We start from the raw sequence: 72089 nt of genomic DNA, 5'->3' as shown, positions 1-72089 counted from the left end.
AAGTGCAGGGGGAACTCAGCGGGTCAGGCAGCAACTCTAGAGAACACGGGGGGCGATATTTTGGGTTGGGACATTTCTTTAGACTGAAGTGTAGATTCCTAGACTGGTGACTTCCCAACAAGACAGCAGAAAAGATGTGAATATTCTGTACTTAGACCTCCAAAAGACATTTAACATCTAAAGTCTTACACTTTGCACCCAATGGTAAAATCTTTGGTGCAGGCCTAACAATGCGGATGACTGTAGAACAGTGAAATGGCTAACAAAAGCTTTAGGAATTGGACTCTTGTGCTTTTTCTCCTTCATTTTTTCCCTGGACATCTGTACAACATGCTATTTTAATTTCATACCATCATCTGCAATTGATCGTCTTACTGTTGACTACCAGTCTGAAATAATGTTCCTGCACTTAGCTTCTGCATTGCATTCATTTATTTTCAATACTTCAATTAAATCAACTATTAAATGTTATCTTTGAACACTGGGATTAGTAGGGCATAACATGAGGGATCACACCTTACATTTTCATCAAAATAAAGCCACAGGATCTGATTTGTCCCACTCAAAGGGAAATTAACATTTCTTCATAAATTAACTCTACTCAACGTTTGGAAACTTAATGGAACATCACCCACACCAAATTTGCCTCCAGTAATTCATATCACCTAATAACTGTTACTTTGCAAATGCTCAGCAGTGATCTGTAAGATGTTACTGACAACAATTCCTGTAAGAACTGAGAGGAAGGGTATTCCACTCAACACCTGCAAGACCAAGGGCCTCTACAGTTGCCTTTATTGCATAGCACTGTCCTTCCACAGTAAAAGTTCATAGACCCTGGATCGCGGCCATGTTGTTTGCACATGCTTCCTATCTTAAACCATGTGATTTTAGAAGACTGAGTAAATAATCCCGAGCTGCCTGAATTTATCTAGTGCGCTGATTTTAAGAGAGAAATCAAGGATCTAACTGCTGCAAACAATCATTAACCTGATGAGGGCAACATCAGAAACCAAACATTCTCTGATCTGCCACGAATTTACCACTTCACTGAGCTGCTTGAGTTATTGCACTGCAGTCAGATTGCTGAGATATTGATGATACATTTAACAGACAATTCACAGTGAGCAAATAGAACAATGTACAAAGAAGGTGGAAACAGGATTCGAGCTGAGAAATATAGAGATATTCACCTCTGTGCAGGACAAATAATCAATGTTAGAATATAGGTGTGTGTGTGTGTGTGTGTGTGTGTGTGTGTGTGTGTGTGTGTGTGTGTGTGTGTGTGTGTGTGTGTGTGTGTGTGTGTGTGTGTGTGTGTGTGTGTGTGTGTGTGTGTGTGTGTGTATACATATATTTATATAAGAGGATTGGGGATTCACACAATAGAATTATATTCATACAATAGAATTTACTATTTTAAGGAGTGTCAGTAAATACACTGTGAAAGGCGACTGTGAAAGGCGACTCATTCTGTGGTAATGCAAAACGTGTGGCCACTTTCTGCTTGGACATGGTCAGTCCATCAATTTGTCAACTAACTTATGGACAGAAACTTCTTGACTCAGAAGAATGATTTCCCTGGAAATTGAGAAACCCAAAATAATACTTCCGTAAGAGGCCATCTGGAAATGTTTTGCAAAAACTAAAATCTTGACAACTTTGAAATGTTGCTTGTCACAGGCAAAAAATGTCCATGGCAATTTTTGTCAAGCTACAATGAGGTGATTTTGGTATATGTGGAGAAAATGGTCTTTGTGAGCCTCTTTTTAAGGTGCCAGTAAATGAGCCTTTTCGAGTTCCAAAGTGATGTCCATGATACCAACACTGTGTGCACTTAAGAGTGCCAACAGCCAATAAAGTCCAAGTGCAGGATGTGTTGATAAATACAAATAAGGCAAAAAAAAGCTCAAAGGTGGCCATGTCCACCTATTTTAAGCATTTTACACAAAGAGCCTTGATGCCAGAGATACTGCCTGACCGCATGAGATACTCCAGCATCTTCTGTTTTACTCAAGATTCAAGCATCTGCAGTGTCTTGTGTCTCCAGTCTTCCTGAAACCTATGATAAACAATGCTCTGGCTCTGGAATAAGTTAGTCACATGACATAAGGAGCTGTAGCTGGTTTACAAAAGAAGATATATAGTGCTTGCGTAACTCAGCGGATCAGGTGGCATCTCTGGAGAACATAGAGAGGTGATGTTTTGGGCCCTGACCCATCTTCAGACTGATTGTAGTGGGGGAGGGAGTAGAAAGCTGGAAGAGCCAAAACGTTGCCTAGTCTCATGACACGTGCCTAACAACATAACAGTTTTAATGTTACAAATATTGTATGCATTGATCGCGACAGCAAGGAGCCCCACAACCAACACTTTAAAGGGAACAATAATTAGATGAGATGATGCTTTATTTCTTCAGGCTGTTGCTGCATTACCATGCGTTTTGCACTCTTTTGAGCTGGTCGAAGTAGCAGAAGTCATTGCTTTCTTGAGTGCAACATGTCTGAGAAAACAAACAAACAGAGCAGGGGACACTAAGGCGAGGAGAAAGAGAAGGTGGTGGAGAAAGAAGAGAGAGATGATGAGGGAAGAGGAATAGATGAAGGTGTAGACAGAGGAGGAGTGGAAGGGAGAAGTAAATGATGGAGCAGTAGAATGAAATAGTGGGAGGGGGAAGGGAAAGAGGAAGAGGAAGTGCGGAAGGCTAGCACGAGAGGAGGGATTGAAGGAGGGCTCTCAACAAGAGGTTTTAACTTCCCAAGGTGATGAGGGAGCAAACTTCCTTCCTGGACATCAGCAACAGACCAAGTGTTTCCACGGCAATGCCTTCCTCAAAACCTGGTGCAACCTGATTTACATTTTAGAAGGCATTGCTTTTGGAGTCCAATATGACTGAGAAAATGAACAAAGAGCAGGAGACACCACAGAGAGAAGAAAGAGTAGGATGAGAAGGAGGAGATGATGGGGAAAGAAGAGTGAGGTGAGGCTACAACGTTAGACACAGCCAGCGGCTGAGACTTTGACCAGGCCAATGGATATGGAGATGATTCCCATCCATTGTTGCATATGGTAGATCACTAACACTTTTACACAAAACTAGCCTCAATTTTCTCTTTCTTACCAGAGAGCAACATGAATAAAATGCTTGCAGTCTTATGACGTCTGCTGACTTCGCTATCAGTGTTGTTGGTGGCACAAATTGAGTTGTTTAGCTCTTGTCAACTCTGCCATATACTGGAACTGAAAGGGATTCTGTTCTCTGAGTGTGTGTCTGATGTGTGATCACAGGCAAGACAACATGTAGACCAACACCTGATAATTTGCCAGTTGTAATCCCTTAATTCTACTGAGGCGCACAGTGGCAGATGGTCTTAAGCCAATACAACAAGGCTGGCAACTGTGTGCCATGATTCTCATGAGCTACATGAATGGAATGAAAGCCGTGCGATCACACGAGGCATTTCAGGGTCAACTGTTGGCCTTTTGGAACAATGTTTTTATCTCACTCACTGCCCTGAAGCAGTTCTGAAGCACTCAACAGAATGAGTGTCAATTCCTGCTGGTGTGCTATTTGTTTGATTTAGTTTAGTTTAGTTTAGAGATACAAGCCTTCCGGCATACCAAATCCGCGATGACCAATAATTACCCTTACATTACTATCCTAGACACAAGGGACAATATACAGAAGCCAGTTAACCTACTTATCCACGTCTTTTGGAATGTGGGAGGAAACCGGAGCGCCCAGTGAAAACCCACGTGGGCACAGGGAGGACATAGAAACATAGAAAATAGGTGCAGGAGTAGGCCATTCGGCCTTTCGAGCCTGCACCGCCATTCAATATGATCATGGCTGATCATCCAACTCAGTATCCTGCCTTCTCTCCATACCCCCTGATACCTTTAGCCACAAGGGCCACATCTAACCCCCTCTTAAATATAGCCAATGAACTGGCCTCAACTACCTCCTGTGGCAGAGAATTCCAGAGATTCACCACTCTCTGTGTGAAAAAAAAAATTCTCATCTCGGTCCTAAAGAATTTCCCCCTTATCCTTAAGCTGTGACCCCTTGTCCTGGACTTCCCCAACATTGGGAACAATCTTCCCGCATCTAGCCTGTCCAACCCCTTAAGAATTTTTAAGTTTCTTTTTTTATTTTATTTTAATATATTTTTTTATTAAAGGTAATCAATTACAATGCTTCAAACAACTTTATATCAAATTAATTCAATTTGCATTAAGTAAAACACTAGTAATACTTATCTACTGTTTTTTTAGAAATAATGATAGAGAAAGAATAGAGAAAGAATAAATCATTAAGAGAGTGATTAAATAATAATTTGATTATATATAAGAAAGAAAAGAGAAACGAAAAAAAAAAAAAAAAAAAAAAAAAAAACATTTTTAGTAACCACAATATGTATTATTAATAACACTACTACAAGTGATAGTATCAATAAAGACATATATGTAATTCCAATATAAAAATGAATTATTCTCACCAAATCCCGCAGGGTGCACGTCGAGCTGTGTTGCCAAGAACAGCTATTTTTAAGTTTCTATAAGGTCCCCCCTCAATCTTCTAAATTCTAGCGAATACAAGCCAAGTCTATCCAGTCTTTCTTCATATGAAAGTCCTGACATCCCAGGAATCAGTCTGGTGAACCTTCTCTGTACTCCCTCTATGGCAAGAAGGACGTACCAACTCCATACAGTCAGCACCCCTAGTCAGAATAAAACCCATGACTCTTGTGCTGTAAGGCAGCAAATATACCACACGCCTACCATGACACCCTTTGCTGCAGGTCTTCACCAAAGAAAAACTGGAAGGAGAGGAGGAGCCAATTATGAATTCAGTGTTAATCCCGTGCATTTTAGGACGGTGGTGATGAGCTGTCACCTTGAACTGCTGCGATCCTTCTAGTGAAGTTGAATGAACTGTGGTACAAACTTATGACTTGCGGGGAAGTCATAGGATACAGATGATGGCGCCTGCTACCATAAACATTTTGCTAATAAAGGCCACGAATTTGGAAAAGTGCTGCCAGAATAGTTTGGGTGAATAACCGCAGTGCATCTTGTAGATTGTACACACAACAGCCACTGTGTGCTGGATAGTAAGGGATGAATGCTGAGGAAAAGCACTATTTTTGTGACAGTATTCAGCGGTACGGCAGACCAGCATCTTTACTAAGTTAAAAATTACATTATCAATTTTTTACTATTACAAAAATATTACTAAAAAAATTAAATGTGTTAATTAAATTTGGCGGTCAGGCCCTAAAACATCTTAAGGTGCCATAGACACCAACAGCAAGAAATGTTTTGCGACTAGCATCTTTATGCCTGCAAACAAAAGTACTGCGAAGAATGATGGAGGTGATACAAAGCAAGTGAACTGCTTTGTCCTGGATGGTTTCAGGCATCATGAATGTTGTTCAAAGTATGATTTATGCCATAGATTGCAGTTGTGAATCCTTTCTCAAAGTCTTGACTGAGGAAAAAATTGTTTCCCTTGAGCACAATGGGTGCAATTTACTCTTTTCTGGGAGGCTGTATTCGAGTTTCCACTCAACCTTGCATGCATGTCACTCAAAGCTAAATCCTCCGTGGACATGTGCAATCAGGCAACATGTTAAAAACATTTTTTTTAAACAAACAAGTTAATCATTATGACAATCCACTAACTTTGAATAGCTTTGTTTTTTAAATTACTGAAAATGACTGTGTGGAACAATTCACTCGTCACGTCTGTGTCTTTAGTTTTCTGTATTTATTTTAATTACATTTAATTACAAGCTTCTAAAATGTACACGGTATGTCTTCCAGGCAAAATATCCAGCATAAATCTTGGAGCTTCCTCGACATTCCACAAAAGGGTACAACTAGTGGAAACTCACAAATGCAATAAATTCATTCTGGGGGTAGTATAGGTCTTGCAGGAGACTAGGGTCCAACAATCAGTGCAAAGGAGTTATATTGAATGCATTTTGTCCTTCAAACTCCATAATGTTACACATCATTCAGACTAATTTCAGGCCAGTTGCAGTGGCTCAACAGTAGAGTTGCTGCCTTACAGCACCAGAAACCTAGGTCCGATACTGACTACGGGGGCTCTCTGTACGGAGTTTGTATGTTCTCCCTGTGAACGTGTGTATTTTCTCCGGGTACTCCAGTTTCCTCCCACACTCAAAAGATGTTCAGGTTTGTTAGTTAATTGGGTTCGGTAAAAAATTCTAAATTGTCCCTAGTGTGTAGGATAGTGCTAGTGTACGGGGTGATTGTTGGTCAGCATGGATTTGGGGACCAAAGGGCTTGTTTCTGCGCTGTATCTCTAAAGTGTATAGTCTAAAGCAGCACCCAGGAAAATCTTGATTCTCTTCTACAAATTAGCCAAGCATGAAAGGCTAACATCAGCAGTTCAAAACCAGCAACGAATGGGATCATGCTCTCTTGTGCCCGTTAGTGCCAGCGAGAATCCCCCATCTTTCACCCCCTCACAGGTCTGTTTATCTCTCATTTCTGTGCCCGATAATTGGAACTCAAAAGTGAGATATGAGCTAGAGGTCAGAAACCAGCACATGTCACCTCCACCTCTGAGTCCAGTGGCACAGCACAGATGTGCCAAGCTGAGGCTGAATCCACTAACTGGCTAATCAGAGTTACGGCAGGGATTGCTGGTATTAGGAAATGTGGATCCTAAATTAAGCCCTTTTTTTCTTAATTTGTTTTTTTCATTTTATTTCATCTTAACGTTTTAATTAATTTCTAGGACGTTAATTGTAATTACGTTTATTATTTAGATTTTCCTCGATTCGCAAATGCGTAAAAAAATGTTCTTTAGGCTACATCATCTTTCCTTTGTTCATTGATATTGTATACATTCTCTGAAAGATTTCACAGACTACCAAAATGCTCAACTGTGGACTCACGTAACATTCTTCTTTCATTCTTAAAGCCCTGTCCCACTGTACGAGTTCATTCAAGAGCTCTCCCGAGTTTAAAAACAAAATCAAACTCGTGGAAGCATGTAGAATGTGCATAGCGGGTACGTCGGAGCTCGGGGATGTCTCTTAGCGGCTCGTAACGTAACGGCAAGTACTCGTGAAATGCGGTAAGCTCGGAAAGACTCGTGAAGATTTTTCAACATGTTGAAAAATGTCCACGAGAGCCCCGAGTACCGACGAGCGGCCATTACTGTAAATCTCCGAGTTCGAATCAGGGCAAACTCGGGAGAACTCTTGAATGAACTCGTACAATGGGACAGGGCTTTTAAACATGTTAAAGGAAAATATGGGGGGAAAAAGAAAACTAGTTACTTATCGGGGCTTGTTACCTGATACAATCAAAAATACATAAAAACATAGAAACATAGAAAATAGGTGCAGGAGTAGGCCATTCGGCTCTTCGAGCCTGCACCGCCATTCAATATGATCATGGCTGATCATCCAACTCAGTATCCCATCCCTGCATTCTCTCCATACCCCCTGATCCCTTTAGCCACAAGGGCCACATCTAACTCCCTCTTAAATATAGCCAATGAACTGGCCTCAACTACCTTCTGTGGCAGAGAATTCCACAGATTCACCACTCTCTGTGTAAAAAAGTGATTTTCTCATCTCGGTCCTAAAAGACTTCCCTCTTATCCTTACCTTAAACTGTGACCCCTAGTTCTGGACTTCCCCAACATCGGGAATAATCTTCCTGCATCTAGCCTGTCCAACCCTTTAAGAATTTTGTAAGTTTCTATAAGATCCCCCCTCAATCTTCTGAATTCCAGCGTGTACAAGCCGAGTCTATCCAGTCTTTCTTCATATGAAAGTCCTGCCTTCCCAGGAATCAGTCTGGTGAACCTTCTCTGTACCCCCTCTATGGCTAGAATGTATTTCCTCAGATTAGGAGACCAAAACTGTACACAATACTCCAGGTGTGGACTCACCAAGACCCTGTACAACTGCAGTAGAACCTCCCTGCTCTTATACTCAAATCCTTTTGCTATGAATGCTAACATACCATTTGCTTTCTTCACTGCCTGCTGCACCTGCATTCCTACTTTCAATGACTGGTGTACCATGACAACCAGGTCTCGTTGCATCTCCCCCTTTCCTAATCGGTCACCATTCAGATAATAATCAACTTTCCTGTTTTTGTCACCAAAGTGGATAACCTCACATTTATCCACATTATACTGCATCTGCCATGCATTTGCCCACTCACCCAACCTATCCAAGTCACCTTGCAGCCTCCTAGCATCCTCCTCACAGCTAACACTGCCCCCCAGCTTCGTGTCATCCGCAAACTTGGAGATGTTGCATTCAATTCCCTCATCCAGATCATTAATATATATTGTAAATAGCTGGGGTCCCAGCACTGAACCTTGCGGTACCCCACTAGTCACTGCCTGCCATTTTGAAAAGGACCCGTTTACTCCTACTCTTTGCTTCCTGTCTGCCAGCCAGTTCTCTATCCACATCAATACTGAACCCCCAATACCATGTGCTTTAAGTTTGTATACTAATCTCTTATGTGGGACCTTGTCGAAAGCCTTCTAAAAGTCCAGATATAACACATCCACTGGTTCTCCCTTATCCACTCTACTAGTTACATCCTCGAAAAATTCTATAAGATTCGTCAGACATGATTTACCTTTCATAAATCCATGCTGACTTTGTCCAATGAATTCACCACTTTCCAAATGTGCTGCTATCCCATCTTTAATAACTGACTCCAGAATTTTCCCCACTAACTGGTCTGTAATTCCCCGTTTTCTCTCTCCCTCCCTTTTTAAAAAGTGGGGTTACATTAGCTACCCTCCAGTCCTCAGGAACTACTCCAGAATCTAAAGAGTTTTGAAAAATTATCACTAATGCATCCACTTTTTCTGCGGCTACTTCCTTAAGTACTCTGGGATGCAACTTATCTGGCCCTGGGGATTTATCGGCCTTTAATCCATTCAATTTACCTAACATCACTTCCCGGCTAACCTGGATTTCACTCAGTTCCTCCATCTCATTTAACCCCCGGTCCCTTGCTATTTCCGGCAGATTATTTATGTCTTTCTTAGTGAAGACAGAACCAAAGTAGTTATTCAATTGGTCTGCCATGTCCTTGTTCCCGATGATCAATTTGCCTGTTTGCAAGGGACCTACAATTGTTTTAACTAATCTTTTCCTCTTCACATATCTATAAAAGCTTTTGCAGTCAGTTTTTATGTTCCCTGCCAGTTTTCTTTCATAATCTATTTTCCCTTTCCTAATTAAGCCTTTTGTCCTCCTCTGCTGGACTCTGAATTTATCCCAGTCCTCTGGTAGGCTGCTTGTTCTGACTAATTTGTACGCTTCATCTTTTGTTTTGATACTATCCCTGATTTCCCTTGTTATCCACGGATGCACTACCTTCCCTGATTTATTATTTTGCCAAACTGGGATGAACACTTGTTGTAGTTCATCCATGCAGTTTTTAAATGCTTTCCATTGCATATCCACCGTCAACCCTTTAAGAATCATTTGCCAGTCTATACATTTGTTTAACATTTCTTTTGTTCTGCAATCATAATCATGAGGGATAGGCAGAACAGTGAGGACATTCTGTAAACATTGATATAATGATCAAGCAGATCAATATTTCATTATTTTTAATTTAGTGTGGTAAAGTATCTGTCATAATTCAGCTGAAAAATGGGAGCTCGGTTAATGGAAGGGCAATCAGAAAGGGAGCTAAATGTTAAAATTTACATCCCTAATGTCAAGACATCTTGTGTTGGCTGATGATTAAAGTAAAACTATTTTCCATATAAATCCTGTGACTTGGCTGTATTTCAACCCTTCAGTGACATTTCGCCTGTGCTTCCTTTTGCCTTCTCAATGATGTATAGCTGTCCAAATATAAATGTGAGCAAATGAGTCAGACACAGTAAAAAACAGCCAGTAAAGTAGATTTATGTTCAAACAACGGAAAAATAAAATGCATATTTGGCCAAGGAATGTAATTAAGGTAAATAGAAATTGCCATTTGGGATCGAAAAATATTCAAAGGGTTCTTCTAGTAATGAACGATTGCTATACAAATAAAGGATTCTCACTTTGATTTATAACTGATTCAGAGCCTCAATTATCCAGAGGTGAAAGATGTTATATATTACATTTTTGTCATCAGGAATTGAATTTTTAGATCATAAAATTAATATTAGGAATTGCTATTTAAATCATTCCCTTGGGTACTCAGCTCTTAAAGATAAAATACTTTAAATGTTAATAACAGTTAATTTTAAAGAAAATTATCTCAGTAGATCATATGCTTTTCATAGAGAGGGAGCAAGTTTTTGTTAAGCATATTTCAGAAGTATCGATACTCAGATATATGTAGCCTAAACCGTTTTCAATCCTCACACATCACGTAGGTTTTTCAGTGCAGAGTTAAGAGAGTGTTTCTCTTCTTTTATCGTCAATTACCTGTTGTATTTGTGAATGGCTTGATTGTATTGAGTGATTGCTAGATTGAAACATACAGCATTGATACAGGCCCTTCAGTCCACCAAGCCCATTCCAATCATTGCTCACACCGGTTCTATGCTATCGTACTTTCGCAGCCACTCCCTGCACACGAGAGGCAATTTTGCGGAGGCCAATTAACCTATAAATCCGCATGTCTTTGGAATGTGGGAGGAAACCAAAGTATCCAGAGGAAAGCCATATGGTCACGGAGAACGTGCAACTTGCACACTGACGAAACCCGAGGTCAGGATTGAAGTTGTGTCTCTGGCACTGCGAGGTGGCTGCTCTGTCAGGCGCATCATTGTGTCAAATATACATATTTATGTATAGTATTATCTGATTTAACTGGGCAGCATGTCAGTACATGTGACTATAATAATAAACCAAATCATACTTGTACTTGTACAGGTCTCTTGTTCCCAATGAGATAATAGACTGATGCACAGCTTGCTTTTTACAATCAGCAAAGAAGTTTAACTCCATGGTTCAGTCTAATACTTAACCACAATCAACATCATTTAAAAACAGACTACCTGATCACTTGTTTCAATGTGGGTTTTTAGAGCAGGCTTTACACGAAGTGGCTGCGGCATTAGTACAGTGACTGCACTGAAAACTACTACCATCCAGTGGCTGCCTAACTGGTGATGCCCCTAACCACATTCCATTCCTCAAGCTGTAGGTATGGCCATGGCTAGGTACTCAGGATGGACCAATGACTTAGTGCAGGGGAAAAGGTATGTCTATCAGTGAAGGGCGTCGTCAAGACCCCACCGCTCACCGAGACCACTCAGATGACCGACCTAGTTGCATGCTGAGTTTTCCCAAGGTTGCAATCATACAGTACAAGAATGGTACTTACCGCAAGATGACCTTTAAAAAAAAACTTGTATGCTTTATCACAATAATCGTTCCATTTCATGAAACACTTTTCTTCAATAGCTCATCCAATGTATGAGTGGCCAAACCCGGTATTAATTTACTTTGGTCATTCACTAACCTTAACGTGATCCGAGATTTTCTTGGGAGTTGTTGCATTGTTAGTTCCATCAAACATTTCCTTGCAAGGAGGTGGACCATCCTGGTATACTCTAAGGCCTAAATGTTCATACAATTTGAAAGCATCTCTATTTGTGTGCTTTAACGTATACTTCATAGTTTAACAACTTTGGAGTACGTTTAACAGCCTGCCATCATGGGTTTGCCTGTTTGTGCCTGAGATATGGATATTGTCCAGAGAACACTTCACCCTCTGAAACTGTGTCAAATTTGATTTTTTATACCATGAAATATTCTTGGATGAAGAATGGTGAACTAAATGGATGGCTTGCTGAAAATGACCCAGAAATGCCATGGTTAACTTTGACTTACATGCTTCATCTCACTTAGGTTGAAAGTAAATGTTTATCAGATCTATCTTTGAAAATGCTTGTCTTCTGTCAACCTTTTGAACCAATCTTCCCCATTCGGCAAAGTATCAGGTGGATTACATTCATGAACGATCAATGGTTACTTTATAATCTCTGGACCTTTGAACTATCATCTCTGTACCTTTGATATTGCATCTCAACTAAAGGCATGGACCAATAACATTGTTTAATCTTGAGAATAATACTCACAGTCTAGACTTTTCAGTTTTTGCTTTATTTTTCTTCAGAGACCTGGTAATACTGGGCATGGTTTGGAATGAATGGACTTTGCATTGCTTTCATCTTCTTGAACCATTTTGCTGAAACCATCAAGTGTTTCTTTACCGTGTTGTGAATTGTACTCCAACACAACTTATCTCATTGTACATTCAAAAACCCCAACCAATTTCTTCCCATCGAGAATGGTTTCTTTACATAAGATCATAAGCTCATGTCATAAGATCAGAATTAGGCATTCAGCTCATCGAGTCTTCTCCGCCACTCAAGTAGGCCATTCAGCCCATCGAATCTACTCCACCACTCGATCTACCTTTCCCTCTAAACCCCATTCTCCTGCCTTCTCCCCATAATCTTTAACACCTTTACTAACCAAAAACCTGACAATCTCGGCTTTAAAAATACCCAATGACTTGGCCACCACAGCCGTCCGTCTCTGACAATGAATTCCACAGATTCACCACCTCTGACTAAAAAAATCCACATCTCCTTTCTAAAGGTATGTCCTTTTATTCTGAGGCTGTGCCCTCTGATCCTAGACTCTCCCACTAGTGGAAGCATCATCTCCACATCTACTCTTTCCAGGCCTTTCATTATTCGGTAAATTTTAATATGGTCCCCAGCTATAATGATGGGCAAGTTGATATTTGCTTCATGTGTGTGGTTAATCCAGCCACACTTCCATAGTCTTTTCCTCTGTAGCTTTGTAACTTTATCTGTGATATCTCCAATTTATGATGACACACCTTTCACGGCACGCTGCGGTCACTAACTGATGCATCGGTGTTGAACTCCCCAGACATTTCCAGAATGATAATGGATTGGAAACACTTTGATTCGTATAATCAGCTCACATATCTCCTCATTTTGGAACGGATTCAAAACAAAGCTTTCAGCAATTTCCAAGGGCTCAGGATTGTAAAATTGTCCTTCAGTGGTATGTTCTCTGGGTTTGCTGCGTTAAGTAAGTTGTAAAGAATTTCATAAACCACAGAGCATGTTTCAATCATAAAGATTGCCCATTTTCGCATCAGCAGTGACTGGATCATAACAGAAGCTCCAATAATGTTACTCAGATAGCAATGCCATGCAATTCCTGTCAGATATCCTTGTGCTCTGGATGAAGTGAGTCACAAATGAATCCTCGGTCTGCCAATCTTCCTCATTAGTGTGGACAACTTGCATTTGATCCTTTTAATGTTTCAGATGTTGCTCTTCTGAAAGCATAGCTTAGGAACATCACCTATCGTCTTCCTAATATATTCTCTGCTTTCAAAGAAGGACAATTCTGCACCAACTGCAAATTAGAGCACCCAAATTGAGACCTCATCTTGGCTCCATCATTTCCATCATTAGCACCGTATTCACAATGGCTAAATCCACTTCTCGAGGAACCATGACCACTCGATCCTATCTACAGTTTGTTCACTTCCACAGGTATCTGTGAGTTATTCTGGACGTAGCATTCATACAAATTTCTCTAGTGAACTATGGAAATGGGTATCCAACGTTTAGTGGAGGAAGAGTGAGGGGAGGGATGAGAGGAATGTTTGTTCGCAATATATATCCCTCTTGTGATCATACCATCTCTAGCCAGCAATTGGCCCATCAGGGAAGCCTCCTGATTGAGATCATCTGTTGCCGGCCCTGATCTGCTCTTTTCTTGCTTCCAGTATCCCCTCCCCCTAAAATCATTTTGAAAAAACATCCCAACCCGAAACATCACCTATCTATTTTCTCCAGCGATGCTGCCTGACCCACTGAGTTACTCCAGCATTTTGTGTCAGTCTATGTCCAGTATGATGTTTGCAGTTTAAAAAAAAACTATATCTAATCTCTCCACAGACACATCAAAGTCTTAGGATTGCAGCCATACATTCCCCATCACACAATTATTCCCATGGGCACAACCATCTTGAATTGACAGATCTATCACAGGTCCAAATTTCATGGCCTCTTCACCCAATTTAGGTCTGTGCTACTTGATGTAAAGGTGGATTCTGTTAGCTTTAACAAACCAAGAACAACATCACATCATTGCATGGGTTGGCAGGGTTATCCTCTGAGTACTGGACTCTCATAGCTCTGCATTAAAATGTCAGCCAAGATATTGGGTTCAGGTTTCTGAAGGCTGTAGTTTAAACCTGACTCGCAGACATGTGCCAGTGCCATACAGCTGGCACTCGAGGAAGCATACGTATTTCTCTTTTATATATTTTGGGAAAATATGAAATGCACAATTTAATATAACCCCTTCTTAAATGCCATTTGACTGAGAATAAGTTAAGAACAAGAGAACAAGTTAAACACAGGTTTTACCATTAGGCAGAAGCTGTCTTTATATGGGAAGCAGGTTTCTGACACTAACAAGTAGTGTCAAAACTCCTCAAAGGGTTCGTTTTTTGCTATCAGTTTGTCCAACCATTTCTGGCATTTGTTCAGATGAGTACAGTCTGCAGGGTGAGTAAGCTTGTGTTGCTATTGCTCATCACACATAAAAAGGCTTCTTTTCTGAAGAAGGGTCTCTACCCGAAACGTCACCCATTCCTTCTCTCCAGAGACGCTGCCTGTCCTGCTGAGTTACTCCAGCATTTTGTGTCTTATCTTCGATTTAAACCAGCACCTGCAGTTCTTTCCCACACAAAAAGACTTCCTTATTTAGTTAAGATTTCCTTCAAAGTAATTTTTCTGGCAATTTATGAGCACAAAACCAAAGGATGGGTCAGAGAGATTTGGAAGATCATCAAACTAAAGTGAAGAACTTTGGGCAATGTAAGAATGATTTTATTTGACAACCATCCACACAAAAGCTTAAGTCCTTTCCCAGACAGCATAAAGGCAGTGCAATGAAAAGGAGAAAGGAGGACATCATTGGGTCTATGTGTATCAAATGGAACAGTCGGTGGATAATTCATTGTGGTCAACAATGTATGCTTCAGAATCCATCACGAGAACTAATCCACTTTTGAAACTAAACCCCGAATTCACTCGCTCTGGAACTTCAAAGATGGAATGTAATTCAAACCCATTGAAAGCCTTTTCCTAATAACTAGGAAAATAATACATGCTTGAACCTGATGTATATCAGTTTGCCAAATTAAATGAGTGATTCTTCCTGTGGTTCATACACTTTTCTGGCCCTTTATAAATACCAGCTGTTTCTGATGAGAGCAAACTACCCAACCAAGGCATCAGATGATTGATCAGGGAAGCATGAAATAGGACACAAATCAAAAATTATAGTGCGATCCTACTTGAAAAGGAAGTAAAATCTTGGCCTTTGGAATAGAGACAACAGCCATTTAAAATAATATTTATTTTATAGGTTTAATAAAACATAAGATAGATCTTTCAAAGATCTTTAGTATAGCCGTCATCATCCTAAGGTCGTCACGTTTCCAATATACAGGAAAAGCATAGCATGTCCAGTATCTTAATCCTGTTCTGCCATTCAATTAGATGATGGCTGATCTGTATCTTAGTTCTATTGCTTCTGTACCCTCAGTATTCTTGCCATTCAAAACTCTATTAATATTGGTTCTGAAATCCTCAATTGCCTCCAGTCTCAGCAGCTTTTTTGGCAGAGAGTTCCATTCGCCCATAAGTTTTTGCCTGAACTACTGTTTTCTGTCGTTATCTTGGAAGCTCAAGGCTCCAGGTTGAATGTCACACCTCCCATTTTGATGGATTCCTCCCATCCCACTCTCCAACTCCAGCAGAGGAAACAGTCTGTCCCAAGCTGCTCTATCTATGTCAATTGATCTAAAACATCTTTAGCTCACTGTTGAATATACAATAGTTACAGATGCAACAATCAACGATCTAACTAATGTGAGCCTGTCTTCATAATTTGATCTTCATAGCTCCAATAATGCAATAGTCATGGTTGTACAGCACAGAAACAGGCCTTCAACCTGACTCATCCATGCTTATCAAGATGCCCCAACTAACCCAGTCCTATTTGCCCACATTTGGTCCGTCTGTCTCTCTGTCTGTCTGTCTGTCTGTCTGTCTGTCTGCCTGTCTGTCTGTCTGTCTGTCTGTCTGTCTGTCTGTCTGTCTGTCTGTCTGTCTGTCTGTCTGTCTGTCTGTCTGTCTGTCTTCTCTCTAAAACTCTCGTCTTGTTTGGACGTCTGGCTGCATGCGATCTCAAGGAACTGCAAGAAAACGGAGCACAATAGCGGGAACATTTTTTGCAACACCTTACCTGCGGTTATTGGTCTCAAGTTTCGTTCAGATTCATATTATATTTCACAAGTTTTCACATTTTTAAGTTTATAAATCCACTTTGACAATCACTTCAACACTTCAGTGCTAGCAGTTGCAGCTATGACTTCACAGTGGGATCTCACAGTCCTCCACCCGACATTTGCAACCATGTTGCCATCATAGAAAACTTAGTTTCCGTGCTTGGATCAGCCACCAAGAATGACATCTGGAGGCTGCAGCGAATCGTCCGATCAGCTGAGAAGGTTATTGGCTGCAAACTTCCCTCCATTGATTAACTGTACAATGCAAGGGCCAGGAAGCGAGCGGGTAAGATCATCTTTGACCCCACTCACCCTGGCCGCAAACACTTTGAATCACTTCCCTCTGGAAGGTGACTCTGGACTGTCAAAGCTGCCACAGCCAGACACAAAAACAGTTTTTTTCCACAAGTAATAGCTCTACTCAATAACCAAAAATCTGTAGCCTCCTTTTGCTCTTGTATTTTATTTAATTCACATGTTTAATCAATAACTAGACAAAGGGGGACCCGTTGGGTTCCATCCCTTCAACTCGCGGTTGTACGGGGGAGGCCTGCGGCATCTCACACACACACTAACCCCCCCCCCCCCCCACGCAGACGGGGTGGGGGGAGAGGGGGTGGAGGGGCAGTGAGAGGGGGGGGAGAGGGGGGTTGGGGGGTGAGAGGGGGGTTGGGGGGGAGGGGAGAGGGGCGGGAGGGAGGGAGGGAGGGAGGGGAGAAGGGGGGAGAGAGGGGGAAGAGGGAGAGAGGGGGAGGGGGAAAGAGAGGAGGGGGAGAGAGAGTAGAGAGGAGTGAGGAGTGGGGAGAGAGGTTGTGGGGAGAGAGGTTGTGGGGAGTGAGGATGTTGGGAGAGAGCAGGTGGGGTGAGAGGAGTTGGGGAGAGAGGAGTTTGGGAGAGAGGAGTGGGGAGAGAGACTTGGGGAGTGAGGAGGGAGGAGAGAGAGGAGGAGGAGAGAGGACAATAGACAATAGGTGCAGGAGTAGGCCATTCAGCCCTTCGAGCCAGCACCGCCATTCAATGTGATCATGGCAGATCATCCCCAATCAGTACCCCGTTCCTGCCTTCTCCCCATATCCCCTGACTACGCTATTTTTAAGAGACCTATCTAGCTCTCTCTTGAAAGCATCCAGAGAACCTGCCTCCGCCGCCCTCTGAGGCAGAGAATTCCACAGACTCACCACTCTCTGTGACAAAAAGTGTTTCCTCGTCTCCGTTATAAATGGCCCCTGGTCCTGGACTCCATCAACATCGGGAACATGTTTTCTGCCCCTGGTGTCCAAGCCCTTAACAATCTTATATGTTTCAATGAGATCCTCTCTCATCCTTCTAAACTCCAGAGTGTACAAGCCCAGCTGCTCCATTCTCTCAGCATATGACAGTCCCGCCATCCCGGGGATTAACGGGAGGGGGGAGTGGGGAGAGAGGGGGGAAAGGGAGGAGGGTGGAGGGGAGAGAGGTAGCCCGACTCTCTGGAAACCCTGAGCGGGTAGCAGCAGGGGGAGGAGCAGGTTAGGAGCGGTTAGCAGCGAGAGGGAGCGGGCGGGGGAGAGGCGTGACTTCGCTCACTTCGCAGGCCGTGAGGAGAAAGTTCTTCAAAAGCAAGCCAGAAAGCTCATGAATGCCGGTGAGCACCGGTGACCTCTAGTGACCTCGGGATCTGCAGAACTTGTTTGTTCTTTCCGCGCCCTTTGATGAACGGGGGAGGGGGGGTGGGGGTGGTGACGTAACTCGTGGAAAACAGTGCACCTGCGCATTTACAGCAGCTGCTTTAATCCAGAGCCGGGGGGGGGGGGTGGGGTGTTGGGCCACAGCCAGATGGGCCATGAGCAAAGGCGTTGTGACATCATCAGCTGGCCAGCGGTTAGATTTGAAAAAAAAGTCAGATTGGTGAACAATTTCAGGTAAAAACTCGGGAAATAATTAACCAAATTTACAGATGAAGGGATTTTTGAAATCGTGAGGTAAATCTCTACCGGAATATGTACAAAATTCACCGTTTTACAATTGGGTTTTTGAGGAGATGTGAATCAAAGGCGAAATCACACACACACACACACACACACACACACACACACACACACACACACACACACACACACACACACACACACACACACACACACACACACACACACACACACACACACACACACACACACACACACACACACACACACACACACACACACACACACACACAGTTTTAATATGTGTATGATGATGTTTTATTATTAATGTTTAATGTTTTATGTGTCATTCCTAACTTTCCCTGTATGTCATTGTCATTTGCGGGTGGAGCACCAAAGCAAATTCCTTGTATGTGAATAGTTGGCCAAGAAACCTATTCTTATTCTTAGTCATGGTCCTGGCAGCAAGTGATTGAACATCTCTATATAGTTAAGTGCAATTGGAAATGTTTTAAGTCCAGTGCTGGGGAGGCAGGTGAGTGTTGGAATCCTACATTGGGGAACGGGTTGCATTGGGGGACCAGGCCTCCCATCAGAGCTATGGGTGAGTGGTGGAATATTGTGTTGGAGGAATGGGTTATGTTGGGGGAACGGGTGAGTGGTGGAAAATTGCGTTGGAACAACGGGGCCAAACGGGCCCCGCTTGGACTAGTATATTACTAAAACTCTAATCTTGTCTGCGTGCGTGTGTGCGCATGAGTGTGTCAAGGCCTGAACTACGCCAAAACAGTACACAATAGCGCTACAATGTCTTGTGGTGTGTTTTTATCAAGTTTTGATCAGGTCGATTTACAAGTTATTTACATTTTTTTACTTTATAAAAGTTACTGCTATGATGTCACAATGGGATTGTAGCTCTGGCCACTACAATGTTGCAATCCCAGGACATTGATTGCTGGCAGCCCAAGCATGTGTAGTTACATTTTATTTCAAAGCTTAAAATGAGGGAGGGTGAATAAGAGGAAATGAGCTGCCCCTGCACAGTTGGGGGCTATGGGTGAGTGGTGGAATATTGCATTGGGGGAATGTGTTGTGTTGGGGGACCAGGCCTACCATATGACAGGGACCCAATGGATCCCACTTGGTCTAGTCTATCTAGATTATATCAATGGGTCGATGGTGGAGAGGGTCAAGAGCTTCAAATTCCTGGGCGTGCATATCTCTGAAGATCTCCCCTGGTCTGAGAACACTGATGCAATTATAAAGAAAGCACCTCAGCACCTCTATTTCCTGAGAAGATTGCGGAGAGTCGGTACGACAAGGAGGACTCTCTCGAACTTCTACAGGTGCACAGTAGAGAGCATGCTGACTGGTTGCATCGTGGCTTGGTTCGGCAATTTGAGCGCCTAGGAGTGGAAAAGACTGCAAAATGTTGTAAACACTGCCCAGTCCATCATCGGCTCTGACCTCCCTACCATCAAGGGGATCTACAGCAGTTGCTGCCTCAAAAAGGCTGCCAGCATCATCAAGGATCCACACCATCCTGGCTACACACTCATCTCCCCGCTGCCTTCAGGTAGAAGGTACAGGAACCTGAAATCTGGAACATCCAGCTTCAGGAATACCTACTTCCCCACAGCCATCAGGCTATAAAACTCAACACAATCAAAACTCTGAACATTAATAGCCCATTGCACTTTATCTGATTATTTATGTATGTATTTATAATGTATTGTATTGTATTGTATTGTATTCAAATGTATTGTTATTGTCTCAATTAGAGACAACGAAATGAATTTCCCGTTACAGTCAGTATCATAAAAATAAATAAATAATAAATAATAAAACATATTAAAAATAAAATAGAATTGAAAAAAAAAGCACAAACACAGAAAGTCCATGACACAACATAACACAATGGCATCAAGGTGAGGAAGGCACCATAGTCCAGCCAGCCTCCCCTCCGATCTTCCCAGATGTTCAACCGTGGTCGGGGCCTTCCGAGCACCCGCAGTCGCCACCCCGGGCGGCCCGATGCTCAGGCCCTCTCGCCGGGCTGATGGAACGCCGAGATGGTTCGCAGTGTGACCATATATAATCAATAGTATATGGTCACACTGATCTGTTCTGTATTTATTTATGCCTACTATATATTGTTGTGCAAGAATTTCATTGTCCTATCCGAGACACATGAAAATAAACTCTCTTGAATCTTGAATCTATACTATTATTAAAACTCTCATCTTGTCCTCTTCCAGTTTGCTTTGTTTTTCAATTTGCGCAAAAACGGTTCCGTATATCGCTAGGGCTTTTTCACCACCTTACTCACCTTTCTCCTCTGCTCCAAGCGTACCAAGCTTTGTCCCGATCGGTGAAATATTACAAAAGTTGTTGGTCTGTTATTTGCCGGGACGGCGACGCCCCTTCCGGCACCTGCTGAGAATAAACCTGAAGGAACAGAGTGCGGGCTGTGTTCCGCGGGTGGGGGCTGGCTGTGTTCATGGGCTGGCTGTGTTCATGGGCGGGGGCTGGCTGTGTTTGCGGGCAGGGGCTGGCTGTGTTCGCGGGCGGGGGCTGGCTGTGTTCGCGGGTGGGGACCGGTAGTGTTCACGGGCAGGGTCTGTGAGCGCGACAGGTGCTGGGACAGGAGCCGCTGAGTGAGTCTGGAGCCAGGTCCTGGAGCTGGTGAGTGCGGTCGGAGCAGGGGCCAGGAAACGGTGAGCCCACACACCCCCCTCCCCCACGCACCCCCCCTCCTCCCCCACACACCCCTCCCCTACACCCCCCCTCCCCGACACCTCCCTCACCTACACCGCCTTCCCCTACACACTCCCTTCCCACACATCCTCCCTTCCCCACACCCCACCCCCACCCCCATACCCCCCTCCCCACATACACCCCCTCCCCTTCACACCCCCCTCCCCTTCACCCCCCCCCCCCCAACAGCCCCCGACAGGGCCCGCCTGAAGCCATCCCCGTCCCCTGGCTACAGAATGCTCCCGCCATTGCGTTGGGGGAACAAGTGAGTTGTGGAATATTGCATTGGGGGTTTCGTTGGGGAACCAGGCCTCACTAGTGCCTCTATAAAATCATGCCTCAGACTCCTGCACTCTGAGGAATAATAAATTAGCTCGCCCAACCTTGCCTTGTACCTCAGGCAACATCCTCGTAAATCTTCTCTGCATTCTTTGCACTCTTAGTGGCATCCATACTACAGCAGGGTGAACAAAACTGAGCACAGTACTTTATATGCGACCACACCAACATTTTGTACAAATGTAACATAACGTCCCAACTGCTAATGTGTAGGAAAGAACTGCAGATGCTGGTTTAAATCGAAGGTAGACACAAAATGCTGGAGTAATTCAGCGGGACAGGCAGCATCTCTGGAAAGAAGGAATAGTTGACGTTTTGGGTCGAGTCCCTTCTTCAGACTGAATGGGTGATGTTTCGGGTCGAGACCCTTGTTCAGGCTGAGTTCATCCAGCATTTTGTGTCTACCATCCCAACTTGTTAACTCGAAACCCTGATTGATGAAGGCCAATGTATCAAAGGCCTTCTTTATCTATCTATGGCGCCACTTTTAAGGTTCTGTCTACCTGTCCTTCACAAAGTGGTCTGTTATTTGGTCAATAATCAAATGATGTGACTTTGCTCTTTTCATGCAGGTGTCTTTCAGGCTTTGGTGGACAATTTTGTGAGAAGGAGGCTGATGAATGTAGTTCTGGGCCTTGCCTCAACAATGGATTCTGCCAGGACTATGTGAACGGCTATTCTTGTATCTGCACACAAGGTAAGCCTTCAAAACACTGCAACTGGAACCCAACATCTTGGCTGCCATTCGGCCTGTTCCAGTTTCAAATCCCCCCCCCCCCCCCCCACATCCCTACTCAAAGGCTCCTTTCTGTCTTCATCTGCACATGTGGGCAGCTGATTAGCGCTGAGTATATAAAATTGGTTTGAAGCAAGATAGGGGAGGCAATTGTGGAGCATGAACACTGACAAAGATTGAATGGCCCATTCTTGTGTTGGAAACTCTGTGTGCTTAGCAGCCGTTGTCCCTTTTGTTGGTTATTTGTCTGGATATTCTAGTCACACATGTGCCTTCAACTTGTTTTATAACTGAGAAAGGGTACTGTTGCTCTCTCTCAGTTCACTGGTTTAGGATTTTTTGAATGAATGCATCAAAAGTTCCTTTGAGATTAAGAAAAGTGCCTGCACGAATAGAACACTTGTTGTAACAAAGCTTGTTAAAGATAAAAATCCCAATGTGACCCATTAAAAACAATTTATATACACAAAGTGTCACATATAGATGAAAACAGAAAGCTGTAGTTTCCTTTCCCCCACCACTCATTACTTTTTACCCCATTTGATTTGCTGTCAACTGCTTTCTCAAACATGACAGATATCTGTAAAATGTTTCCAATGTAAAGAAACATGTACACCACTAAAAGATAGACACAAAATGCTGGAGTAACTCAGCGGGTCAGACAGCGTCTCAGGTGAAAAGGCCTGTTACCTATTCCTTTTCTCCAGAGGTGCTGCCTGACCCGCTGAGTCACTTATATCTACGGATTAAATCAGCATCTGCAGTTCCTTCCTACACAGGTATACCACCAATATGAATTGAAATAAGCAGCGTTTTTGGTCAATGGATACATGGGTAGAGCGTGGAGCATTTGGGATTTTTAACTGTTACTGTTGTCAACTCTGGTTGGATACATCAATGGAAATGTTATCGCGTGAGCTGATAACTCTATCTTTAACTCCCAAACCCTCATACACCCTTGCTGAACGAGTGACACAAACCTCAGTCACCAATATACCCAGTTTAGGGAGATCCCAGGAGAATGATGAGTTTGTGGTTGATTTGGATATGAGAGGAAAAATGGAATTGGTGTAGATGTGTTCTTGATTAAAAGCATTTGGATTTTGTGATCTAATTCCTCTTCCTTGATGTATGACTCCGTGACCATGCTAATTTATGCACCTATTTTCAACTAGTTTCTGGTGAATGGTGACCCTGGAATGTTGGTGGTTGGAGACTCAGTGATGGTAAAGTCAGTAGTAAGTGTCTACACTCTTTTTGGAGGTGAACATTGCTTGGTACTTTTGCTGGTGAATGTCACTTAAAGTCCATGCTCAGTCCATGCTTACAGTGTTGACCAAGTTAGGCTGCATATTGGCTTGGATTGGTTCATTTGCTGAGGAGATTAAAATGGAATTAAACTGTGCAATCATCAAAGAGCCTCCCCACTTCTGACATTACGATGGAAGAAATGTCATTAACAAAGCAAATGAAGATGGTTGTGCAAGGATTGTGCCCCAAAGAAACTCCTGCACTGATGTATTGAGGCTGGCCTGAATGCATAGAATCATAGAGAGATACTGTGTGAAAACATACCCCTTGGCCCCAGTCTGGTCCAATTGCCAACCACGTGATCCTATGTTTATCCAATATTTAATTCTTGCCACATTTTCATTAACACTCCCAATGACGTACATATGATGGATTATTTACAGTGGGTATTATCCCACCAACCTGCACATTTTGAAATGTGGGAAGAAACCAGAACATCCAGATGAAACCCACGCAGTCACAGGGAGGTTGGGCAAACTCTCTACAGAAACTGTCAAAACAGTTTTACTTTATCTGTAGCATAATTCAATGCAACCCAAACTATTGCATTGTAGCCAGGGTGTGTCGGAGGTGGAGAACAGCTGATGTATCTTTCACCAACTTTTTCTCTGGTGGATTTGATGGCACTACAACAGATGGCTTAGTTTTACCACATTATATTTTTTTGTGCGGATTTGCTGTTTGCAATTAGCTGCCATGCTTCCTATTATCACAACAGTGACTACATTGTGAAAGTGCTTAATTGACTGTGAAGCGCACAGGGACTTCCCAAGGTCAGCTAAGGTTTCCATGACAGTGCAACACATCAAGTGCTGGAGTGCCACCTTAGAATTAAATCTGTGTAAAGAAACAACCCGCTGACAGTCTGATTGAACCACACATCAGTAATTGGACGGGGAAGTCGAGACATACAATCTGGCGTGTGCTCTTCAGAGGAAAGATATGCAACAGGCAAATAACCTGAGAGAATTACAGTCTGAGGTTTGCGGACGTTATAATAATTAAACAACAAAAGAGACTAAGAAAGCTGAAGGAGGGGGGAGGTAGGAGGAAAGACTAGAAGTATATCCTGCCTATAATATTAAATTTGGTCTCCTTTGCAAATCTACATGAATCCTTATACGATTGTTTCTTACATAGTAAGATATAAACATGGAGCAAGGAGTTATAAAGCATGATATAGGTTCTTCAGCCAAACCCGTTCATACTGACCAAGGTGTCTTCCTGATCTAGTCCCATTTGCCTCTCTTTGGCCCATATCGCTCTAACCCTCTTCTACCCATGGACCTGTTCAAATGTATTTTAAATGTTGTAATTGAACCTATCTCAACCACTTACTCTGACAGGTACACAAAAATGTTGGAGAAACTCAGCGGGTGCAGCAGCATCTATGGAGCGAAGGAGATAGGCAACGTTTCGGGCCGAAACCCTTCTTAAACACTTACTCTGACATTCCTTCCATATACCAATCACCCTCTCTGTGAGAAAGTTGCCTCTCAGGCTCCCTTTAACTCTTTCCCCTTAAATCCAAGCCCTTAAGTTTTAGACTTCCCTTCCATGAGCAAATTATTATGATTATTTTCCCTATCCCTATAAGGTCGCCCCTCAGACTCCTACGCTCCTAGCCTCTTCCGTCTCGCCATATAACTTAAGCCCTCCTGAACATCCTTGTGAATATTCCCTGTATCCTCTCCAACTTAACACATCCACTGAGATCTCTTCAGGATTCAAACTGAGGAGCTCCATTTCTGCACAGATTATTCAAGTGCCACAGTTTAAAAAGGAATGATGATAGCGGACTTAATATTTTTTTCCTTTCATGGACCATTTATATTTATAATCAGCCTTCAAAGCACCAGTAATTTTTATCATGTTTCTTATATCAGCAACTATTTTTTTTTACACATTTATTTCTTATATCTTTTGGTATAGACTATCTGAAATTAAAGAAGTCAACTTCTCTACATCGGCGAGACCAAGCGCATTCCCAACACCTCCGCTCAGTTCGCAATAACCAACCTGATCTCCCGGTGGCTCAGCACTTCAACTCCCCCTCCCATTCTGAATCCGACCTTTCTGTCCTGGGCCTCCTTTCTCTCCACAGATGCTGCCTCACCCGTTGAGTTTCTCCAGCACTTTTGTCTACCTTTAATCATTAACTAATATTGTTTACGATTGTTCAAAGTAAAGGAATAATTCCTTGATGACAGAAGGTAGACAAAAATGCTTAGAGTCCACAATATCTGTGCCTTCAGTCCACAATATCTGTGCTTAACATTGCCTGCATATGATCCACATCTCTCTCCATTCCATATTTATGTGCCAATTTGAAAGCCTATCATATCTGCTAGCCAAGAGTCGAGATAATTTAATTTGCCTTAATTACTGAAAACAATGAAATTCTCACTTGCAGCAGCATAACAGGTCTGTAAACAAACCAGTCATAGATAACATAATAAACAAAAACAAAATGTAAATCCCCCAATATTAGTGCAACCCCCCCAGCATCGTATTCCAGATGCCCACCACTCTCTGTGTGAAGATAAAACTTTCCCTGCATGTCTCTTTTAAATAATCCCTCTTTGACCTTAAAGATATACCCTCAAGTATTTGGCATTCTCACCCTGGGAAAGACGTTTCGACTGTAGTCTATCTGTGGCTCTCATAATTTTATAAACTTCTGTCAGATCTCCGCTCAGCCTCTGGCGCTCCAGAGAAAACAATTCAAGATCGTCCAATCTCTCTTTATAGCTAATGCCCTCTGATCCAGGCAGCATTCTGGTAAACCTCTTCTGCACCCTCTCCAAAGGTTCCACATCCTTCCTGTAATGGGGGCAACCAGATTGTTGTCTTATTTTTAATATCTTTCTCATATCACATTTCTTTTGTCTCTTTTGTTTCTGACAGGCTGGATAGGATCACACTGCCAAGTGGACATTGATGAATGCCAACCAAATCCATGCATCAATGGGATTTGCTTCCAGAAAACTCCCCGGCCTGGCTACACCTGCTTCTGTAACCCGGGATTTGTGGTGAGTCACAATGGCTGTCTTCATTGGCGCCTTGTATTGGTATTGATATAGTTTTATTATTGTCACTTGTACGAAATACAGTGACACACTTAGTGCGCTATCCAGTCAGATCACGCTATACATGAGTACAATTAAGCCGTACACAAGTACATCAGTTGTTTTACGTAGAAAACCCACATAATCAACAAGTAGATGAATTGGCTCCATTCTGTGATTTCACCCATATAGTTAGAAAGAAAGGCTTGCATTTATATCACACCTCTCATGTCTTCAGAGTTATTGACTAAAGGGCTCCTCATCCAACTAACTAGTTTTGGAATGTTTGCTGTTTTAGTTTAGTTTAGTTTAGAGATACAGCGCGGAAACGCTCTTCGGCACACTGAGTCTGCCCCGACCAGCGAACCCTGCACATTAACATGACCCTACTCATACTAGGGACAATATACAGTTATACCAAGGCAATTAACCTACAAACCTGTACATCTTTGGTGTGCGGGAGGAAACCGAAGATCTCCGAGAAAATCCAGGCAGTCACGAGTTTTCCATACTCCATACAGACTGCACTGGTAGTCAGGATCGAACCGAGAGCCCTAGCGCTGTTAGGCAGCAAGTCTACCGCTGCGCCACCGTGCCGCCCGTAGCGTTTAATATAGTGTTGGAAACAATGCAGTCATATTGTGCACAGCAAGTATTAACAAACCAGCAACATTGACAATATCGGATTATTAGCTAGAGAAAATGAATAGGCAACGTTTCGGGTTGGGACCCTTCTTCAGACTGATTTTCTGAGGGAGAGTGGGGGAAAATTACTGGAAGTGAAAAAAAACAGGACAAATTGGGGCCGCAACCGATGTGGACCTGTACATCAGTGAATTCAAACGTAGACTAAACGTAGAATTACAGAGACGTGGCTGCAAGAGGGCCAGGGCTGGCAACTGAATATTCAAGGGTATACCTTCTATTGAAAAGACAGACAGGTGGGCAGAGGGGGTGGGGTAGCTCTGTTGGTGAGGAATTAAATTCAGTCCCTTACAAGGGGTGACATTGAAACAGGAGATGTGGAGTCAGTATGGATAAAACTAAGGAATTGTAAGGGTACAAAGACCCTGATGGGACTTATCTACAGGCCCCCAAACACCCTGGACATAGGGTGCAAGTTGAATCAGGAGTTAAAATTGGTATGTAGTAAAGGTAATGTTACAGTTGTTATGGGAGATTTCAACATGCAGGTAGACTGGGAAAATCAGGTTGGTACTGGATCCCAAGAAAGGGAGTTTGTTGGAGTGCCCCCGTGATGGATTCTGAGAGCAGCTTGTATTGGAGCTGACCAGGGAGAAGGCAATTCTGGATTTAGTGTTGTGTAATGAACCGGATTTGATAAAGGAACCTGAGGTTAAGGAGTTATTAGGAGGTAGTGACCATAATATGGTCAGTTTTAATCTACAATTGGAGAGGGAGAAGGGTAAATCGGAGGTGTCAGTGTTACAGTTGAACAAAGGGGACAATGGAGCCATGAGGGAGGAGCTGGCCAAAGTTGACTGGAAAGATATCCCAGTAGGGATGACAGTGGAACAACAATGGCAGGTATTTCTGGGAATAATGCAGAAGGTGCAGGATCAGTTCATTCCAAAGAGGAAGAAAGATTCCAAGGGGAGTAAGGGGTGACCATGGCTGACAAGGGAGGTCAGGGAAAGTATAAAAATAAAAGAGAAGATGTACAACATAGCAAAGATGCATGAAAAGCAACAGGATTGGGTAATGTTTAAAGAACAACAGAAGATAATTAAAAGGCAATACGGGGAGAAAATATATGAGGTAAGAAGGTAAGCTAGCCAAGAATATAAAGGAGGATAGCAAAAGCTTCTTTAGGTATGGAAAGAGGAAGAAAATAGACCAAAGTTGGACCCTTGAAGACTGAAAAAGGTGAATTTATTATGGGGAACAAGGAAATGGCAGATGAGTTGAACACGTACTTTGTATCTGTCTTCACTAAGGAGGACACAAACAATCTTCCTGATGTACTAGTAGCCAGAGGATCTGGGGTGACGGAGGAACTGAAGGAAATCCACATTAGGCAGGAAATGGTGTTGGGTAGACTGAAGGGACTGAAGGGTGATAAATCCCCAGGGCCTGATGGTCTGCATCCCAGGGTACTTAAGGAAGTGGCTCTAGAAATCGTGGATGCATTGGTGATAATTTTCCAATGTTCTATAGACTCAGGATCAGTTCCTGTGGATTGTTAATGTTATCCCACTTTATAAGAAAGGTGGGCGAGATAAATCAGGGAATTATAGACCAGTTATCCTGACATCGGTCATGGGGAAGATGCTGGAGTCAATCATAAAAGATGAGATAGCCGCACATTAGGATAGCAGTAACAGGATCGGTCTGAGTCAGCACGGATTTACGAAGGGGAAATCATGGTTGACTAATCTTCTGGAATTTTTAGAGGATGTAACTAGGAAAATGGACAAGGGAGAGCCAGTGGATGTAGTGTACCTGGACTTTCAGAAAGCATTTGATAAGATCCCACATAGGAGATTAGTGGGCAAAATTAGGGCACATGGTATTGGGGGTAGAGTGCTGACATGGATAGAAAATTGGTTGGCAGACAGGAAACAAAGAGTAGGGATTAACGTGTCCCTTTCAGAATGGCAGGCAGTGACTAGTGGGGTACCGCAAGCCTCGGTGCTGGGACCACAGCTATTTACAATATACATCAATGATTTGGATGAAGGGATTCAAAGTAACATTAGCAAATTTGCAGATGACATAAAGCTGGGTGGCAGTGTGAACTGTGAGGAGGATGCTGTGAGAATGCAGGGTGACTAGGACAGGTTGGGTGAGTGGGAAGATGCATGCAGATGCAGTTTAATGTGGATAAATATGAGGTTATCCACTTTGGTAGCAAAAACAGGAAGGCAGATTATTATCTAAATGGTGTCAAGTTGGGAAAAGTAGGCATGCAGGTACAGCAGGCAGTGAAGAAAGCAAATGGCATGTTGGCCACAAGAGGTGTCGTGTATATGAGCAAAGAGGTCCTTCTGCAGATGTACACGGCCTAGTGAGACCACACCTGGAGTATTGTGTGCAATTTTCGTCCCATAATTTGAGGAAGCTCATTATTGCTATTGAGGAAGTGCAGTGTAGATTTACAAGTTTAATTCCCAGGATGGCCTGACTGTCATATGCTGAGAGAATGGAGCGGCTGAACTTGTACACTCTGGAATTTAGAAGGATGAGAGGGCATCTTATTAAGATTATAAAGGGTTTGGTCACACTAGAGGCAGGAAACATGTACCCGATGTTGGGGGAGTCAAGAACCAGGGGCCACAGTTTAAGAATAAGGGGTAAGCCATTTAGAACAGAGACGAGGAAACGCTTTTTCACACCTAGAGTTGTGAGTCTGTGGAATTCTCTGCCTCGGAGGGCAGTGGAGGCCGGTTCTCTGGATACTTTCAAGAGCGAGCTAGATAGGGCTCTTATAGATATCGGAGTCAGGGGATATGGGGAGAAGGCAGGACCGGGGTACTGATTGGGGATGATCAGCCATGATTACATTGAATGGTGGTGCTGGCTCATAGGACTGAATGTCCTACTCCTGCACCTATTGTCTATTGTCTATTGTCTATTGACTCGGCGACCAATTCACTGAAAACTTACACTCGGTCTGCCAGGCCTACTGGATCTTTCAATTGCTAACCTCTTTAAATCCCCTTCCCATTCCCACATTGACATTTTTGTCATGGATCTCCTCCATTGCCACATTGAGGCCACATGCAAATTGAAGGAACAGCACATCATATTTCATTTGGGTAGTTTACAGCCGAGCGGAATGAATACTTCAGATAGCCCCGGCATTCCCTCTCTCTCTCTCCCTATCTGTCTTTGGGCGTCTACCACTCTCAACAATCAACGAATGTCGTGAAATGCTCCCCACCTATTGGCACAAGGGACTTCTTAACATCTTGTCCTGTGTATTTGATTCTGATAATCTGGACTCGTCCAGTGACTGCTGTGAAAGGACAGCTGACAACATGGGAAAGTCCACGTGACAGCTTGGAGAGACAGCTGACAGGAGGGAACAGACCCCACTGGGGCCGTCATGGGCTAGCTACCCATGATAGCAGTCCCCAACGCTGTTTCAGTTAGTTGGAGACACCCGCTAAATGCTACTAAAAGTAAATTAAAGAGAATACCCCTAGAGCCTGCGAGAGCGGGGGCGGAAGATGGCTCACCGATTGATAACACGGTTACAGACCCAGGAACGGAAACGACTACGGACTAGGAGAGCATGGCACATGAGACATCCACAACAGCTGCGGGACACAAACTTCAGGTGTGCATTTGTGGTTGGGAGAAAATTACATCAGTGAAGGGCTTGAAGATCCACCAAGGGAGGAAAAAGTGCTTGAGAGAGCAGAGACATGGGCCTCGCATTGACCAGTACTTCTTACGAAGCAACCAGTCAAATCAGTCGAGTGAAGCACAGCGACAGGACTCAAACCAAAGTTCGCAGAGCATCAGCACCCATGTCACTGAAGAGGGTGATACAAGCACAGAAATGCCGGTGGAGGAGCCCACGCAACAACGACAAAGACCTCCATTGGAGGGAAAGATCAAAGGGCACAAACCTGGAGTAAAATGGCCCAAAGCTGTTGAAAAGAAAGAGTGGGAGACGGTCAACAGTGACCTTATACATATCTTGGAGCAACAAGCGGGCACAGCAGTGGAAAAGCTTGAAAGGATGGGCAACACAATCTACAGCTATGGAGAAGAACGGTTTGGGGTGAGTAAAGGGAGAGGTGGAAAGAAATTACCAACACCAATCAAGTCCAGGAGGCAGCAGGAGATCGAGAGGCTAATCAGAGAGAGGAGACAGTTGAAAAAGCAATGGAAAAAAGCAACTGAGGCAGAGAGAGAAGGTCTCATGCTACTCCAAGAGGACATCAAGAGCCGATTGGCAACCTTGCGAAAAGCAGAGAACTTGAGGAAACTTCGCAGGAAGAAAGAACACACAAGAACACGGTTCTACAAAGACCCTTTCAAGTTCATCAAAGACCTCTTCGCAAAGGAAAAAAGTGGAACTTTGAAAACATCAAAACGGGAATTGGAGGAACACCTGGAAAAGGCCCACCAAGACACGAAAAGGCATGAGCAGTTAGTCAACCCACATGACATCCCGCCTATTCAACCACCTGAATTCAACCTGGACACCAGCCCTCCGAGATGGAAAGAGGTAGAGAACACTGTCCGGCGAGCAAGAGCAGCATCAGCTCCGGGGCCAAATGGAGTACCATACAAGCTCTACAAGAACGCACCGGATGTGTTACGCTTTCTATGGAAGCTCATGAGGGTGGTGTGGAAGAAGCAAACAATACCTAAGGCGTGGCGAAGGGCCGGCGGCGTGCTAATACCTAAAGAAAAGGATGCGTCAGACATCAGCCAATTCCGGCCAATATGTCTCCTCAACGTCGAGGGAAAAATCTTTTTCAGCATTGTATCACAAAGGCTGTCCACCTATCTGGTAACAAACAAGTACATTGATACATCTGTACAGAAAGCAGGAATTCCAGGATTTTCGGGCTGCTTGGAGCATACAAGCATGATCTGGCACCAGATCCAAGCAGCTAAGAAGGAGAAGAGAGACCTACATGTGATCTTCCTCGATCTGGCCAATGCATTTGGTTCAGTTCCCCACGAACTCCTTTGGGAATCTTTTGCCTTTTTCCATGTACCAGAGCTCATCACCACACTGGTCAAGAGCTATTTCCAAGACCTGCAGCTGTGCTTCACAACAGCTGACTTCAGTACAACATGGCAGCGCTTGGAAGTAGGCATCATGGCAGGCTGCACAGTCTCACCCTTGGCCTTTACAATGGCCATGGAAGTCATCATCAGGGCCTCAAAATGGGTGGTGGGCGGTGAACGAACCAGGGCTGGGCTCCGTCTGCCACCCATCAGGGCATACATGGACGACATGACCACACTAACCACTACTGCAGCATGCACCAAGCGGCTACTTGGAAAGCTGCAGGAGAACATCAAGTGGGCCCGAATGAAGATCAAACCAAGTAAATCTCGAAGCATCTCCATAGTCAAGGGGGTGCTTAGAGACACAAGGTTCTGTATCGGTGACGACCCAATGCCAACAGTGTCTGAACAGCCAGTTAAAAGCCTGGGCAGATGGTACAACGCAAGTCTCAAGGACAAAGAGCAGGTGCAACAACTAAGGCAAGAAATCGTCAATGGCCTGGAGAACATCAATCAGACCCTACTGCCTGGGAAACTGAAGCTCTGGTGCCTACAGTTTGGACTCCTTCCTCGGACAATGTGGCCACTGACCATTTATGAAGCCCCAATAACAACTGTGGAGAAGATGGAGCGAACCATAACTTCATACGCGAAGAAATGGCTCGGGGTCCCACGATGTCTAACTAACATCGGCCTATATGGCAAAGGGGTCCTGGAACTACCTCTCACTAGTCTAACAGAGGAATACAAGTGTTCTAAAGTAAGACTTCAGATGACACTGAGGGACTCTAGAGACAAGACCATCAGTGCTGTTGCGCCGCCCCTAGTAACTGGCCGGAAGTGGACACCATCTGATGCAGTACAGCAAGCTTCATCAGCCCTGAGGCACAAAGACATCGTGGGGCAAGTCCAGCAGGGAAGAGGAGGCTTTGGCCTTACGACAAGTAAACCAACTTGGCGAAAGGCCACAACATCAGAGCGGAGGACATTGGTGGTCGAGGAGGTGCGGCGACAAGAGGAGGCCGCAAGAAGTGCAAAGGCGGTCTCTCTTGTCAAACAGGGGCAATGGATGCAGTGGGAAGGTGTGGAGCGGAGGAAGATCAGCTGGAAAGAACTATGGGAAATGGAAGCAAGCAAGATCAGCTTCATCATCAGAGCGACTTATGACGTGCTTCCATCACCAAAGAACCTCCATCAGTGGTACGGCGAGGATCCAACCTGTGCCCTCTGCCCAACTCCAGCGACCCTCAAACACATCATGGTAGGCTGCAAGACCAGCCTCACGCAAGGGAGATACACGTGGCGGCATAATCAGGTACTAAAAAGCCTGGCATCAGCCCTTGAGAACAGGCGGTGTGCGACCAACTCCTTGCCTCCGAGAGCAAGCAACCCCCTCCCCCTAAGGGCAACAACCTTTGTCCGAGAAGGACAGAAAACATCTAAACATCCTTCCACCAGATCAGAAGAAGGAAACCTTTGCAGGGCCCGCGACTGGAGGATGCTGGCGAACATCGGCCGACAACTAGTTTTTCCACCTGAAATTGCTTCCACCAACCTCAGGCCAGACTTGGTGTTCTGGTCCCCTTCACAGAAGACTGCTTACATCATAGAGCTCACAGTTCCATGGGAGAACTCTGTTGAGGAGGCCTATGAGCGTAAGAAGCTGCGTTACGCAGAGCTTGCAGCAGAGGCAACGCAGCGTGGCTGGAACACCAAAGTCTATCCAGTTGAAGTGGGATGCAGAGGATTTGTTGCGTCATCTACCATCAGACTGCTGAAGGAGCTTGGAATCCACGGTCAGGCTCTGCGGAAGACCATAAGATCACTCTCAGAGGCGGCTGAAAGAAGCAGCCGGTGGATTTGGCTCAAGCAGAAAGACCCATGCTGGGCCCCAAGTATTTCAGGGTGAATCTTTGGGACGGTTTGACACGGGACATGCGCTGAGGGCTGATCATCCTGCAGCGGGCCGCCCTTGTGGAGGGTGTATAGTGTTAAAAGGCCGAAACACCCAGTGATGCAAGGGTACACTACTGATGATGTGTCCTGTGCCCAACTGTCCTGAAGGTTACCCAGGCCAAGATATACGTATCCACTCCCCCCCCCCCCCCCCCCCCCACCGATGTTGAGCGTCTACCACTCTCAACAATCAACGAATGACGTGAAATGCTCCCCACCTATTGGCACAAGGGACTTCTTAACATCTTGTCCTGTGTATTTGATTCTGATTTTGATTCTGGTATAAAGCAGCATCTGCAGTTCATTTTTATTACATTATCAGATTATTAGTTGCTTTTAGCTTAGCTGTGAGAAACCTATTGGCCATATGAATGTGCTGGCACTTTTAATAGTGCAGCAGTCCCTCCAAGCTGCACTATTTAATTCAATCAATATCCAACCACTAGAACTTATGATGACAATAATCAGGAGCAAACCATTATTAATATTAATGACTTTCTATCTCAATCTGTATGTTAAAGGCAAGCTTTAGTATTTTAATGAAAATTAGTGCTGAATAAAATGGATTAACTAAACTGAAGTGGTTGAGACCTGTTCTCCAATTTTGAAGGTTTTAGAGTTGAAGTCTTAAAAACAGAAAATGTTAGAAAAACTCAGACCACATACTTAGAGTTGAATCATTCTCTCTCTCCACAGATGCTGCCTGACCTGCTGAGTGTTTCTAGCATTCTCTGCTTTTATTTTGAATTTACAGAACCTATCGTCTTTTCATATTATTTTCAGTAGCTTAAGTGCTTTGGCACAAGGCAATTAAAACTGTCTGAAGCCTTTCAGTGCGGCCATTCTTGGAAGATCTCTTTTATCTTTGTCCTTTTTGTCTAAGTAGCACATTCCTCCACCCAATTGAAGCATCTAAAGAAATCTCTGAGATCGACACAAAAAGCTGGAGTAACTCAGCGGGACAGGCAGCAACTCTGGAGAGAAGGAATGGGTGACGTTTCAGGTCTAGACTGGTTAGGGATAAGGGAAATGAGAGATAGACGATGATGTAGAGAGATAAAGAACAATGAATGAAAGAAATGCAAAAAAGTTACGATGACAAAGGAAACAGGCCATTGTTACCTGTTTGTTGGGTGAAAACAAGAAGCTGGTGAGATTTGGATGGGGGGGGTGGGGGTGGGGGGATAAAGAGAAAGGGAATGCGGGGCGAACTGGTATTCATACCACTGGGTTGTAAGCTGCCCAAACAAAATATGAGTTGCTGTTCCTCCAATTTGTGTTTAGCCTCACTCTGACAATGGAGGAGACCTAAGAAAGAGAGGTCTTTGTGGGAATGGGAAGTAGAATTAAAGTGTTTAGCAACCAGGAGATCAGGTAGGTTCAGGCGGAATGAGCAAAGTTGTTCAGCGAAACGATCGCCCAGTCTATGTTTCGTCTCGCCGATGTACAAGAGTCTTGATCAAGATGAGGTTGGAGGAGGTGCAAGTGAACCTCTGCCTAACCTGTCAGTAGATGAGTAGATTAGTGTTTATGATCTTGACCCTTTCAAAGACCGAACATGATATATGAGATGGTACCACATCTAAGGCCCATTAGCAGTAATGGCAATACAGTAGCACAGTGGATAGAGCAATGCTATAGAACCTCGACCATAGAACAATACAACACAGGAGCAGGCTCTTCAGCCCACAATGTCCACGCCAAACTAATTTAATCTTCATTACGCATGATCCACCCCTCCATTACATGTGTATCCATGCCTTCTGATCATATTTGCCTGTGGTTCCTCCCTTAATAATTTGACCAATATTTGGTTCATTGCCATGATACGTATGGATCAATTTTCATCTATAACTATCTAGACTTAGAGATTGTCCCATCAGCAAAAATATATAATTCTGAATTTGGTTACCAAAGTAACTGGATTTTAATGGCCTCCCCATTATTAATGGTCAAAGGATGCAACTAGTGAATTAAGGATCATCCCAAATTGCTAGATGACATGAACCTCTCTATCTTCAGTCTCCCTCCATAACTTCCTCTGGGTTTCATCAAGGTGCTGAAATAAGTAAATAAAGTGCCAACTAAGCTCCTGCAGAAAGTTGTCTTGTAATTAAAAGCACGGTTATCCTTTTAATTATGGGATTCATATCATTCACACTCAGGATATACCGGTTATGAATTCCTTTCAGAAATCAATTTTACTCTTCATTTTCATTGTCTTCTTTGCTTTCCCAATTTTCCTTTCCCTCTCCTTGTTTTCATTTTCTGTGTGTGATTTGAGTTTAATTCACTCGTTATTCCCTGTTATGTCACTGTTTCTTTCTCAATCCTTCATGCTCATGGGGAAAAGTGCAATTTCATCCCAATAAATGCGCTGTTGAATATTTGGCTTCTAAAGTTCAGTTCTGTTCTTTGAACGGAGCTGAATTTCCAGAATGAAGTGAAAGACATGCCTGTTACTGCATTCGACATTGGTAAACATGATCAGGGATAAACATCTCTACCCACTGTTGTTCCTAAATCCCACATTATCCTCATATGTGAGTTTGTTAGTTTGCCAAACAAGCTTGCCATTTATTGCACTGAAGTCTGAGAGGAAAGGTCTATCTGCAACAGCAGTCTGAGTGATGATGTGGAGCAGCAGTAATCCAGCTTCACGAGGTTCCCCTTGGATTTTTACGCTCTGGGTAGCTCCCAGCATTTGAAGCTCTGCAGCAAGCTGGATCCCCATTAGGTACAATCACTTGGGAAGATACTTAATGTTAATGAGATCCTTGAGGCATATTCTGAAAAATACCTGGTTGCCCATTGAGACAAAGGGAAATTACTGGAAAGACCATTTCAGTGTCAATTACTTTGCACACTGCCTGTCCTTTGTCTTTGAGTCATACAGCATGGATTCAGACCCCAATGCCACTGAGTCTGTGTCAACCATCAGTCCCCACTATTGTAATCCTATGCTCATCCCATATACTCCATACTTTCACCTCAGCTCCCCCCAGACTCGCTCACGTTCACATTCTAGGTTCAATTTAATTTGGCCAATTAATCTACCTACCCACTAGTCTTTGGGATAGAACAGCACAGGAACACATCATTATGCCCACAGTGTCAATCATGATGCCAAGGCCAACCACTACCTGCCTGCACATAATCCATATCCCTTTCCTGCATATTCATGTCCCTATCCAAAATTCTCTTAAATTAGAGAGATAATTTGTGGGATGAAACAAGAACACCTGGATGAAATCCAGATGGTTGGAGGGAGAAAAGGGAAATTCCACACAGACAGCACCAGAGGTCAGATCAAGCCTGGTCCTTGCGAGCTGTGAGGCTGCAATTTTGCTCGCTATGCCACAGGCATTGTCCTCCAATACCATATTTTAGCAATTCATAAAAACACTGCAGTTACTTCAAATCAAATCAAAGTTGAAAATATCAAGTTTTTCTGATTTTTAAAAGCCTTTATTTAACCTTATTAGAGAAGAGCTAAAATAGTTTGGTTTGTATCATGCATTGTGAATGTTGAATGTTAATATCTCCTAATCCTGTTCATATGCTAATGTGGTTCCCTTACACACATTATGGAGATCTCATGGTATATATCATATCCCAATAGCTTAGAATATGTCACTAAAAATTAAAATATCCTCAGCTAATCGTAGAAAAATTGTTAAGCGTGGAAACAACATAGAAACATAGAGCCTGCACCGCCATTCAATATGATCATGGCTGATCATCCAACTCAGTATCCTGTACCTGCCTTCTCTCCATACCCCCTGATCCCTTTAGCCACAAGGGCCACATCTAACTCCCTCTTAAATATAGCCAATGAACTGGCCTTAACTACCTTCTGTGGCAGAGAATTCCACTGATTCACCACTCTCATTGTGAAAAAAGTTTTTCTCATCTCGGTCCTAAAAGACTTCCCCCTTATCCTTAAACTGTGACCCCTTGTTCTGGACTTCCCCAACATCGGGAACAGTCTATCTTCATATGAAAGTCCTGACATCCCAGGAATCAGTCTGGTGAACCTTCTCTGTACTCCCTCTATGGCAAGAATGTCTTTCCAACAAATGTGATAGGGTTAACAAAAATGTTACCTATACTATCGAGTTTATGAAACCTAATCATTGTATTATTAAAACCAGGCCAAGTTTCATTTATTCTTGTCCAGCCTTTGTTCGTAGTTTAACAAAGAGGTTATAGCCAGGAGTCAGAGATTAGAAGAGACCAATTAACATTATCAAATGAACTTTTATAGTTGTACGGAATGATTTACGGTACCTAAATTGCTTGAAGCAGTTTTGTAGGCCGCAACAGGAAAACTAAAATGATATGTAGAACTGAATATCAGAGATAAAAATAGTAATCAAAGAAATAAAATAGTCAAACCTTCAGTGAAGAAAGGAGAAAACAATCTTATCAATTTGTCAAACTTTAATCCACTTTATTTTCTGCAATCAGTCAGGTTATTCATCATCAAAGGTATCAAAGGTATTTTATTAGTCACATTCACATACACCTAGGTGTAGTGAAGTGAAATGCTTTTTGCCATTTTGCAGCACACAAAAAATGAATACAGACATAACACCAATGAGAGTCTTAAACACATAGAACATCCCCCCACAATGGCTCCCACCATGAGGGAAGGCACAAAGTCCAGTCCCCAACCCCAGTTCACCCATAGTCGGGCCTATTGAGGCATCCACAGTTGCCTCTACGGAGGCCCGATGTTCCTGGCTGTTCTCGCCGGGTGGTGGCGCTCCGGCGTCGGGAGAGTCCTCCCAGCGGCTTGGGAATCCTGGAACGGTCGCTTCCGCACTGGAGGCCGCGGCTTTCAAAGCCGACGAGGCCGCGCCGGTTGGAGCTCTACAACTGGCGATCTCGTCGCGAGATCCCAGGCTCCCGGTGTAAAGTCAGCGCCGCCGCCCACAGCTGGCCGCTCCTCAGACCCGCAGCTGCGCGATGTTGTTCCTGGCGGTCTCAGCTCACCGGAGCTCCAGCGCGGCGACCCAGGCAAGGCATCGCCCGCTCCACGATAGCGCTCCAGCGCTGTACCGCCGCCGAAGCCGAGGTTCTGGGCGGTCCCCGACAGGAAACGCCGCTCCAGGCCCGCTGGTAGGCCGCGAGGACGGGTCGAAGCTGCAGCCCGGAGAAAAGCTGCCTCTCCGGCCAGGTAGGGACCCTGAAAGGTAGTTTCCCCCTTCTCCCCCCCCCCCCCCCCCCCCCCCCCCCCCCCCACCCCCCCCACCCCCCACATAAAAAAAGTCTAGAACTCCAACAAAACACTTTAACTAACTTAAAATTAAAATTAAAAGATGAAGAGACAGACAGCTGCTGGCTGGGCAGCCGTGCACAGGACAGCGCCCCCTCTGACAGCATTCAGCATGAAGATCTTTTAACATTTTCTGTGTCCATGAACACAAAGCTGATCAGTCTTTTATGATTGTAGTCAGTGATGAGCCAGTCAGTCTAAATGGAGATACAAGAGACAGCAGATGCTGGAATCTTGAGCAAAAAAAAACAAATTGCTGGAGGAACTCAGCGGGTCAACCCGCATCTGTTATGTTCGGAGTTAGTCAGTCAGGTTCGTGTTGAGTAGGCAGTGATCATAGTTAGCGAGGTGGAAGAGGTAAAAGCACTTGTCAATAAACTAAACTGAACTGAACTAGACTGAACTGAGATTTTCATTCCAATTGTTTTCCCCGAGTTGTCCACATCCATGCATTAATTGTTAGATAGTGGTGCCCTGCACTGATGAACAACATGCAGACATTCCTTACCTGAAAAGTAACCACTGAACAATTTCACACCAAAGAGGGAAGAGAGGAAACTGGAAAGAATCCCAGAAAGAATACACCGTAGAAAGAGACCAGGTAGCCATCAGCTCTATACTAGCTCTTTGAAAGAAGTTAGATCCACTGGTTCCCTGGAAATATTACACAAAGAGCTGGAGTAACTCAGGTATCATCTCTGAAGGACATGTAAAGGTGACGTCTTGGGTCGGGACCCTTCATCAGACTGAAGATGGATCCCAACCTGAAATGTCACTTATCCATGTTTTCAAGAAATCTATCCTGACTAAAGGGCCTGTCCCATTTGGGCCGTCACTTTCGCGACAGGCTGGTAGTGACTGTCGCGCGACGGTCCCGCGAGAGTCGAGCACGTCATCATGCGCCCGCACAGCCGTCTGGAGCGCGCAACGTCATCTGAAGATGGACACAAAATGCAGGAGTAACTCAGCAGGACCGGCAGCATCTCTGGAGAGAAGGAATGGATGATGTTTCGGGTCGAGAGTCCAGTGTTTTTTTTTTTTTTTGTAAACCAGCATCTGCAGTTGCTTGTATCTCCCTGATTTTTCCTAATTAGCTGAAATCTATTATTTCATTTGACAAATTTATCCTCACAAGCAGCAAATTCCTCATCATAATAATGTTATGAAATCACCCTTCACCCCTTTGGTTCATAAATCTTTGTATTATGGATCCTGGATATCTGCAACGAGACCTGGGTGTCATGGTACACCAGTCATTAAAAGTAGGCATGCAGGTGCAGCAGGCAGTGAAGAAAGCAAATGGTATGTTAGCATTCATAGCAAAAGGATTTGAGTATAGGAGCAGGGAGGTTCTACTGCAGTTGTACAGGGTCTTGGTGAGACCACACCTGGAGTATTGCGTACACTTTTGGTCTCCTAATCCGAGGAAAGACATTCTTGCCATAGAGGGAGTACAGAGAAGGTTCACCAGACTGATTCCTGGGATGTCAGGACTTTCATATGAAGAAAGACTGGATAGACTTGGCTTGTACTCGCTAGAATTTAGAAGATTGAGGGGGGATCTTATAGAAACTTACAAAATTCTTAAGGGGTTGGACAGGCTAGATGCAGGAAGATTGTTCCAGATGTTGGGGAAGTCCAGAACAAGGGGTCACAGTTTAAGGATAAGGGGGAAATCTTTTAGGACCGAGATGAGGAAAACATTTTTCACACAGTGGTGAATCTCTGGAATTATCTGCCGCAGAAGGTAGTTGAGGCCAGTTAATTGGCTATATTTAAGAGGGAGTTAGATGTGACCCTTGTGGCTAAAGGGATCAGGGGGTATGGAGAGAAAGCAGGTACAGGATACGGAGTTGGATGATCAGCCATGATCATATTGAATGGCGGTGCAGGCTCGAAGGGCCGAATTGCCTACTCCTGCACCTATTTTCTATGGTTCTATGGTTCTATGTTGTAGATGCATCAATGCAGGTTCATCACTCTGATCAGTGCACTGTTTATCAGTGATGTCTCAGGCAGAATGTGAACCTATGGCATGTCCTCATCATTAACTGAGGATTCTATCTGCTGAATTTGTGTCAGGAACATCACCTCCTGTCAGTGCATTGCTTGAATAGAAAAAGATTGTCAAAGACAAGTATTTGCTATGGGTTTTTTTTAATGTTTCATAATTTTTTAATTGTTAGAAAGGTTATAAATGGTAGAATTGTAAAGAAGGCAAATGTTATGTTTGCCTTCATTGGTTGAATCATTAAGTATACAAGTCAAGAAGCCATGATGCTGCTTTGTAGGACTTTGGTTGGGCTGTATTTGGAGTGTTGCATGTGTTTTGGTTGTCCTTTTCCAAGAAGGATGCACAGGCTTTGGAAAGGGTAAAGAGGTTTACCAGAACAATGTCTTGATTAAAGGAGAGGTTGGGCAGACTTGGATTGTATTCTCTGGGATGCCAGAGTTGAGAAGAGACCTGACAGAAGTATATACATTTATGAGGGACTTGGATAGGGTAGGTAGTCAGAACCTTTTCCCCGGGATGGAAATATCAAATACTAGAGGGTTTAACTCTACGAATAACATTGAATGTGAATGGGGTTTGACAGCGTAGATGTAGATAAACTTAATCTCCCAACTGGTGTGTCTAGAACTAGGGATTGCATGAGGGAACAGGCTTATTTTAACTGCAATCAGTTTTGTAGAGGGTGGTAAGTTTTTGGAATTCCCTGCCCTATGGCTATGAATGCTTAATCACTGAGTATGTTCAAGAAAGAGATCAATAGATTATTATATTTGTTCGATTCATCGACATTAGGGAAATAACGGGGGTATGCATTTGGTGCAGAAACGTAGGGTGACATTAAGATAAAACACCCCAGATCTCTTGCAATGGAGGATAGGGGACAATGAGATAAATGGTGTACTTCTGCTAATGTCCTCATGGTAAATGTTCGGTGGGTGAGTGATAATGTATGCTGAATAGAGCAAGGTTTGAGGCTCATATTGGTGCATTCATTTATTATTGTCACATGCATTGAGATTCAGTAAAAATCGTTGTTTTGTGTGGTATTCAGATAAATTACACTATCCATGAGTACATCAAGTGGTGCAAACATGAATATAAATAGAATGTAGAATATAGTGTTAGGCCAGTCCCACTGCAGCGACCTAACTGGCGAGTTTAGAAGAGTTTGCCCTCGTCTCATACTCACAGCATGGTCGACACGAGGTCCTAGGAGGTCTTTGTGAAGGGGCTGTCCCACTGTACGAGCTAATTCAAGAGCTCTCCCAAGTTAAAAAAAAAATCAAACTCGTGGTAAGCACGTAGAATGTAGGTCGCGGGTACGTCGGAGATCGGGACGTCTCTTAGCGGCTCGTAACACTAACGGCAGGTACTCGAGAAACGCGGTAAACTCGTGAAGACTCGTGAACATTTTTCAACATGTTCAAAAATATGCATGAGGGCCCCGAGTACCTACGAGCAGCCATTTCCGTAATTCTCCGAGTTCGAATCAGGGGAAACTCGGGAGAACTCTTGAATTAGCTCGTACAGTGGGACAGCCCCATAAGGACGGGCTAACAAACTGATCCGGTGAAAACCAGTGCCATCAACGAGCTCCCAGCACCCACAGACTTGCTCAGTCTTCAGACTACGAGCTGCTAAGAGACGTCCCGAGCTCCGACGTACCCGCTACATACATTCTACGTGCTTACCACGAGTTTGATTTTTTTTTTTAACTCGGGAGAGCTCTTGAATTAGCTCGTACAGTGGGACAGCCCAAAGCAGCAATGTCTTGTGCTCCTACTCTCGCCTATTTTGATCCTAAATGACCGGGTTGCTCACGCCAGGCCCAAGCAGTGTCTTTGAGGGTAACCTGGGGCAGCGGGGCTGATATTTCACTGAAGCCCGGAATAAATTTACTCAGGTAGATAATGCGGCTATCCCACTGTACGAGCTAATTCAAGAGTTCTCCCGAGTTTCCCCCAATTCGAACTCGGAGAATTGCAGTAATAGCCGCTCGTAGATATGTCTGATTAAAGTATTCTGATAGCCAAGAGCCCGAAACACTCAATAAGAAATTGTTGTACTTTATGCCTGCAACGCACCACAATGGTTTATACGGTCAACGTATAAACTGCGTTAAAACCATTGAGAGGAGTGAGATTGGCTTCAACTGAGTCATCCTTCCTCATGATAATCTCCCATTATAAATCTCAGCATGTGGTGGTGAAGTGTCTGGGAATTTTAATGACATTGCAATAGTTTAGTTTATAAATGTAAGCAAGTAATTCCTAGCTATCAGGCCAAGGCTCAGATATAAGAGCAGGAGGTGTTGATATTACACAGTAGGTCAGTCAGCATCTACAAAAAAAAAGAACTTTTTGAGCATGTCATCTCTTTAAAACAAATAACAATTAGCAGAAGAGAAGAATTTGCTGTTATTAAATTTATAAGCCACACGTTAACGCTGATTATCAGCAGCCACAAACCTTGTTAAAATACTCGAGACTGACTTGTTTGTGAACAGCTCAATGTTTGTTCCTTTTCGTTTCAGGGAGTAAATTGTGAGCAAAATTACAATGATTGTTTCATCTACTCTTGCCCCATGGGTTTTGAATGTGTTGACGGCCTTAACAATGTGAGCTGCATTCCGGTTTTCACTGCAACTGAGACTACAAACCCTGCTAGAACAACGCCGATTGCAACACCCCATGTCATTCCTACCTTGATCTCACCAGTGCCCGTCATGTCAGACAACACCAGCAGTCAGCATGACAGAGAATCTGAGAGTAATTCATCTGACAATGGAGGTATGTGAAAATGGTGACAGCTTTTGAAACCTGGTGTTTGTAGAATACTGCATTATTATTATTAGAATTGTGCTTCTCTCTTATGCAACAGTAATTGCATTTCAAATTATATGTTATAATTCATCTCATGGCTAACAATATTTCAGATTTCACAGCAGATACTTAAGGATTATTTAAGGTCAGCCACTTATAACTGAGATGAGGAGAAACTTCTTGAAACAAATGGTTGTAGGACAAGTAACCTGCGGTCACTTTGCTCTTGACTAAGTTGAAGGTTGAGTTTAGTTTAGAGATATAGTGTGGAAACAAGCCCTTTGGCCCACTAAGTCCACACCGACTAGAGATTACCATACACTTGTTCTATCCTGCGCACTGCGGTAATTTACAGAACCCAATTAACCTACAAATCTGCACATCTTTGGAGTGTGGGAGGAAACCTAAGCACAGAGAGAAAACCCACATGGTCACAGGGAGAATGTACAAACTCCATACAGACAGTACACATAGTCAGGATTGAACACGGGTCTCTAGCACTGTAATGCCCCTGTCCCACTTAGGAAACCTGAACAGAAAACTCTGGAGACTTTGCGTCCCACCCAAGGTTTCCGTGCGGTTCCCGGAGGTTGCAGGTGGTTGCCGGAGGTTGCAGGTAGTGGAAGCAGGTAGGGAGACTGACAAAAACCTTCGGGAACCGCACGGAAACCTTGGGTGGGGTGCAAAGTCTCCAGAGGTTTCCGTTCAGGTTTCCTAAGTGGGACAGGGGCATAAGTGAGACAGGGGCAAAGGCAACAACTCTACCACTTTGGCACAGGTGACGTTTCGGGTCGGGATCTTTCTCCAGACTGAACGTGAAGAAGGGTCCCGGCCGGAGACATCACCTAGCAAGAGATGCTGCCTGGTCCTATGTTACTCTAGCACTTTGTGTCCTTTTGTGTAAACTAGCATTTGCAATTCCTTGTATCTAGTGACAATATCTTGCTGGATATTGTAGTAGGTTCCTGCTCCATTTCCTTTTGTAGAATTTCTTATGTTAATTGAACTTGCTTCCATTCCATTATTTCTCCAATCTCACTGTCATCCTCAATATTGCAACACAAAGAATGTAAATTAGTAGCAAATTAGATCAATGCTAACCTGCCACCTGGTATGTATGTTATCCAGCCCACTGGACATTTGTTCCACGGAGCAGATTGATACACTTGAGACTCCTTTACTGTCCTCATTGATAGCTCAAACATCATTGTAATGTCAAAGCTGTAATAACAGATAGGTTTCATTGGAAGTCTAGACAGGACCACTGCTATGAATCTGAAATAAAAACTGTAAATATTGTGAATAGGCAGTGTTATAAAAGGGAACCCTGGGCAGCATTTCAATGTAATGATCATTCATCAGAGGTGAAAGACCTTTCTAATTCTATATATTCTATTACAGCATGTTAACATGGAAAAATAGTGGAGATTATAAAGGAGAATAGGTGCTGAATCAACAAAGGAAATATTAGCGCAGGTGACAAAGGAAAAGGAATGGGTTTTAATGAACTCTGAAGTTAGAAAGTGAGATGGAAAGGTTAGGGAGAGAGCTGTAATTTAGAGGAAGACATGGTCTTCGATGATGTGGTAAGGGACTCAAATATAATAATAATAATAATAATAATAATAATAATAATACATTTTATTTATGGGCGCCTTTCAAGAGTCTCAAGGACAAAAAGGAGGGGCAGCATTGGTGCAGTGCTGTAGATAAGGATGGCAGGTCCACAGATTTGAACACAAGGATGGACATTTTAAATCCTAGACATAGGTCATTTGGGAGAGTAGGTAAGTAAGCCATGGCTGGGGAAATGGATGAATTGTGTGTGATGGAAGTCAAGCAGTAAAGTTTTAAATACATTTGTTTGTAAATAGGCCTGAAGAAGGGCCCAGACCTGAAAAGCCCTCCACAGATGCTGCCTGACCCAATGAGTTATTCCAGCACTTTGTGTTTTGTTTATAAATAGGCCAAAGATTTCCTGTCAGAGTTATGCAAGATGGCAACGTTTGAACACAGGTGATTGAGAATGAAATCACAATCACAATCAGTTTTATTCATCACCTGCACATAAAGTACAAGTGAAATGAATTTGCCAGCAGCGGTACAATGAAAAAGAACACACAAACACGCAATAAAAATTTAACATAAACATCCACCACAGCATTCATCACTGTGGCGGAAGGCACAAAATTTGGCCAGTCCTCCTCCATTTCCCCCCGTGGTCGGGACCTCAACTCTCTGCAGCCGCTGCTGTGGGTGTCCAGATGAGTAGACAAGGTAAAAGTCCAGGTAAGTCCTGAATCGGTGCCTCCCCCAATGGAGACCGTGGCTTCAGGTCGGTGTAGGTCGCAGGCCGGCGATCGAAGAATTAAAGTTCCCGCCGCGCTGCAGCCAGAAGCACCGCAGACCGCAGGGCCGGTCCTCTCCAGGGATCCCCAGCGATGGTAAATCCACGCCACGCCCGCGGTAGAAGTTGGCCGCGGACCAGCGGTCAGAGCTCTTCTCCCGGGTACCCAATGAAGGGTCCCAGGCCCAGGACGCTGCGCCAGGCTGCCGGGGGCCAACGAATGAAGCGCTCCTCTCCAGCGAGCCCCGGCGAGGGCTCGCCCGCTCCGCGACGAGAGTCCACGCTGCGTCCGCAGCTGAAGCCCCGGGCGCATCTCCGGGAAAGGCCGCACCAATCCTCGATGTTAGGCCAAGGGGGAGGCGACCAAAATGGTTTCCCCCTTACCCCCCCACACCACCCCCCACACAAGACACACAGAGAAACATTAAAAACATACATTAAAACACACTAAAAAAACAAAAAAAGTAGAAAAAACTAACACGCTGCTGGCAGGGCTGCCGGCTTGCAGCGCCCCCACAAATGTATATCAGTCTCAGGCCTAGCGAGTGCAGCACTGTTGAGGTGTTGCCTTTGAGGTTCCAATTTATCCTCCTCCTTGTTTCATCCTTTCCTTAGAGAAAGCAATGACCTAGGCAGCTCAAAAATGCATAATGGAAGATGTGTTCTATGCCATGACAGATGAAACCAGTCAGTTGAGCTTAGCGGTGGAGTGCGAGAAATTGGAGGATCCTCCCAAGCTGCTGCTGTCAGATATATGCTGAGTTCACCCTGCTTCATGACTCCTTTGAACATCACAACCTATTGTCTTGAACATCACAACTCCTTTGAACATCACAACCTATAAGATCTTTAGACTTTACTTTAGAGATACAGCATGGAAACAGGCCCTTCGGACAATCAAGTCCGTGCCAACCAGTGATCACCCCATACACTTGCACTATCCTACACACTAGGGACAATTTGCAATTTTACCGAAGTCAATTAACCGCCAAACCTGTACGTCTTTGGAGTGTGGGAAGAAACCGGAGCATTCGGAGAAAACCCACGCGATCACAGGGAAAACGTACAAACACTGTACGGACAGCAACCATAGTGAAGATCGAACCCTACTGCTGCGTTACTGTGCTGCCCACAACTGGCATCTCTGCAGTGAATCCCCTGACCTTGACCTGGCTTCTCCAGACCGAGCGGTTGACCATCGAGTTCTCCCGGATGCCAGTGGGAATACTGAATGGGTTTGCTCAACAAGGGGCGGCACAGTGGCACAACCTAAACTCATCTCATGCTGCAGGGGTTGGTGGAAAGAGGGGTGGAAAGGTGGTGGTTGATTCGGACAAAGGCAAAGTGATTTAGGATATTGAATAAGTGTTCAAAAGGGAACTGCAGATGCTGGAATATCGAAGGTACACAAAATTACTGGGGAAACTCAGCGGGTGCAGCAGCATCTATGGAGCGAAGGAAATAGGCGACGTTTCGGGCCGAAACCCTTCTTCAGACTGATGGGGGGTGGGGGAAAGAAAGAAGGAAAAGGGGAGGAGGAGGAGGAGCCCGAGGGCGGGCGGATGGGAGGGTGGGAGGAGACAGCTAGAGGGTTAAGGAAGGGGAGGAGACAGCAAGGGCTAGCCAAATTGGGAGAATTCAATGTTAATGCCATAAGGACGCAAGGTCCCCAGACGGAATATGAGGTGCTGTTCCTCCAATTTCCGCTGTTGCTCACTCTGGCAATGGAGGAGACCCAGGACAGAGAGGTCGGATTGGGAATGGGAGGGGGAGTTGAAGTGCTGAGCCACCGGGAGGTCAGGTAGGTTATTGCGGATGGTTATTGCGGTTATTGCGTGATATTGAATATACCACTGTAACACTAGTTTATCTGAAAAATAATCTACATAATATTAAATGTTGCCTTGTCGACCAGATTTAATCAAGAATACAAAACACTCAACTGTAATCAATGTATAAAATAGCGATTTTTTTTTTAGCTGTGAATTAGAAAATTCCAATACGGTGCACAGAAATACATTCACAATAGATACTAAGAAACACACACAAGACAAGGAACCGACGAGGAGCAGAGCACAATATATATAGTGCATTCAGAAAGTGTTCAAACCTCTTCACTTTTTCCACATTTTGTTATGTTACACTTAATCTAAAATGGATTAAATTCATTTTTTTTATCATCAATCTACACACAATATCCCATAATAAAAAAGCTGATCATCCCCAATCAGTACCCCGTTCCTGCCTTCTCCCCATATCCCCTGACTCCGCTATTTTTAAGAGCCCTATCTAGCTCTCACTTGAAAGCATCCAAAGAACCTGCCTCCACCGCCCTCTGAGGCAGAGAATTCCACAGACTCACCACTCTCTGTGAGAAAAAGTGTTTCCTTGTCTCTGTTCTAAACGGCTTACTCCTTATTCTTAAACTGTGGCCCCTTAGTTCTGGACTCCCCCAACATCGGGAACATGTTTCCTGCCTCTAGCGTGTCCAAGCCCTTAACAATCTTACATGTTTCAATGAGATCCCCCTCATCCTTCTACACTCCAGAGTGTACAAGCCCAGCTGCTCCATTCTCTCAGCATATGACAGTCCCGCCATCCCGGGAATTAACCTTGTAAACCTACGCTGCACTCCCTCAATAGCAGGAATACGCTGCACTCCCTCAATAGCAGTGCTGCAGATATAGTTGTCCTTCTGGAAGGTTCTTTTATCTCCACAAAAGAACTGGAGCTATGTCAGAGTGACCATCGGGTTCTTGGTCACCTCCCTGACCAAGGCCCTTCTCCCCCGATTGCTCAGTTTGGCCGGGTGGCCAGCTCTATGGAGAGTCCTGGTGGTTCCAAAATTCTTCCATTTAAGAATGACGGAGGCCACTGTGCTCTTCGGAACATGCAATGCTGCAGAAATTGTTTTATACCTTTCCCCAGATCTGTGTCACGACACAATCCTCTCTTGGAGGTCCACGGACAATTCCTTTGTCTTCATGGCTTGGTTTTTGCTCTGACATGCACTGTCAACTGTGGGACCTTATATAGGTAGGTGTGTGCCTTTCCAAATCATGTACAATCAATTTAATTTACCACTGGTGGACTACAAACAAGTTGTAGAAACATCTCAAGGATAATCAATGGAAACAGAATGCACCTAAGCTCAATTTTGAGTGTCATAGCAAAGGGTCTGAATACTTATGTAAATGTGATATTTCAGTTATTTATTTTTAATTACTTTCCAAAAATTTCTAAACACCTGTTTTAGCTTCTTCATTCTGGGGTATTGTGTGTAGATTGATGATTTAAAAAAATGAATTTAATCCATTTTAAAATAAGGCTGTAAAGTAACAGAATGTTGAAAAAGTGAAGGGGTCTGAATACTTGCTGAATGCACTGTATACACTTGGGTACAGTCTGTGTAGAAGGGTGAGGAAGAATATGAAAACCTGTGAGTAATATTGCACTAGTGTACAATGGTCAATGTCAAACCACTTTCCATTACACATATCTCACAAGCTCTCTCATGGTCATAACAGCACTGTGACTAAGTTACTGTAATGACAACCGAACCCCCGGCACATTAACCATATAACCATATAACAATTACAGCACGGAAACAGGCCATCTCGGCCCTACAAGTCCGTGCCGAACAATTATTTTCCCTTAGTCCCACCTGCCTGCACTCATACCATAACCCTCCATTCCCTTCTCATCCATATGCCTATCCAATTTATTTTTAAATGATACCAACGAACCTGCCTCCACCACTTCCACTGGAAGCTCATTCCACACCGCTACCACTCTCTGAGTAAAGAAGTTCCCCCTCATGTTACCCCTAAACTTCTGTCCCTTAATTCTGAAGTCATGTCCTCTTGTTTGAATCTTCCCTATTCTCAAAGGGAAAAGCTTGTCCATATCAACTCTGTCTATCCCTCTCATCATTTTAAAGACCTCTATCAAGTCCCCCCTTAACCTTCTGCGCTCCAGAGAATAAAGACCTAACTTATTCAACCTTTCTCTGTAACTAGAGAAATGAGCTAAATTTATTCAACCTTTCTCTGTAACTAGAGAAATGAGCTAAAAGTCCACCAGGGAAGCTGAGGAATATAAATGCAAGGAATTAAATAAAATCATTCAACAATAATGCCAAGAGAAGACTGAACCATTGTGAAAATCCTGGAGAGGAGGAATGGGTAATGTTTCGGGTCGAGACCCTTCTTCAGACGTTTGAGACTTTTTTTCAGTCTGAAGAAGGGTCTCGACTCGATATAGAGTCGCTGCCTGGCCCGCTGAGTTACTCCAGCATTTTGTGACTATCTTCGGTTTAAACCTGCATCTGCAGTTCCAGTCTGAAGAAGGGTTTCGGCACGAAACGTTGCCTATTTCCTTCGCTCCATCATAGATGCTGCTGCACCCGCTGAGTTTCTCCAGCAATTTTATCTACCTTCTGCAGTTCCTTCCTACACATTGTGAAAACCCATTTGGTTCACTATAGTCTCCGACCTCCTTTCCTGGTCAGAATATGTCTCACCAGCATACCATTGCCAGCACCATCCTGTGAATAAAAAGATAAAACTAAAATTATTTCAATTACTTTCATGGAAATTAAAATGAGAAATGGCTTATCTCTGTTTAACACAATTTACCCCAAGTCAATATGTTCCCCTGTGATCATGACACCATTCAGCATTGCATCATACAACCTTTGTGCTCCCCTCACTTGTCCCTCTACCAGCTCTTTCCAAGAGCCATCCAACTACTCCCATTTGCTGCTTCTTTCCTCGTTAACATTTGTCTTCAAATATGTGTCCAATCTACTTTATAAGTTTCTGTTGTGTTTGCTTGCAGGCAGTGCATTCCAGATAATAAATATTCCTGTGTAAAATACATTTCTCCCTCCTCAGATTCAGGTTCAGATTTGTTTATTGCCATATACACCAGGGTGCAATGAAAATTCTTAACTCTGTCCCTTGGTAATGACCCAGATTCCACTGGAAATAGATCTTCTCTATTTAACTGCCTAAACCCAGCATTTTAAATGCATAATCTTTTGAAAACAGGAGTAAATAAAGCTCTCAAGGAAGCCCATATGTATGATGTATTTTAAGAAATAGGGCATGCTGACATTAGCTGTGATATATTTCTAGCAGAGCTAGGCAGACCACAGTTGGAATGCCAGAGTAGCCCAGCATTCTTGCATGTTACAGCAAGGTCACAAAAGCCATCAGGAGTCTGAATCCAGTGTTAGAAAGCTCCAAATCAGAGACTTGTGGCACAGGAGATATTCCCATTCAATCAAGGAGCTCACAGTGATATTGTGTAGGATTGTGAGGGATTTGGTTGGAAGAAATAGCATGTTCATTGCTGCCTGTTGCAAGTTAGGCCCATGGAATGGGTAGACATTAAACACACTGGACGAGCACTGAGGCTAAGAATGGAATTGGGTAGAGATGCTGTCTCACAGCACCACAGACCTGGGTTTGGTCCTGACTTTCCATTCTATCTGCATGGAGTTTGCACGTTCTCTCGGTGACTCTCTCGGTTTCCTCCAGGTGCTCTGGTTTCCTCCACATCCCGAAGGCATGCAGATTTGTGGGTTAATTGGCCTCTGTAACATTGTCCTCAGTGTGTAGGGGGTGAATGAGAACGTGGGATAACACACAACTAATGTGAACGGTGATCAATGGTCAGCATGGACTCGGTGGGATGAAGGGCCTCTTTCCATGCTGCATCTCTAAACTAATCTAAATTAAAGTAAGCATCTCTGGTAAATAGAGTTAATCACAGGAGATTGAGTGGTGACTAATTGAGGTTTTAAAAATGATGGGGAGAATTGTTTGTGTGGATAATCAGTTCCTCGTTGGTGAGGCCTGAACAAGGAGGCATAACGGAGTTTGTACGTTCTCCCTGTGGCCGAGTGGGTTTTCTCCAGGTGTTTCAGTTTCCTCCCACATTCCAAAGATTTGTAGGTTGGTTGGTTTCTGTGAATTGTCTGTAGTGTTTAGGATAGAACTGGTGTATGCGTGATCGCTGGTCGGCGGGAAGGCGGTGGGCCAAAGGGTCTATTTCCCACTGTATCTCTAAACTAAACTAAGCTAAACTAAAATAATAACCTTAACCTTAGAGCCAAGCTGAAGTAGGCCGATTGCCTCCTCTGCCCACCATTGATCACCAGTTCACACCAGTTATTCCACTACACGTTAGGGGCAATTTACAGAGGCCAATTAACCTACAAACCTGCACATCTTTGGAATATGGGTGGAAACCAGACGACCCGGAGGAAACCGATGCAGTCACAGGAAGAATGTACAAACTCCACACTGACAGTGCCTGAAGTCAGGACCGAGCCTGGATCCCTGGCGCTGTGAGCGATATACTGACTTGATGAGGCGAATGGGCTCCTTTATATTGTAAGAACTCATGTATTTAAATGATATGTGATTTTAACATATTTTGATTCTATTAGTGTGCATATTGACAGGTCAGCGTTATTTTTTCTATCATTATGGTATCGTATTCAAAGTTTAGATAAATGAACTTGATGCACCTCGTATATCTGTTCTTTGTAATGTGCCTCAGGCTATGTTTGCTTCCTATAATTGAATATCTCCCATCTCAGGCACAAGATAAAAGCAAACTAGGATTGGGGAGGGATTATTTAATACTATGGATCTGAAACTAGTGCACCATGACCAAATAGGTCTTGCTGCGAGCAGAAGTCTGGTGATATAAATTACAACCTTAAACCCCTCTCTTGAGTATTCATTTTGAGGGAATAAAGATACTCTTTTACAAGCTTCAGAGTGTCCAAGGTTGCAGTCAAGCTTCAGTAACATTGCCAACACTAAATCATTTTATTCACTGGATAATAATTGTTGCTCGGAAATTTATGGTCATCCTTTTGTTGTTTTCTTAATGGATGATAGGTTGAACATACTAAACATAGGACATTTTTGAAACATTTGTCAGTGATGTCAGGCTTGGGTTGCCAACTTTGTTTGAATGATTTGCTTGAGGCTTCATCAGCACCTTTGTTCATTATCCTTCACCAATCTCCACCCCACCCCTCCCACCACACATCAGAGACATCAAGTATGCAGACCGTTCGGCAACCAGTTTACCTTCACAGTAATTTTCTCGTTCCTGCACCTCCAACCTTCCTGTAGCTGTTAGTTAAGTTGTTCAAAGAGCAAAGTGCTGGAGAAACTCAGCAAATTAGGGAGCATCTGTGAAAAGAATGGAATACAGGGCCTGAAATCTGCAACATCCAGGTTCAGGAACAACTATTTCCCCAAGCCATCAGACTATTAAACACAACTTCAAACAAACTCTGAACAATGACAGCCTATTGCACTTCATCTGTTTATTGATGTGTGTATATATATATTCTACTAGACTAAGTGGAATCCGTTGGGTCCCAGCTTCACACGGCTTTCTGGAGTGCTAGTATGTGTGTTGTGGGTCAAAGGGACTGGTTTCCAGAGGGCTAGTATGGACATTGTGGGCCGAATGGATTCTTGGGCTGGCAGCTCAGACACTCTGGCCGGGCACCTCAGTCACTCTGGCCAGGCAGCTCAGTCACTCTGGCCGGGAAGCTCAGTCACTCAGGTTGTTGTGTGCTGAAGGGACTGGTTTCCAGAGGTCTAGTATGGACATTGTGGACTGAATGGTTTTTTGGACTTGCAGTTCAGTGAGTCATGGCTGGTGGGCTTGCAGTTCACTAAGTCATGGGTGGTGGGCTGGCACTTCAGTCACTTACAGCTGGTGGGCTGGCATTTCACTTACTCATGGTTGGTGGGCTGGCAGCCCAGTCACTCATGGCTGGTGGTGGCAGTTCACTCAGTCACCCGTCCTCCCTTCACCCCCCATTCTGCTCCATGCCATTCCCCGCCCCACATGCATTCAGTCCATCTCCCCGCCACCCCCCCCCCCCCATGCACTCTAGTGGCTCTCCGACAGCGCAACCATTCCTGCCTATTAGGTTACTATTGTGATGAAGAGCACGCAGGCATGGTAAGTGGAAAAATGATTTATTAAAGTTTAAAACGTGAATGACATAATACAACACCAATTTAAATGTTAAAGATGAGATTTATTAAGTTTTTTTTTGTTGTGTCTCTTGCTGTGTTCTGCTGATCACTGCCTCTTGATAACACTTTGCTTTTGATATAAAATTTTAATATAGAGAGATTAAGCGGTCATGGAGTGCAGGCTGAAAGTCCGACCTCACAGCACTCCAAGCCAATTTCACAGCATTTCAAGCAGAGTACACACACACACACGCGCACACAGACACTCACACGGACACACTCACACACATGCAGACAGACACACACAGACAGACACCCACACAAAGACACACTCACACAGAAATACACACATATTCACAAACACGTACACACACTCACACAGATACTCAGACACTCATGCAGCCACACACTCACAGACACACATACAGACACACAGACAGACACTCATACACAGAGACATAGTCAAACACTCACACACATTCACAGACACAAACACTCACATATAAACACACACTCATACACAAACACACACTCATACACAGACACAAACACAGACAATCACCCACAGACACTTACACGACACAGACACTCACACATATGCACGCAGACAGACGAATGCACACACACCTTTTAGAAGCAAGAGACCCTTTTTGCAAGCATTTTAGAACCAATAGACACTTTCTGCAATCATTTTAGAACCAATAGAGACATTTTCTGCAAGCATTTTAGAACCAATGGCGACACTTTTTGCAACCATTTTAGAACCAATAGAGACAATATTTGCAAACATTTTAGAACAAATAGCCACTTTTTGCAAACATTTTAGAACCAATAGCCACTTTTTGCAACCATTTTGGAACCAATAGCGACACTTTTTGCAAGCATTTTAGAACCAATAGAGACACTTTTTGCAAGCAGTTTAGAACCAATAGAGACACTTTTTGCAATCATTTTAGAACCAATAGAGACACTTTCTGCAACCATTTTAGAACCAATAGCGACACTTTTTGCAACAATTTTAGAACCAATAGAGACACTTTTTGCAACCATTTTAGAACCAATAGAGACACTTTTTGCAAACATTTTAGAACCAATAGCCATTTTTTGCATGCATTTTAGAACAGATAGCCACTTTTTGCAGCCATTTTGGAACCAATAGCGACACTTTTTGCAAGCATTTTGGAACCAATAGAGACACTTTTTGCAAGCATTTTGGAACCAATAGAGACACTTTTTGCAAACATTTTAGAACCAATAGAGACACTTTTTACAAGCAATGTAGAACAAATAGAAACACTTTTTGCAAGCATGTTAGAACCAATAGAGACACATTTTGCAAGCATGTTAGAACCAATAGAGACTCTTTTACCAAGCATTTCAGAACCAATAGAGACTTTTTGCAAGCATGTGAGAACCAATACAGACACTTTTTGCAAGCATTTTAGAACCAAAAGAGACTTTTTGCAAGCATTTTAGAACCAATAGACACTTTTTGCAAGCATTTTAGAACCAATAGACACTTTTTGCAACCATTTTAGAACCAATAAAGAGTTTTTGCAAGAATGTTAAAACCAATAGAGACACTTTTTGCAAGCATGTTAGAACCAATAGAGGCTCTTTTTGCAAGCATTTCAGAAACAATAGAGACTGTTTTTTCAAGCATTTCAGAACCAATAGAGACACTTTTTGAAAGCATGTTAGAACCAATAGAGACACTTTTTTGCAAGCATGTTAGAACCAATAGAGACACTTTTTTGCAAGCATGTTAGAACCAATAGAGACACTTTTTTGCAAGCATGTTAGAACCAATAGACACTTTTTGCATTTTAGAACCAATACAGACACTTTTTGCAAGCATTTTAGAACCAAAGGAGACATTTTTTGCAAGCATTTTAGAACCAATAGACACTTTTTGCAAACATTTTAGAACCAATAGAGACACTTTTTGCATGCATTGTAGCACCAATAGAAACTTTTTGCAAGCATGTGAAAACCAATACAGACACTTTTTGCAAGCATTTTAGAACTGATACACACACTTTTTGCAAGCATTTTAGAACCATTAGAGACACTTTCTGGAAGCATTGTAGAACCATTAGAGACACTTTCTGCAAGAATTTTAGAACCAATAGACACTTTTTGCAAGCATGTTAGAACCTATAGAGACACTTTTTGCAAGCATGTTAGAACCAATAGAGATGCTTTTTGCAAGCATTTTAGAACCAATAGACACATTTTGCATGCATTTTAGAACCATTAGAGACACTTTCTGGAAGCATTGTAGAACCATTAAAGACACTTTTTGCAACCATTTTAGAACCACTAAAGACACTTTTTGCAACCATTTTAGAACCAATAGACACTTTTTGCAAGCATTGTAGAACCATTAGAGACACTTTTTGCAAGCATTTTAGAACCAATAGAGACACTTTGCAAGCATTTTAGAACCAATAGAGACACTTTGCAATCATTTTAGAACCAATAGAGACACTTTTTGCAAGCATTTTAGAACCAATAGACACTTTTTGCAAGCATTTTAGAACCAATAGACACTTTCTGTAAGCATTTTAGAACCATTAGAGACACTTTCTGCAAGCATTGTAGAAACAATAGACACTTTTTGCAAGCATTTTAGAACCACATTAAGGGCACTCACAGTTGAGTAGACATGTATTCAGTGTTACTCGCAGCTCAGAGAAACGTGACCCTCTGGCATCCTCCATCTTGCAGAGACTGAGTGAGGCACGCCACTTCAGGTTTTTATAGTCCCTCCCCACTCCCACCAGCAGGGGCAGCAGAGAGAATGGCAATTTTTTTAAAAACATTAATATCTCTCTGATTTTTCATTGATGGGAAAAATCCTCTGGTCCCATAAGGCAGAGGGAGGCACTGAGCGAGGTGGCCAAAAATGACAGCCGTAGGTGGCGGCTTTCTCTCGGAAATCACACCACAGCGAGCCAAACGCAGTCAGGATCAGACTTTTAGGAATATAGAAGATGTTATATGGACACACTGATCAGATCTGTATTTGTGACTACAATATCCTATGGTGCTGCAGCAATGCAAGAATTTCATTGTCTTATCTGGGACACATGACAATAAGTTCTCTTGACTCTTGACTTGACTATGTTTCAGGTCAGGATCCATCCTCAGACTGATGGAGTAGAGGAAAGAGAACTGATAGAGAGGTGAGGGAGATGTCTAGGGAGGGACTGGCAAGTGATAGGTGGGTTCAGGTGAGGAGGAATGATGGATGGATGGGGTGGAGGTAGCCACCAAGGCTGGAGGTGAAGTGGAAACAAAAGAGTGTGGATGTGGATTCTGATAAGGAAGGAAGATGCTTAGTAAAATGTTGAGCCAGAGGGATAGACAATAGGTGGAAAGGAAAGTAGAAAACTGGGTGTAGGGAGGGTTGTGAGATGAGTGGACGGAGGAGGGGATAGGAATTGGGCAGAGGGAGTAGAAATAAAGGTATGTGTGGTGGTTGTGGGGGGAATCCAGATAGATGAGGGTGGAGGGGTGGTGTTTACCTGAAATTGGAGAATTCAATGTTCATACCATTGGATTATAGGCTGCTCCAGTGGAATACGAGGTGTTGTTGTTCCATTTGCGATGTGGCCTCATTTTACCAGTGGAGGAGACAAAGCACAGAAAGGTTGGTATGGGGATAGGGAGGAGAGTTAAAATGGTTAGCAACCATGAGCGCCAACAGACCATGATGGATGGAGTGTAAGTTTTCAGCGAAACATTCACCAGGTCCATGCATTTTCTCTGCGATGGATTATGCGATGGTAAGAAACCAGCACCCAATCACAATGCTGCAGAAAATTGCCTCTTTGCACACTTTGATATACATTGTAGACTTTTAAAATATACCATCTGGACCTGCCTCATTTTAACCGTATCTGCCAATCCTCACATTGTTTGTGTGGGCGATGCTGACTTTAACATCGCAGAGCCTGGGATCTTTCGCCGTGGATCGCCAGTGTTGGAGCTCCGCCCAGCTGGGACTTTGGAAGCCGCGGTCTCCAGTAGGAAGCGGCCGTTTCAGAAACCCCAAGCCTCTGAGCGTGTTCTTCCATTCCGACGCCGGAGCTCCATCATCCCGGCGTGAAGGCCTGAAACATCGGGCCGCCGTTGCGGCGACTGCGGAGGCCTCAATAGGCCCCAACCACGGGTGATCAAGATAGCAATGTTTCAAAATTTTGAGATTTAAAAATTCAAGTCTGCAATTTATCCCATCAGATAAAGCATAAAAAGAAGTTTAATTTGACACCTAATTCACTTTCATATCTTCAGTATTAAAAATGTTATGGCCATTTTCATACTTTGAAATTAGCATCTTGCTTTTCCATTGACTTAACTCAAAAGCTGTGATCGAGGAGTCAAAAGCCCCTAACTTTCTTAAAAATTAAGAGAACTGAAAGACATTTTCAGTTATTATAGATTGAAGCATTCTGAAACAAATATGAAACAATCTTACTTGGATGACCTGAAATTAAAGCATATAATTAGTTAGTTACCTAATTGCAGCTAATTACAAAATTCAATTACTAGATCTAAACATTTATCCATTTCTTTAAAAAAGGTTAACATTTTTAAATAGCCTAAGTGTCCAAATAACATTCACACAAGAATTCACAATATAACATGATTTTAAATCTCATTGTCATGAATTTATAGGCCAAATGGAAGGAATTTAGTGTTTAATTCCCGTAAATTAAAGGCCATTTTAATCATCTTGCGAGTGGGTTTTTGTGGAACGTGATCGATTGGAACGTTGCAGTTTGCGGTGAATTTAAACCCCCATATCGGCAGGAAAAACACTGCCGGTTCGTATGGGGCACAAATCACATTTTTGCAATGTGAAATTTTGACTAAAGCCATCCTAAGAAGCAAGTTCAAGTTCAAGTTCAAGTGAGTTCAAGTGAGTTTATTGTCATGTGTCCCTGTATAGGACAATGAAATTCTTGCTTTGCTTAAGCACACTGAAAATAGTAGGCATTTACTACAAAACAGATAAATGTGTCCATATACCATGATATAAATATATACACACATGAATAAATAAACTGATAGTGCAAATAACAGAAGTGGTTGGTAATAATCAGAGTTTTGTCCGAGCCAGGTTTAATAGCCTGATGGCTGAGGGGAAGTAACTATTCCTGAACCTGGTTGTTGCAGTCTTCAGGCTCCTGTACCTTCTACCTGAAGGTAGCAGGGAGATGAGTGTGTGGCCAGGATGGTGTGGGTCTTTAATGATACTGCCAGCCTTTTTGAGGCAGCGACTGCGATAAATCCCCTCGATGGAAGGAAGCTCAGAGCCGATGATGGACTGGGCAGTGTTTACTACTTTTTGTAGTCTTTTCCTCTCCAGGGCGCTCAAATTGCCGAACCAAGCCACGATGCAACCGGTCAGCATGCTCTCGACTGTGCACCTGTAGAAGTTAGAGAGAGTCTTCCTTGACAATCCGCAAGTTTATATGTAAAAATATACGACTTACCTTGCTTTGCCCCGTACGTGAGATCCGTTCCGTTGCCTGCGTTACGGCGTTAGAAGTGGCTTTTAATTTTACTCCAGCGCTGAAATTGTCCCGCGGTTTTTTTTTTTTTAATTCCCGAGAACGGCAGTCGGAACGAATTTTCAGCATTAGGTAGAAGCCCGAGAAAATATATCGCAGACAAGCAGGAGAAAACAGCATTTTAATCCCGCCCCCCTCCTCAAAGGCTCCAAAGTCGTGCACACGGCCAGTGGTAGAATTGCAGCACCGCTGAAGGTAAGTTTTGTAACATACCTAATCAAGAGGAAGATGACTGAACTTTGTTGCCTTCCCTCACAGTGGGAAACATATCCACTGTGGGGGGATGTTTTTATGTTTTATGTTAACTTCTATAGTGTTGTGTTTATCTTATTTGTGTGCTGCATGGTAACTCAAATTTCACTGCACCAATTGGTGTATGTGACAATAAATGTCCTTTTGTCCTTTGACGTCTGCAATTTTTTCCACCAAAATTAAATATCTCCCTGAAGAAAGAAACACAGTATTCGAACTGAGGCACAACTAGTGATTCATAAAGCTACATTTTATAAGGTCCACCATCTTCAACCCTTGGATGATTAGAGATTTGAGTGCTGGAAATAAGCAATTCTATTAAGCTTAATAAGCCTAGACTTGAAAAAAACAAGGAAAACTGTTAAATCCCAGGCTGTGCCTCAGTTAGCACCTATGTCTTCTTGTGGCTTTTCAATCAGTAGAGTTTGCTTCCAACATTGCATCAATGTGAACCTACCCACCTCCCTTTGTTGGTACTGCACCATTAATCTTAAGTTTGCCTCATTTCTCCAGACATCAAAATGACTGTAAGTGGTTTAAAATCATATGGTGGGGGGAAAAAAGGTGCCAATCGATTTTCTTAAAGGTATAATCAATTTCTCTTCATGATGCCTTCAGACCGTCAATCCAGCACTACAAAGGAATCAAAGATCAAAATGGAAAGAGTTCACCAGTTTGTTCCACTCTTCTGGCTTTTACCTGAAACCTTGCAAATGTCTTTAACTTTTCAAGTTGTGTAACCACTTCTCTGCTGCCCATTTTACCTCAGTCAACATCCCAGGAGCATGTCCCAATACATTTCTCCTCACTGATTCGTTCACCCGTGATCATAAATCTGTGCCCACTGATTATCCTGTCATTAAAATCAGTTTTGAAATCTCTACTGCTATAAAATATTTATGACTTTCAGCACTTATATCTAATCTCCCCTTAACTCTGAAAATCTAAACTAAAACTGTAGATGTTGGATGTCTGAGATATAAATGCTAGAAATATTGACCATGTCAGGCAGCATCGGCCGAGAGAGAAACAGTAATGGTTTGGCTTGATCACCTTTAAAGACCTAGAATGTTCACTGTTCCTCTCTCTATAAATGCTGCATACCTGCTAACTGTTCCTCTAGCTCTTCTGATTTTATTCCCCTTAATCTTCTCTGGTTTAAAAGCTAAAGCCTTAAGTTTTTGCACTCTCTCTGCATAACTGAATACCTTCAACCCAGGCTGTTTTCTATAGATCTTGTTAATTTTGTTCTAAAACGGGATGTGCCACAGAAGGTAGTTGAGGCCAGTTCATTCGCTATATTTAAGAGGGAGTTAGATGTGGCCCTTGTGGCTAAAGAGATCAGGGGGTATGGAGAGAAGGCAGGTACAGGATACTGAGTTGGATGATCAGCCCTGATCATATTGAATGGCGGTGCAGGCTCGAAGGGCCGAATGGCCTGCTCCTGCACCTAATTTCTATGTTTCTATGTGGGTGTAATCGCCAATGCCAACATTTATTGTTCATCCCTGGTCATCCCTGAACTGAGTTAATCTAGAAAAGACACGGGTGCTGGAGTAACTCGGCAGGTCAGGTAGCATCTTTTGATGGTGACGTTGACGTTTCGAGTTAGGAACCTTCTTCAGATTGAGCAGCAGGAATCACAGAGGGGGGGCAGTGAGAGAGAGATCCCATTGGAGAGAGGAGGAGAACTTTTACAAATTGGGCATACCTTGAGGAAATTTTGCAGTGGAGCAGCAGATACACGGAATTGCATATGCTTGTTTACGAAAAAAGAAATGGCGAAAGATTGTAGCAAATCACAGGGTTTTTCTGTGACATGGTTTTATGGTGCCGAGACAAGATTTATCTCTCAATTTATAATTACTTGAATGTAAATTCCCCATCGGCCATGCTGAGATTTGAACTTGTAACTCTCTTTCACTAGTCCAGAATGGCTGGCCCAGCATGTAATAAATAGGAAAAAGATAGACACAAAATGCTAGGATAGCTGAGCGGGTCAGTCAGAATCGCTGGAGAAAATGGACAGGTGACATTTTGGGTCGGGACCCTTCTTCAGACTTCAGTTACTCCAGCATTTTGTATCGATATATGGTTGGGCAGCAATTGATGCAGCTGTCTTACAGTTCCAGGGACCTGGGATTGAGCATAACTTCCAATACCCTCTGTGCTGAGTTTGCGTATTCTCTCTGTGATCATGTGAGTTTCCTTTGGGTGCCCCTTTTTACCCCCGCTTCCCAAAGATGTGCTGGTGGGCCAATAATGACTTAAATTACAACTTAGAGCAGATAAGCGACAAAATAATTTTTTTTAAAGCGTTGATAACTATGAGTTAGAGAAATAATTTTCAGGAATACAAAGAGAGGGGGAAATGGGTCTAACAGTAGCTGCCATTAATCTAGTGAACTGAATAATCTTCTTCTGTGCCATAATAAATTGATGTTAAGCAACTCCAGCAATGATCTTGACTATGTTGTTGCACTTTTTTAATGCTGCTAACTAAAGAGGACCTTCCGCCCAAAGGGGTTTCTGAAGAAAGAAACAATATGTTCTCCATCTTATCCCTCCTGGTGCTAGCTCCTGCACCCATGCAGAACTCATGGACTTCATCAACTTCACCACCAATTTTCATCCTGCGCTCAAATTTACTTGGACCATCTCCGACACCTCCCTCCCCTTTCTTGATCTAACAGTCTCCATCACAGGAAATACTGTAAACTATTGACTGACGTCTATTACAAACCCACTGACTCCCACAACTATCTCAACTACACATCTTCAAACCCTGCTTACTGCAAAGAATCTATCCCTCACTCCCAATTCCTCCGTCTAAGCCGCATCTCTGCCCAAGATGAGGTGTTCCATGCTAGGGCTGAGATGCCCTCATTCTTTAGGGAACGGGGGTTTCCCTCTCCCATCATAGATGAGGCCCATTTCTGTCTCATCGGTACCCCTCAGTTCCAACCTTGCTCCTCCTCCCAAGTCGCAACAGAGACAGAGTCCCCCTAGACCTTACATTCCACCCTATCAGCCGTCGCATACAATACATAATCCTCTGAGATTCCCGCTAACTCCAACGGGTCCCACCTGCCACATTTTCCCATCTCCACCCCTCACCACTTTCTGCAGAGACTGTTCCCTCCACAACTCTCAGGTTTAACTCATCCATTCCCACCCAAACCATCCCCTCCTCAGGTACCTTCCCCTGCAACCGCAGAAGATGCAACATCTGTCCAGACACCTCCTCCCTCGACTCTGTCCAGGAACCCCGACAGTCCTTTCAGGTTAGGCAGAGGTTCAGTTGTACCTCTTCCAACCTCATCTACCATTGTTCAAGGTGTGGATTCTTGTACATTGGCGCGACCGGGCGATCTTAGACTGGGCAATCGTTTCGCGGAACACCTTAACGCAGCTCGCGTGAACATAGCTGATCTCCCGGTTGCTGGACACTTTAATTGTCCTTTCCATTCCTACACAGACCTTTTTGTCCTAGGTCTCCTCCATTGTCAGGGTGAGGCTAAATGCAAATTGGAGGAACAGCATTTCATACAGTATTTCGCTTGGGCAGCTTACAGCCCAGTGGTATGAATATTGATTTCTCTCACTTCAGGTAGCCCCGGCATTCCCTCTCTCTCTCTAGCCCTCCCCCACCCAAGTCGCACCAGCTTCTCATTTTCACCCTACAAACAGCTAACAATGGCCTGTTTCCTTTGTCATCATTACTTTTTTGCATACCTTTCATTCATTGTTCTTTATCTCTCCATATCACCGTCTATATCTCTAGTTTCCCTTATCGCTAACAAGTCTGAAGAAGGGTCTCGACCCGAAACATCACCCAATCCTTCTCTCCAGAGATGCTGCCTGTCCGGCTGAGTTACTCCAGCATTTTGTGTCTATATTCTAGTGAAGGCCTAATTAATAATTTATGAAGATTTAGCAAGCTTTATTGCTTATTTCCAACTTTAGAACATAGATTAGTATAGCACAGGTACGAGCCCGTCAGTCCACAATGCCTGTACCAAACACAATGTTACGTTTAACTAATCCCCTTTGCCTAGAGGTGATCCATTTCCTTCCATTGCATATCATTGCAAGTATTCAAAAATCCTCTTAAATAGACAATAGACAATAGTGCAGGAGTAGGCCATTCGGCCCTTCAAGCCAGCACCGCCATTCAATGTGATCGTGCTTAATCATCCACAATCAGTACCCCGTTCCTGCCTTCTCCCCATATCCCTGGACTTCGCTACCTTCAAGAGCCCTATCTAGCTCTCTCTTGAAAGTATTCAGAGAATCAGCGTCCACTGAGGTACAGAATTCCACAGACTCACCACTCTCTGTGTGAAAAAGAATTTCCTCATCTCCGTTCTAAATGGCTTACCCCTTATTCTTAAACTGTGGCCCCTGATTCTGGACTCCCCCAACATCAGGAACCTGTTTCCTGCCGCTCCCGTGTCCAAACCCTTAATAATCTTATGTTTCAATAAGATCCCCTCTCATCTTTCTAAATTCCAGAGAATCCAAGCCCAGCCGCTCCATTCTATCAACATATGACAGTCCTGCCATCCCGGGAATTAACCTCGTGAACCTACGCTGGACTCCCTCAATAGCAAGAATGTCCTTCCTCAAATTTGGAGACCAAAACTGCACACAATACTCCAGGTGTGGTCTCACTAGGGCCTTGTACAACTGCAGAAGGACTTCTTTGCTCCTATACTAAACTCCTCTTGTTAAGAAGGCCAACATGCCCTTCGCTTTCTTCACTGCCTGCTGTACCTGCATGCTTACTTTCATAGACTGAACAAGAATCCCCAGATCCCGTTGTACTTCCCCTTTTCCCACGTTGACACAATTTGGATAGTAATCTGCCTTCCTGTTTTTGCTACCAAAGTGGAAAACCTCACATCTATCCACATTAAACTTCATCTGCCATGCATCTGCCCACTCACCTAACCTGTCCAAGTCATCCTGCATTCTCATAGCATCCTCCTCACAGTTCACACTGCCACCCAGCTTTGTGTCATCTGCAAATTTGCTAATGTTATTTGTAATCCCTTCATCTAAATCATTAATACATATTGTAAATAGCTGTGGTCCCAGCATCGAGCCTTGCGGTACCCCCATAGTCACTGCCTGCCATTCTGAAAGGGACCCGTTAATCCCTACTCTTTGCTTCCTGTCTGCCAACCAATTTTCTATCCATGTCAGTACCCTACCTCCAATACCATGTGCTCTAATATTGCCCACTAAACTTCGATGTGGGACGTTATCAAATGCTTTCTGAGAGTCCAGGTACACTACATCCACTGTTCCTTGTCCATTTGCCTAGTTACATCCTCAAAAAAATCCAGAAGATTAGTCAAGCATGATTTTCCTTTTGTAAATGGCACTATTGTATCTGTCTCCAGCCTTGCACATCTGCATTAAACTTTGTCACTCTCACCTTAAAAATATGCGCTCTAGTCCTTTACATTTGCACGCTAGGAAAAAAAATTCTGACTGTCTACCTTATCTGTGCCACTCATAATTTTATACACTTCTATCAGGTCTTCCCTCAGCCTGCATCATTTCATCTTTTTACCGGACCAATGCGAACCATTGGAGCCAATGGGCTTCATAAAAATGTCCATTCAACATAATAACATAAACTCTTCTTTAAAGTCATCTGGAGCATTAAAATAAAGAGTAGATTTAAAGTACTGAAGAAGCTTTGTAGGATTTGTCACAAGTACCTGAAGGGGATTCTGTTCATTCCTGACAGAGATAAGCAAAGTGTATGAGATTCAATTAGAAAATGTAATTGTGGTAGTTACTCTACTGATTCTGAATGTAAAAGACTCTCTGACCATTTCAGGGGCACAGATTTGTAATTCATATATTTTATATTGATTCAGAGCAGTAAATTTGATTTAGAAAATGTAATGCACCTTATTTGAACAGTACCATTTGTTTAGAGTGGTGGCCTCACACAGGCTATGAATAATTGGAGAGTTTACATTTACTAAGCTCTTGAGGTCACAAAAATTCCACTTACATGTTTATTAAGAATATGATTTACTGAGCAGTATTCAACTGTGCTACTGAAGCTTTTTTGCCTATGGAAGAATTAATGGATTATTTTAGCAGTACCATTTGCTGTAATCTCAGAAAACCAGCCCCGCGTAAAATGCTGTTCATGCTGAAAAATATACGTTCCTCCTCCCCATCCCCCTAAGCTCTTTCCTTTCTCCTTGGGTCTATAAATGACAAAATTCTCCATCCAGCCTTTTATGACAGCTTCCATTACCAACGAAACAGTCAGCAGTCCCTCATCTCAAAACAGTTTGCAGGGGATGGGTTCACCTGGATACCTCTGCTGGTGTTTGGGAATTGCTGGCACTCCCTTTCATTGTCACTGTTACTATTTTCCCTATCAATCTTTGCATGAGATTGTGCAGGGGAGCTTATTCAGTGTATTGTTTCCAACAACATAACTGAGACCATCTTGAAAGACATTTATTTTTGTAATGATCAATAGTTTTGGAAGGACATTGCTGATAATGCTGAACAGCCACTCCATCAAGATACAAAGGGCTCCTCTCTCAATATCCCCCGCTTACAGTGAACAACCTCATCTCTCTTATGCTAATTTATCGTTCCCATGATCATAAGCAACTCCAGTAATTCCAGGTTGCTGATTGATTACCCTCCACAAGAATGCACCTGGTATTGGGGGTAGGGTACTGACATGGATAGAAAATTGGTTGGCAGACAGGAAACAAAGAGTAGGGATTAACGGGTCCCTTTCAGAATGGCAAGCAGTGACTAGTGGGGTACCTCAAGCTCGGTGCTGGGACCGCAGCTATTTACAATATACATCAATGATTTAGATGAAGGGATTCATAATAACATTAGCAAATTTGCAGATGACACAAAGCTGGGTGGCAGTGTGAACTGTGAGGAGGATGCTATGAGGATGCAGGGTGACTTGGACAGGTTGGATGAGTGGGCAGATGCATGGCAGATGCAGTTTAATGTGGATAAATGTGAGGTTATCCACTGGTGGCAAAAACAGGAAGGCAGATTATTATCTGAATGGTGTCAAGTTGAGAAAAGTGGAAGTACAAAGAGATCTGGGTGTCCTTGTTCATCAGTCACTGCAAGTAAGCATGCAGGTACAGCAGGCAGTGAAGAAAGCTAATGGCATATTGGCCTTCATAACACGAGGAGTTGAGAATATGAGCAAAGAGGTCATTCTGCAGTTGTACAGGGCCCTAATGAGACCACACCTGGAGTATTGTGTGCAGTTTTGGTGTCCAAATTTGAGGAAGGCCATTCTTGTTATTGAGGGATTCCAGCGTAGGTTCACGAAGTTAATTCCCGGGATGGCGGAACTGTCATATATTGATAGAATGGAGCGGCTGGGCTTGCATACTCTGGAATTTAGAAAGATGAGAAGGGATCGTATTGAAACATATAAGATTATTAAGGGATTGAACACGCTCGAGGCAGGAAACATGTTCCCGATGTTGGAGGAGTCCAGAACCAGGGGCCTCAGCTTAAGAATAAGGGGTAGTCCATTTATAACGGAGATGAGGAAAAATATTTTTACCCAGAGAGTTGTGAATCTGTGGAATTCTCTGCCTCAGAAGGCAGTGAAGGCCAATTATCTGGATACTTTCAAGAGAGAGTTAGATAGAGCTCTTAAAGGTAGCGGTGATATGGGGAGAAGGTAGGAACGGGGTACTGAATGTGGATGATCAGCCATGATCACAGTGAATGGCGGTGCTGGCACGAAGGGCCGAATGGCCTACTCCTGCACCTATTGTCTATTATTGTCTATTCCTGTTTTGCAGTGGCTCCCATTGATTCGATCCATAACTCCTGCACTGAGGAACACCTACCTATTAGATTGGACCCACTCAGTGAACAGGAGCCTGATGGGGTTTGAGGTGTTCATGTAGGTTGCCACACTGATGGAAGTGTACACTGCACCATCCACTGTACACCCTGTGCTATGGAGGAACTTAAGTAATAGGGGCAGAAGGAGGACTTTAGGCTCCTTGTGTCTGCTCCACCATATAATTAGGCCATGGCAGAGCTGTTCATTGGCCTTACACTTTCCAATCCCAAAAACCTTTGAAACACGTAATAAAAGTCAATATCCTGTCTAACTTCTTTATTGCTTGGAGGACCTGCACACTAACGTCCTGCACATCTCATTCAACCACACCAAGGTCTCACCAACGTTTCATAGTGGCGGCGCGGCTCTGGCTGCAGCGGCTCTCCGGCAGTCCTGTTTGTTTTGTGTTTTTTGGGTTGTTTATTTTCGTTTTGGTTAGTCTAGTTTTGGTTTTTAGTTTGTGTTTTTGGGGGGGGGGGGGGTTGAAATGGGGCTTGCTGTCTCTCCCTGCGGGGGAATGCGACTTTTTTGTCGTATTCCCCTTCTCTGCCTCCGTCTGCGCTGAGGCCTAATGGCGGAGCTGGCGACCTCGAGGCTCAGGAGGCAGAGCCCGCCAGGATTCGCACTGAGCTCGCTCCCGTGAGGACGGCCCGGCTCGGGGCTGGAACAGGGCTTTCGTGAGGGGCTGTGACGGCCGGCCCGAGGAAGGAACGGTGCTCCCGTCGGAGTGGCCGAGCTCGGGGAGGTACGGCGTTCCCAGCCCGAGGGAGGAGCGGCGCCCGGTCGGGGCGGCCAAAGCAGAGGGAGGAGGGTGCCAGGTAGGGGCGGCACAGAACGAGGGAGGAGCAGGCGACAGTCGGGGCGGCCCAGCAAGAGGGAGGAGCGGCGGGCCCGGTCGGGGCGGCCCAGCCGAGGAGGAGGGCGGTCAAAGGGGGCGGCCAGGGAAGCGCAGGGGCGAGGGGAGGAGCGGCGCCCATCGGGGCGGCCCAGGCACCGAGGGAGGAGCGGCGGCCTGGCGCGAGGCTAGACGGTGGCAGTACTCACGTGAGGGCGATCCGGCTCGGGGCTGGAACGATGCTCCGGGGGCTGGACGGCAGTTCTGGTGGCGGTGGCCTGAGGACCGGGGTTCGGCCGCGGGGCCAGCGGCTGCGTCAGCAGGTCTGGTGAGCGGCAGCTTCGACTACCCCGGGCCGCGGTGTTTGAGCCGCAGGACAGGTTTTAACATCGCCCGGGGGGTATCGCCTCAGCGCAGAAGGAGAAGAGGAGGGAAGAGACTGCAGCCCTAAGACTTTTGCCTCCATCACAGTGAGGAGATGTTGGGTGGACTCACTGTGGTGGATGTTAATATGTGTTTATTGTTGTTTTTTTATTGTATTGTATTGTATGTATGACTGCTTAAATTTCGTTCAGACTTCGGTCTGGATGACAATAAAAGGCTATCCTATCCTATCCTATCCTATATTGTCAGACCATTTAAATAATATTTTGCTGGTCTGTTTGGCCTGACAAAGTGAATAACCTTACTTTTCCCTCATTATACTGCACCAACCATCTTTTTGCCTGTTTGTTTAACTTCAATCTCTTTGTTGACTCTTCTTGGATGATCTTGGCAAATTTCCCACCAAAAATCCGAACAGATTGTTATGATTAGTCCTCCCCAGATGATCGTTTTAAGAGGTTTAGTTTGGAGATGCAGCATTGAAACATGCTCTTCGGCTCACCGAGTTTGTGCCAACTATTGATCATCTGTGACAATTTACAATTCACAATTCACACCAGGGACAATTTACAGAGGCCAATAAACCTACAAACTCATTCATCATTTGTTTGTGGGTGAAAGCCAGAGCTTCCAGAGGAAACTCATGTGGTCACAGGAAAAAATTGTAAACACCACACAGACAACATCCATGGTCAGGGTCGAACCCGGGTCTCTGGCACTGTGGGACAGCAGGTCCACCAGCTGTGCTACTGTTCTCCACTCATTTTGTCTCATGAAATGTGAATAGATCTAAAAAACATCCAGGTCTATGAACTTATTATCAAGTCTATCGTTGCCAACTTGATGTGCCCATCCTATCGAAATATTATAGATTCATTGGTCAGTGTGGGAATACATCACTCCTTAAAATATAATTTAATTTTCTATGTTGAATATAAAAGGCAGAAGTGGGATGTCCGCTGATGATTGTACAACATTCAAATCCATTTGCAATTTGTCAGCAAATGAAGCAATCCATGCCTGCAAGATCTACACATCATGTAGACATGAAATGATCCATAGAAAGGAACATTCACATCACAAAATGGCAGGCAATGACAATATCCAACGTGAGAGTCAAACAACCTACCCTTGACCTTCAATGGCATGATCATCACCAAGTCCCTGCTATCAATATCCTCAGGATCATCTTTGACCAGAAACTGAGTTGAACCAGCCACATACACACTGTGACTGCAGAGTAGGTTAGAGACAAGGTATCCTGTAGCAAATGACTCATCTCCTGACACCCCAGAAGGAGAACAAGGTCAGAGCACCTAATGCCATTATGTAAATCAGATGCAGTACAAGTGAATTGTTGCTTCAGCTTGAGTCCCTGGATGATGGCAAGAGAATAAATAACATGGTGGCTGCTGTATCTCATGTGGTTGTTTGGGAAATAACAAGTTGTCCTACAACTTTAGGCTATGCACGCCATACGCAAGAAGAAGAATAAGAAGCTTGGGAAATGGTTGTTGGTGGAGATGGAGGCGTAGGCCAAGTAGTCACAAAGGTCATAATCCCTCCTTTTGAACAACAGTTACGGAGAAAAGAGCGAGTGAGATTTATTTGAATTAGCATCCCTGCTATAGGCCCCGTTTCAGCTTTTAGTTAGGGATAACGTGATGAGCTCTTCAAAACCTCCTCCTACGAGGTTCTTTACATGCATTTATGTGGGCTCACCCATCAGACTCGTTGGGCACTGCAATGGTGTATCATTGTCATAAAGTCATGGAGTTGTATAGTATGGAAACTCCAGAAAAATACAATCCAAATGTATCCAACCTCTCCTTATAACTAATACCCTCTAATTCAGGAAGCATCCTGATTACCCTCTTCTGCCCTTTCTCCAAAGCCACCACATCCTTTCTGTAATGAGTTGACCAGAACTGTACACAATACTCCAATTGTGTCTGAACCAAATTTACTTTCAAGTATGGTGAGGTACAGATTCAGTTCTTCCTGGCTCTTATACTCAATGGCCTAAATGTAACTTGATGACAAATTAAAAATGTTAACATTCCTGTTAAGCATCTGATAATGCTTTCATATATTAAAAATGCAAAACATTAGGATGAAAACATATGTTTAAGAAGTATGGAAGATGAAAGGAAGAGGTGGAGCCAGTGGGCTGAGGGGGAGCTGAGAAGGGGAGGAGAAAGCAAGGACTACCTGAAATTAGAGAAGTCAGTGTTCATACCGCTGGGGTGCAAACTTCCCAAGCGAAATATGAGGTGCTGCTCCTCCAATTTACTGTGGTCCTCACCGGCCATGGAGGAGGCCGAGGACAGAAAGGTCGGATTAGGAATGGGATGGGGAGTTGAAGTGCTGAGCCACCAGAAGATCAGGTTGGTTATTGCGAACCGAGCAGAGGTGTTCAGCAAAGCGATCGCCAAGCCTACGCTTGGTCTCACCGATGTAGAGCAGCTGACACCTAGAGCAGCGGGATGCA

General features: G+C 43.7%; 1 protein-coding gene across 1 annotated transcript; it reads left to right on the top strand.

The window, feature by feature from the left end:
• Positions 1 to 21956: 21956 nt before the first annotated feature.
• On the top strand, positions 21957 to 47403 carry LOC116973780 (protein eyes shut homolog; the record flags this gene model as incomplete). The annotated part of the gene is made up of 4 exons (XM_033022088.1): positions 21957 to 22086; positions 26344 to 26468; positions 44007 to 44262; positions 47321 to 47403. Coding segments are annotated over 4 exons (594 nt in total), but the record flags the coding sequence as incomplete, so codon positions are not given.
• Between the last annotated feature and the right edge of the window lie 24686 nt (positions 47404 to 72089).

The sequence above is a fragment of the Amblyraja radiata genome, chromosome 5, assembly GCF_010909765.2.
Source record: "Amblyraja radiata isolate CabotCenter1 chromosome 5, sAmbRad1.1.pri, whole genome shotgun sequence".
Lineage (NCBI taxonomy): Eukaryota > Metazoa > Chordata > Chondrichthyes > Rajiformes > Rajidae > Amblyraja > Amblyraja radiata.
The sequence above is the reverse complement of the archived record's forward strand: the minus strand, read 5'-3'. Positions and strand labels throughout refer to the sequence as shown.